At 39.2% G+C, this 57,226-nt stretch overlaps 1 protein-coding gene across 1 annotated transcript; it reads left to right on the top strand.

The window, feature by feature from the left end:
* The first annotated feature begins 36,271 nt into the window (after positions 1 to 36,271).
* CHRNB3 (cholinergic receptor nicotinic beta 3 subunit) lies at positions 36,272 to 50,561 on the top strand. Its single transcript, XM_058169466.1, has 4 exons — positions 36,272 to 36,313; positions 45,952 to 46,061; positions 47,261 to 48,131; positions 50,427 to 50,561. Exons 1-4 carry the CDS (start codon positions 36,287 to 36,289, stop codon positions 50,559 to 50,561), a joined length of 1,143 nt encoding a protein of 380 aa, XP_058025449.1. The 5' UTR covers positions 36,272 to 36,286.
* Positions 50,562 to 57,226: the final 6,665 nt, after the last annotated feature.

Genomic DNA, 57,226 nt, shown 5'->3' with positions numbered 1-57,226 from the left:
CTCTCTTTTCTATTTAGTTTTGTAAATTCCCCCAGTGTGGTGTTTATTTCCTTACCGGCTTAACAATGTGTAAAATAAAGTATTAATTAGCAAAACAACAAGCAACAACAACAGATTATAATTGGATTTTATTTATGATGTTTATTTGAAGAGGGACCTTCCTTGATTAAAGAAGCTAAATTGTGATTATTTGATCTTTTTTAATTTTACCCCTATCAGATACAAGAAAACCATCTTTGGCAGAGGTGGGTTTCATCAGGTTCTGACCAGTTCTGGAGAACCGGTAGTGGAAATTTTGAGTAGTTCGGAGAACCGGTAAATACCACCTCTGACTGGCCCCGTCCCCATCTATTCTCTGCCTCCGGAGTCCCAGCTGATTGGGAGGAAATGGGGATTTTGCAGTAACCTTCCCCTGGAGTAGGGTGGGAATGGAAATTTTACAGTATCCTTCCCCTGCCATGCCCACCAAGCCATGCCCACAGAACCGGTAGTAAAAAAATTTGAAACCCACCACTGATCTTTGGTGATATGACTGATTCATTGCTTATGTGCCTAGTATTTGTTTTGTTTTAGACTCCCATTGACTACATAGTTATATATCTGTTTATTTATTATCACATATTTGCATGCTTCCCAATCAGCCTCTTATTTACTAGTTTGTAGACTTTTCTCTCCTATTTCTCACATTGCTATAGGCAGATATATTATAGTTCCTGGTTTCTCTGGATAGCTATTTCATATTTTCCAGCTGTCCTTATTTCCCCGTCCCTGATGTTCTTTTTGTCTCCTGAGGATGTTGTTTGTTCAAATTGTGGTTTTTTGCAAAGAGTTTTCTCAGAGGCTTTTAAAGCTACAATCCTCTGGGCTTGAGTGTAAGTCTTATTAGCCTGAACTTAGTGAAGTTGACATCTGAGAAGTTTATATATAAAGTTGTGAGTAAATTGAATATTTTATTTTATTTTTCTGTGCCCGTGTGTGTAAGTGTATGTAGGAAATATGTCATTTTTCAGAGCTTCTTGTTTTCAGGGTGCAGCTGCTAAGATGGATTTTGAACTATTGGTCCAAATATTTTGGTTCAAATCTAGGTTTAATGGTACAGGACAGTTTTTTTCTTCAAAAATCTTTAATCAAATAAACACACCTACTCTTTAGGCATTGTAAAATAAACAAATACAGCTGATATATAACAGGGTCTCATATATTGGATTGGGAATGATATTTATGCACAGGTTACAATTATATCCCTGTTTTCATCCGAGAAATGTTAAAAATTGATGTATAATTAAATCTATACCCTAAGTAATAACAGACTGGAGATCTTAATATTAACTAACTAATTTCTGACCAAAACAATTATCACATAACTACTAGTCTAATATGAAATGCAGCTATCTTTTTTAAAAATATTATACTCAATTTTGACTGTAAAGTTCAATAAAGTTTTGCTTGTGGTATCTTAATATGAAATTAATATTGATATATTTTTATTTTTCCTTCTTATTTTTACTAGTATATTCTTCTAAATAATCAAAGGTTTTTATACATACATACATATATATATATATATATATAGGTCTTTGGTTGTTCGGGTTTTCTCCCGTGTAAAATTGGAAGTGTCTTGGCGACGTTTCGACGAAGTCTCATTCGTCATCTTCAGGCTTCAGCTTCAGGTTCTGGGAGCAATGTGTGATCGCAGCTATTTCTTCCTTTAACTGCTAGTGGGGTTTGAACTGATTGGGTGGGAGCTTGGCTGTGCTCTGATTGGCTGGGGGTTTTCTGTGCTCTGATTGGCTGGGGTGTGTCCTGTGTTGGTGGGGGCTTGGTTGTGCTCAGTCTAATCTGTGCTGCAGGGGGATTTGAGCTGGTGAGCTGCACTGCTGCTGTTTGGCTTCGTGTTCGTGGTCGTGCTACATCTTCGTAGTGGGTGTCAGTCTGCTGCATGTATGGATTGGAGGGGTTTGAAGTGGCTAATGTTGCAGCTGCGGTCTGGCTTCTGGTCCTTGGTCGTGCTTCCTGATCAGTGTGGGTTTGGGTGTGCTTTCTGGGTGGATGTGTGGTGGTGACATCCTGTGTGGACCTCGTGAGTGTGGGTCTGGTGTCATTCCTCGTGTTAGGGACACGTTTGTCAATAAGGGCAGGTTTCCAAATGGCTGGTAGGCGGAGGTATCATCTCGTTTGTTCATGCTGTGTGGGCGTTTTCTATCTCGATGGCTTCTCTGATTATTCTGTTGTTAAAGTGTTCAGTTTTGGCGATAGTTCTGGTCTTTTAAAGTCAATATCGTGTCCTGTGACTTTAAAGTGTTGGACCAGGAAGAAGTTGGTTCCTCTTTTGAATGAGTTCTTGTGTTCTTCAATCGTGCACTTATTCTTCTGTTGGTTTGTCCAATGTATGTGGTGGGGCAGGCGGTGCATGGGATTTCATATACTCCTTGATTTTCTAACTCAATTTTGTCTTTGGGGTTTCTTAGGATGGTGGGTATTTTTGGTTTGTGCAGAATGCTGTCTTGATGTTATGTTTGTGGAGGATCTTGCTGATTCTGTCTGTGGTGCCTTTTATATATGGGAGGAGGGCTGTGCCATTTTCTTGCTCTCTGTCTTGGGTTTTAGTGGGGGTTCTTTTGGATTAGTTTGGTAATCTTATTTCTCTGGAATCCATTGGATGTTAGTACGTTTGTGAGAGTGTGTAGTTCGGTTTTAGGTGTTGTTCGTCAGCTAAGCATTTTGTTCTAGAGATGAGTGTCTTGGCTGGAGTTGATCTGTGCTGGGTGGTGGTGTGAGAGTGCATGCAGATAGCGGTTTGTGTGTGTTTTCTTCTGGTAGATGGTGTGTCCTAGGGAGCCATTGGGTTTCTTGTAGACTAAGACATCTAGGAAGGAAGTTGGTTGTTAACTTCTGTTTCCATGGTGAACTGTATTTTGGGGTGTAGGCTATTGAGGTGTGTGAGGAAGTTTTCAAGTTTTTCTTTCCGTGTGGCCAGATTATGAAGGTGTCGTCTACGTATCTGAGCCAGAGTTTGGGTTTGTGATCAGATTTTCTAGTGCTTGGGTTTCAAAGTGTTCCATGTAGAGGTTGGCAATGACAGGTGAGAGGGGTGATCCCATGGGTGCGCCTTCTATTTGTTTGTATTTTTGTCCGTTATAGATGAAGTATGTGTTGGATAGGCAGTGGTTGGTCAGATCTAGTATGTGCTTGGGGGGGTTATATTTGTTTTGGATAGCTGTCAAGGCTTCTTTGATTGGCACTTGGGTGAAGAGGGATATGACATCAAAGCTCACGAGTAGGTCGCTGGGCTGTAAGTTTTGTTTCTTTATGATCTCTATGAACTGGAATGAGTTTTTTACGTGTGAGGCGATGGATTCTGCATAGGGCTGTAGTTGTTTGGCGAGAAATTTGGCTAGGTTTTGTAGAGGTGAGCCTATGGAGCTGACTATGGGTCTGAGTGGGGTTCCTTCTTTGTGTATCTTGGGGAGGCCGTTGAGCTTAGGGCATCTGGATGATTTCTCTCTGGGAATGATTCTTTGTTGGATTTCTTCGCTGATGGGGGAGGCTTTTATTTTGGATCTAGTGGTTTTTTCTAGGTAGGTGGTGGGGTCTGTTTTTAGGGGCTTGTATGCAGGGTCTTGGAGTAGGTTGGTTAATTTGGTTTGGTAGTCAGATGTGTTCATAACCACCGTGGCGTTGCCCTTGTCTGCTGGTAGGATTATTATGCTGGTATCTTTTTTCAGGTTAAGTAGTGCTGTCTGTTCCTCTTTGGGTAAGTTGCTTTTGGGTGGCTTGCTGCTGCAGAGGATGTTGGTGATTTCGAGTCTGATTTTGTTAGCGTCATCGGGGTTGATTTTGGTCAGGCTGGTTTCAACTCCGCATATAATGGTCTCAGTGGGGATGTATTTGGGAGTGACTGCAAAGTTGAATCCTTTGGAAAGGACATCGGTTTCAGCTTTGGTGAGGATCCTATCTGAGATGTTATGCACTGTTTGTTTCATGTGTTGCTGTGAGGGTGGAGGGTTTGTTTCTGGCGTTCTTGTAGTCTTGAGTTTGTTGGTGTGCGTGTCTGTCTTGAGGGTGGTCTGTGTTTGACTCTCAGGCGGCAAGTTGTTTTGGATTTGTCCCAAAGTGCGGGTGCATCTTGTTGCTGAGTTTGAGGTGAAGTGTGAGGAGATCTTTGTTGATTTGATCTAGGAGGAATCTTTTGTGTGAAGTTCATTTCTGATTAAGGCCAATTCTGTTCTTTTTAGGATGCGTTTGGTGGCTGCAGAGTTGGAGTGGAATTTCAATTGGAAGCATTTGGGGATTAAATTTTCATCGCAGCAGTTTCGTAGGAATGCGAGGTCACATAAAATGGAAGCTCTTTGGACTTCTAGTTTTTCATAGGTCCTGGTCAGATGGTGGATTTCCTCCCCGTAGAGGTGCAATATTTGTTTTCTGAGGTTTTCACGGTGTTTGTATATAGGTCTTTGGTTGTTCGGGTTTTCTCCGTGTAAAATTGGAAGTGTCTTGGCGCGTTTGAAGTCTCATTCGTCATCTTCAGGCTTCAGCTTCGTGCTTCTGGGAGCAATGTGTGATCGCAGCTATTTCTTCCTTTTAACTGCTAGTGGGGGTTTGAACTGATTGGGTGGGAGCTTGGCTGTGCTCTGATTGGCTGGGGGTTTTTCTGTGCTCTGATTGGCTGGGGTGTGTCCTGTGTTGGTGGGGCTTGGTTGTGCTCAGTCTAATCTGTGCTGCAGGGGATTTGAGCTGGTGAGCTGCACTGCTGCTGTTTGGCTTCGTGTTCGTGGTCGTGCTACATCTTCGTAGTGGGTGTCAGTCTGCTGCATGTATGGATTGGAGGGTTTGAAGTGGCTAATGTTGCAGCTGCGGTCTGGCTTCTGGTCCTTGGTCGTGCTTCCTGATCAGTGTGGGTTTGGGTGTGCTTTCTGGGTGGATGTGTGGTGGTGACATCCTGTGGACCTCGTGAGTGTGGGTCTGGTGTCATTCCTCGTGTTAGGGACACGTTTGTCAATAAGGGCAGGTTTCCAAATGGCTGGTAGGCGGGAGGTATCATCTCGTTTGTTCATGCTGTGTGGGCGTTTTTCTATCTCGATGGCTTCTCTGATTATTCTGTTGTTAAAGTGTTCAGTTTTGGCGATAGTTCTGGTCTTTTTAAAGTCAATATCGTGTCCTGTGACTTTAAAGTGTTGGACCAGGGAAGAAGTTGGTTCCTCTTTTTTGAATGAGTTCTTGTGTTCTTCAATGCGTGCACTTATTCTTCTGTTGGTTTGTCCAATGTATGTGGTGGGGCAGGCGGTGCATGGGATTTCATATACTCCTTGATTTTCTAACTCAATTTTGTCTTTGGGGTTTCTTAGGATGGTGGATATTTTTTGGTTTGTGCAGAATGCTGTCTTGATGTTATGTTTGTGAAGAAATCCAACAAAGAATCATTCCCAGAGAGAAATCATCCAGATGCCCTAAGCTCTACGGCCTCCCCAAGATACACAAAGAAGGAACCCCACTCAGACCCATAGTCAGCTCCATAGGCTCACCTCTACAAAACCTAGCCAAATTTCTCGCCAAACAACTACAGCCCTATGCAGAATCCATCGCCTCACACGTAAAAAACTCATTCCAGTTCATAGAGATCATAAAGAAACAAAACTTACAGCCCAGCGACCTACTCGTGAGCTTTGATGTCATATCCCTCTTCACCCAAGTGCCAATCAAAGAAGCCTTGACAGCTATCCAAAACAAATATAACCCCCCCAAGCACATACTAGATCTGACCAACCACTGCCTATCCAACACATACTTCATCTATAACGGACAAAATACAAACAAATAGAAGGCGCACCCATGGGATCACCCTCTCACCTGTCATTGCCAACCTCTACATGGAACACTTTGAAACCCAAGCACTAGAAAATCTGATCACAAACCCAAACTCTGGCTCAGATCGAGACGACACCTTCATAATCTGGCCACACGGGAAAGAAAAACTTGAAAACTTCCTCACACACCTCAATAGCCTACACCCCAAAATACAGTTCACCATGGAAACAGAAGTTAACAACCAACTTCTCTTCCTCGATGTCTTAGTCTAAAAGAAACCCAATGGCTCCCTAGGACACACCATCTACCAGAAGAAAACACACACAAACCGCTATCTGCATGCACTCACACCACCACCCAGCACAGATCAACTCCGTAGCCAAGACACTCATCTCTAGAACAAAATGCTTAGCTGACGAACAACACCTAAAAACCGAACTACACACTCTCACAAACGTACTAACATCCAATGGATTCCAGAGAAATAAGATTACCAAACTAATCCAAAAAGAACCCCCCACTAAAACCCAAGACAGAGAGCAAGAAAATGGCACAGCCCTCCTCCCATATATAAAAGGCACCACAGACAGAATCAGCAAGATCCTCCACAAACATAACATCAAGACAGCATTCTGCACAAACCAAAAAATATCCACCATCCTAAGAAACCCCAAAGACAAAATTGAGTTAGAAAATCAAGGAGTATATGAAATCCCATGCACCGCCTGCCCCACCACATACATTGGACAAACCAACAGAAGAATAAGTGCACGCATTGAAGAACACAAGAACTCATTCAAAAAAGAGGAACCAACTTCTTCCTGGTCCAACACTTTAAAGTCACAGGACACGATATTGACTTTAAAAGACCAGAACTATCGCCAAAACTGAACACTTTAACAACAGAATAATCAGAGAAGCCATCGAGATAGAAAACGCCCACACAGCATGAACAAACGATGATACCTCCGCCTACCAGCCATTTGGAAACCTGCCCTTATTGACAAACGTGTCCCTAACACGAGGAATGACACCAGACCCACACTCACGAGGTCCACACAGGATGTCACCACCACACATCCACCCAGAAAGCACACCCAAACCCACACTGATCAGGAAGCACGACCAAGGACCAGAAGCCAGACCGCAGCTGCAACATTAGCCACTTCCAACCCTCCAATCCATACATGCAGCAGACTGACACCCACTACGAAGATGTAGCACCACCACGAACCCGAAGCCAAACAGCAGCAGTGCAGCTCACCAGCTCAAATCCCCCTGCAGCACAGATTAGACTGAGCACAACCAAGCCCCCACCAACACAGGACACACCCCCAGCCAATCAGAGCACAGAAAAAACCCCAGCCAATCAGAGCACAGCCAAGCTCCCACCCAATCAGTTCAAACCCCCACTAGCAGTTAAAAGGAAGAAATAGCTGCGATCACACATTGCTCCCAGAAGCACGGTTGAAGCCTGAAGATGACGAATGAGACTTGTCGAAACGTCGCCAAGACACTTCCAATTTTACACGGAGAAAACCCAACAACCAAAGACCTATATACAAACACCGTGAAAACCTCAGAAAACAAATATTGCACCTCTACGGGGAGGAAATCCACCATCTGACCAGGACCTATGAAAAACTAGAAGTCCAAAGAGCTTCCATTTTATGTGACCTCGCATTCCTACGAAACTGCCGCGATGAAAATTTAATCCCCAAATGCTTCCAATTGAAATTCCACTCCAACTCTGCAGCCACCAAACGATCCTAAAAAGAACAGAATTGGCCTTAATCAGAAATGAACTTCACACAAAAGATTCCTCCTAGATCAAATCAACAAAGATCTCCTCACACTTCACCTCAAACTCAGCAACAAGATGCACCCGGCACTTTGGGACAATCCAAACAACTTGCCGCCTGGAGAGCCAAACACAGACCACCCTCAAGACAGACACGCACACCAACAAACTCAAGACTACAAGAACGCCAGAAACAAACCCTCCACCCTCACAGCAACACATGAAACAAACAGTGCATAACATCTCAGATAGGATCCTCACCAAAGCTGAAACCGATGTCCTTTCCAAAGGATTCAACTTTGCAGTCACTCCCAAAATACATCCCCACTGAGACCATTATATGGAGTTGAAACCAGCCTGACCAAAATCAACCCCGATGGCGCTAACAAAATCAGACTCGAAATCACCAACATCCTCTGTAGCAGCAAGCCACCCAAAAGCAACTTACCCAAAGAGGAACAGACAGCACTACTTAACCTGAAAAAGATACCAGCATAATAATCCTACCAGCAGACAAGGGCAACGCCACGGTGGTTATGAACACATCTGACTACCAAACCAAATTAACCAACCTACTCCAAGACCCTGCATACAAGCCCCTAAAACAGACCCCACCACCTACCTAGAAAACCACTAGATCCAAAATAAAAGCCTCCCCATCAGCGAAGAAATCCAACAAAGAATCATTCCCAGAGAGAAATCATCCAGATGCCCTAAGCTCTACGGCCTCCCAAGATACACAAAGAAGGAACCCCCACTCAGACCCATAGTCAGCTCCATAGGCTCACCTCTACAAAACCTAGCCAAATTTCTCGCCAAACAACTACAGCCCTATGCAGAATCCATCGCCTCACACGTAAAAACTCATTCCAGTTCATAGAGATCATAAAGAAACAAAACTTACAGCCCAGCGACCTACCGTGAGCTTTGATGTCATATCCTCTTCACCCAAGTGCCAATCAAAGAAGCCTTGACAGCTATCCAAAACAAATATAACCCCCAAGCACATACTAGATCTGACCAACCACTGCCTATCCAACACATACTTCATCTATAACGGACAAAAATACAAACAAATAGAAGGCGACCCATGGGATCACCCTCTCACCTGTCATTGCCAACCTCTACATGGAACACTTTGAAACCCAAGCACTAGAAAATCTGATCACAAACCCAAACTCTGGCTCAGATACGAGACACACCTTCATAATCTGGCCACACGGGAAAGAAAAACTTGAAAACTTCCTCACACACCTCAATAGCCTACACCCCAAAATACAGTTCACCATGGAAACAGAAGTTAACAACCAACTTCCCTTCCTAGATGTCTTAGTCTACAAGAAACCCAATGGCTCCCTAGGACACACCATCTACCAGAAGAAAACACACACAAACCGCTATCTGCATGCACTCTCACACCACCACCCAGCACAGATCAACTCCCGAGCCAAGACACTCATCTCTAGAACAAAATGCTTAGCTGACTAACAACACCTAAAAACCGAACTACACACTCTTACAAACGTACTAACATCCAATGGATTCCAGAGAAATAAGATTACCAAACTACTCCAAAAAGAACCCCCCACTAAAACCCAAGACAGAGAGCAAGAAAATGGCACAGCCCTCCTCCCATATATAAAAGGCACCACAGACAGAATCAGCAAGATCCTCCACAAACATAACATCAAGACAGCATTCTGCACAAACCAAAAAATATCCACCATCCTAAGAAACCCCAAAGACAAAATTGAGTTAGAAAATCAAGGAGTATATGGAATCATGCACCGCCTGCCCCACCACATACATTGGACAAACCAACAGAAGAATAAGTGCACGATTGAAGAACACAAGAACTCATTCAAAAAGAGGAACCAACTTCTTCCTGGTCCAACACTTTAAAGTCACAGGACACGATATTGACTTTAAAAAGACCAGAACTATCGCCAAAACTGAACACTTTAACAACAGAATAATCAGAGAAGCCATCGAGATAGAAAAACGCCCACACAGCATGAACAAACGAGATGATACCTCCCGCCTACCAGCCATTTGGAAACCTGCCCTTATTGACAAACGTGTCCCTAACACGAGGAATGACACCAGACCCACACTCACGAGGTCCACACAGGATGTCACCACCACACATCCACCCAGAAAGCACACCCAAACCCACACTGATCAGGAAGCACGACCAAGGACCAGAAGCCAGACCGCAGCTGCAACATTAGCCACTTCAAACCCCTCCAATCCATACATGCAGCAGACTGACACCCACTACGAAGATGTAGCACGACCACGAACACGAAGCCAAACAGCAGCAGTGCAGCTCACCAGCTCAAATCCCCCTGCAGCACAGATTAGACTGAGCACAACCAAGCCCCCACCAACACAGGACACACCCCCAGCCAATCAGAGCACAGAAAACCCCCCCAGCCAATCAGAGCACAGCCAAGCTCCCACCCAATCAGTTCAAACCCCCACTAGCAGTTAAAAGGAAGAAATAGCTGCGATCACACATTGCTCCCAGAAGCACGAAGCTGAAGCCTGAAGATGACGAATGAGACTTCGTCGAAACGTCGCCAGACACTTCAATTTTACGGAGAAAACCCGAACAACCAAAGACCTATATACAAACACCGTGAAAACCTCAGAAAACAAATATATATATACATATATATATATATATATATATATATGTTTGTTTTCTGAGGTTTTCACGGTGTTTGTATATAGGTCTTGGTTGTTCGGTTTATCCCATGTAAAATTGGATTGCTAATGGGATTTGAACTGATTGGTTGGGAGTTTGGCTGTGCTCTGATTGGATGGTGGAGTTGGCTGTGCTCTGATTGGCTGGGGGTGTGTTCTGTTTGTGGGGGGGCTTGGTTGTGCTCAGGTTGGTCTGAGATGCAGGGGGATTTGAGTTGGTGAGCTGCATTGCTGTTGTTTGGCTTCGTGGTCGTGCTACATCTTCAATGCAGCTCACCAACTCAAATCCTCCTGCATCTCAGACCAACCTGAGCACAACCAAGCCCCCCACAAACAGAACACATCCCCAGCCAATCAGAGCACAGCCAACCCCACCATCCAATCAGAGCACAGCCAAACCCCCACCCAATCAGAACACACCTCCACCCAATCAGAACACAGCCAAGCTCCCAACCAATCAGTTCAAACCCCCACTAGCAGTTAAAAGGAAGAAACAGCTGCGATCACACATTTCTCCTAGAAGCTCTCTTTGAGGTAATCTTTTGGGGTTTCTGAAGAGCTCCACACCAGTCCTTATTCCTGAAAGTAGATGGCTGGTTGTGAGATAGGGTTGGTCGGTCATTGCAGTGAGTGTGGCCTTGAGTTGACATTATTATGCACCATCAGCCAGATGTTTAGATTGGTTTTGGCATTTTAAACTACCTATCGAGTTCTTCACAGTGACCTGGTACAGTCAGATTGTTATTTTGAGTCATGGTGGCGCAATGGTTAGAGTGCAGTACTGCAAGCTACTTCTCCTGACTGCTGGCTGACTGCAACTTGGCAGTTCAAATCTCACCAGGCTCACAGTTGACTCAGTCTTCCATCCTTCCGAGGTGGGTAAAATGAGGACCCAAATTGTAAACTGAGGGCTGTAAAGCACTGTGAAGTGATGTATAAGTCTAAGTGCTATTGCTGTATTGATTCATTGGACAGTCAGCCAGATGTTCCAACTGAATTTGGCATTTTTATCCTTTTATCAAGTCCTTCCTAAAGACCCGGGATAGGCAGATGCTGATGTTTGATGGTGTTAGAAGTATTGTTGCAGGGTGCAAGCTATCTTGAATAAAGTTGCCTTTTGCAATTGACTGATGGTGAATTTGTCAGTGCCGATGGATTCAAGTGGTGCATCCAAAGAACTAGGACTATTGGGGAACTTCCGGTATGGCTCCGCTTCGTGGAGAGCAGCTATGATTTAGCTGCTCACTCCCTAGTCAGTAGAGCTGTCAGGACATCGTAAATCTGGGTCCGACAGCTTGGAATTCTCTCCTTCGGGCAATGAAGGAAAGATGAGCATTCAGGTTCGAAGTTGAGACACCCTAATAAGCTTCAAAGGCTTACGGGGAGATCTCCTTCCATAGCCTGATAATCTCCTGGCTGGGCGAGGCTTCTGCCTTTGTGGCGGACAAACGAAGCGTCCAATTTCCACGGCTGGAGTTGATTTATGATGGACTGTAACGTGGACGGAGCAGAAACTGGAGTTTTAATATTTGTTTGTAAGAAGACTGCAAGCCCCTGAGGATATATTTGCTGCGAAGATAGGAGAGAAGAAAGCAAATGGCGGTTTTGTGGAATGTGTATATTGAAAACGAAAGTTGAAGAAATGCTTACTAACAGCTAGTGTCGAAATAGAAAATATATAGGAATGATTAAATGGAAGAAACGAGAATCGTATGATTTATATTTTTTCTTCTTCTTTGGGATTATAGTGATTTAGAAGAAAAGTTTTTTGAATTTTTCTTTTAAAATTTTTTTTTTCTTCTTCTTGGTCCATTATCAAGCTCTCTCTCTCTCTCTCTCTATATATATATATATATATTTTAAAAAATGGCTTTTAAGCAAATAGTGCCAAAAGTCATTAAAAACTTTGAAATTTCTTCAGCTCAGATTCAAAAATTAAAAGAAAAAATTAAAAAGGAATTAAGAAATTTTTTACAGGAGTTTTTGGAGATTCATTTTTTAGAAATAGATCAAAAATTTGATGAAATAGAGAAAGAGATGTTGGATTTTAAGGAAGTGGTGGAAGAGCAGAAGAGGGAAATGAAAATGGTAAAGGATGCAATTGCGCAAATATTGAACTCTTGTATTCAGATGGAGGATGATTTTGCAGAAATTAATAAAGCTAATTTAGAGTTGCAAAGGATAATAGAAGAAACTCAAAAAAATCAAAACAATTGGAACTTAGATAATAAGATGGAAAATATACAGGCAAAGGTAGATAAGGCAGATGAAGAAAGAGTAATATTACAATATAGATTAATGGAATATGCTATAAGGGTGAGGGGGTTGAAACAAAATAGGAAGGAAAATTTAAAGGAGATTTTTTACGCAAGCCTTTGCCCAGATAAAGGGTGTGGAGCCGGAAGATTTTGAGACTAATATTGAAAGAATTTATCGTGTTAATTCTTGGTGGGCAAGACAAAATAGAGTACCGAGGGATGTGGTTATTTATTTTACAACTAAAAAGGTTAGGTACGAAATTTTACAAGCCTTTTATAAAAATAAATTCCAAATATTGGGACAAGATATAAAAATGATGAAGGAAATTCCTCCTAAAATGTTAAGAAAGAGAAGAGAATTTGCTTTTTTAGTGGATGAGTTTAAGAAAAATCAGATATATTTTAGATGGGAAGTTCCAATGGGTTTGTCAGTGAATTTTAGAGGCAGAAAGTATTTTCTTAATTCAGTTATGAAAGCGAGACATTTTTATATTAATGTTTTAAAGAGTGGGAATCCTTTGTTGTTAGATGCTAAGTTAATTGGTTTGGAAATGATGGAAAATAGAATGGGAGAGGGGAGGAATGTTTAAGATGTGAATATGATGATTATGGTTAATTTTTGGAATTGATATGTTTAGGATATAAATTATAGGATTTTTGTTATTTGCTATTCGTATGGTATAAATCTATGGGATGATATTATTCATTGTGAAGGATGGAAAGTGAAATTTATGAATTTAGATAATGTGGGTGTAATGATTTTAACTGCTTACTGTTATATTGGGAATGAATACTATATTTGAGAGATCTTATTAGAAATGATATTTGATTGATGTAGTAGTATTGGAAGATTGGATATTAAATCTTATGATAATTGAAGAAATATATACCGTATATACTCGAATATAAGCCGATCCGAGTATAAGCCGAGGTCCCCAATTTTACCCCAAAAACTGGGGTAAACTGGGGACTCGAGTATAAGCCGAGGGTGGGAAATGAGGCACCTACCGGTTGGGGAAACCCTCCCTCCCTCAGCTGAGAAGGCTGGCGGCTCCCCGCCCCGCCCTCTCACTGCACCGGCAGGGCTTCCGTCCGGTAAAATGTGAGAAAAAAAAAACTCGAGTATAAGCCGTATATACTCGAGTATAAGCGAGGCTTAAAAACAAAACTCGAGTATAAGCCGTATAGACCCGAGTATAAGCCGAGGGGATGTTTTTCAGCACAAAAAACGTGCTGAAAAACTCGGCTTATACTCGAGTATATACGGTAAGTGATGAAAATTTGAATTTGAAAAGCTGGATTGTAAATTAAGAAATGGACTTATGAAATTTGAAGGAATATACAAGTGGTTGGAAAAAAAATTGAACTTTAGAAGATGGACTAATTTTTAAAATGGACTGTAAGAAGAACGGACATTAAATGTTATGGCAATTGAAGAAATATATAAGTGATAAAAATTTGAGTTCGAGAAGATGGACAGTAATTTGAGAAATGGACTTATGAAATTTGAAGGAATATACAAGTGGAAAAAAAAATTGAATTTGAGAAGATGGATTAATTTTAAGACCAACCTGACTTACCAACTGTAAGAAGAAGTAATATGTGAAGTTGGTATTGCTTCTCTTCTTTTCCTTTTTTTTTTTTATTATTCTTTCCTATCTTTTTATTTTTATTGTGAGGGGATCTAAAGTTTTAAATTTTTAAAGGTGGGAGGTTATGTATATTTTGTATACGTTAGATTGTGATTGTTGGTCATAATACCCGGTATTTGCTCTGGGAAGTTTGGGGGGGGAAGGGGGGAGGGGGGGAGGGGGGGAAATGATACATGGATTGATTATTAATGTACAGTAATTTTTGAAGATATGAAATTAAAATTTTTTAAATGATATTGGGGATGCTCGACTGCCATTTCAGGAAGAAAAAGAGAGAGGAGTAGAAGGAGGGAAGAAAGTAGGTAGGAATGAGTAGAGAAGGAGGAGGGGAATAAGAAGGTTAGATAGGGTGGAAGAAGGGAGGAGTGGAGAAGGAGGAGAGGAAGTAGTAAAGTGAAGGAGGTGAGGATGGATGGGAAAGTAGTAGAGGGTAGAGAGGGAGGTTGTGAAGAAAGGAAGTGGCAATCGGGCAGGCCTGAATCAGTAATAAATAAAAATTAATGATTAATGATGGATAATAGTTTGTACATAAATATGATGTTTGAAAATGGAAATAAAAATTATTTATACAAAGAACTAGGACTATTGGTAGTACCTTTGCTTTCTTTTGCCACAGTCATTCTATTTCTATTTGCAGGTCTTTGTATTTTGATACCTTCTCCAGTTCTTTCTCTTCTATTCTGCTCAAGGTACTGCCACGTCCACTATCTAGACTTCTTTGTCTTTCTTACCGACAATTGTTAAGTCTGAGGTGTTATTATTATTATTTATTATTATCTCTTTTATTCATTAAACATGAAACTCAGTCAACTGAACATTTAAAAATGTGTCATAAATATGATTGACTGGTACTAATAGTTGATATGGGTTGCTGCCAGCATCCTAGGTATCAACCAAGTATCTTCTTAAAATATATGATGTTCCAAGTAGCACAGTTTTTTTGCAGTTCTGCTGGTGCTATTGTAGGAAGCTGCAATTTCTTAATATATTTTGTAAAATTCTTGGGCATGGTATCAAGTGCCCCGATAACAATGGGTATCACTGTTACATGTTTCATCCATAGTTTCGATGGCCAGGTCGCGATATTTCGTGATTTTTTTCCAGTTCTTTTTCTTCGACTCTGGCATCTCCTAGTACAGTGATATCAATAAACTGTATGCTTCGGCCCTCAACAACCGTGATATCTGGTGTGTTATGTTCCAAATGATGAACTGTCTGTATTCGAAAGTCCCATAAGATCTTCACTGTTTCATTTTCGATAATTTTTTCCACTTTATGTTCCCATGACTTTTCGGATACAGATATGTCGTGTTTTTTACATAATGACCAGTGGACTAATTTAGCAACTTGATCATGTCAAGCTTTGTAATCAGTTTGCGCAATTTTGCTGCACTCGCATATTAAGTATGAAACAGTTTCAACTTTGTCATTGCAAAGTCGGCAGTTTGGATTGTCAGTGTATTTTTGTATCTTAGCTTTCATGGCATTAGTTTGTAGTGCTTGTTTTTGAACATTGAGTATTAAACCATCCATTTCTTTCTTGATGGTTCCTCTCTTAAGCCATGCCCATGTCAAGCTGTTATCCCACTTTCCTTCAATGTTTTTCAAATGCTGTCCATGAAGAGCTTCGGTTTTCCATCCATTTAATCTATAATAATAATTTATTTATTTATTTATTTATTTATTTATTTATTTATTTATTTTTATTATTATCATCATCATCATCATCCATAGTACTATTAGTTAAAGTAGTATTTATTAAATTATATTCATATAATAAATGTTCCGGAGTTAATGAACAATCTGAAACTTTTTGAAGAGGTCAATAAGCTGAACAGATTGGGAACTGCTGCTCTGTGGCTTCCATAAATGGGCTGCAAAAATCTGGATGACCATTAGATGTCAGCAGGTGTACAAGCCCCCCCTCTCTTTCTCTCTCTCCCTCTCCCTCTCCTCCCTCCTTCCCTCCCTCCCACTATCTACAGACCTTCTAGATTTTTCACCCTTTATTTTTTAGCATACAGAGGATAATTCAAATCAAGCACCCATTTGCCTAAGGTTATTCTTTGAATTTGCTTAACTTTGACTTTCAGAAGAATCCCAGTAGTCACCCAAACAACAAGGCAGAATTTAGGACCCAGGGGTTATTTCCTTTCGTAGGATTCTTGCATGCAGCTTCTGACAGCTGACTGAAAATCAATGAAGTGTACTCTAAAAAGCTTCACAGTGGTGCAAGATAAGGCTTAAATCTCTTCTCCCTGCAACTAGCCTGCCAGCTGTTATGGTTTAGAATTATTTTTGTGTTTTCGATGGAAGTGGGTTATCTATAAACATCCAAAACATCCAGCAGGAGGACCGGCTGTGGTGATGAGGTTCTTAGATGTCATTAAACTGCCCCTCCTTTTCTGTGCTCATGGTTCAGGTAAGTAGAATTTAACAAAGTTCAGCAATTGGTTGCCTCTCGGGTCATTTGCAGCAACACAGAGGTGTATTTTTATAGGCTAATATTAATCTGGTCTTCTTCAAGCATGTTGGAATTAACTTTTCTTTGTCTTTAAAAGAAGGGCAGTAGGAAAAAATAGTAAGCTACAGAAGGCAACGGGTATCGTATTTCAGTTCATTTTTCTGATGAACAAGCTTGTTCTTTAGAGCTTTAATACTTTAGGGACGTTCTGCAAAAGGTTTTGATCAGATCATTCCCACCCCCCACCACATTCCCCAAAGCTACCCATGTGTATCATCATGTATGCAAGAAAAGTACAACTACCCTAAACGGGGTATTTTTGCTTTGATAGAACCTATTCTCTGACACTGCAGTTTTGCTCCTGCCTGTTTTGAAACAAGTCTTTCGTTTCATTGAGTCCCATTGAACTTGGATTGTGAGAGGGCAAATAAGGCTGTGGAGGGAAACAAGAAGGCAATAAGAGATACGTGCAGGAAGGTCTGGTGACATTTTCATGTACAACTATTAATTATTGAGAAAGGAAGAAAAATGTGTGGACAATGGGAGGGCAAGGAGATTTATTCAAAGTAGTTCATTTATAGTTGGAATAGCAAAAGAGTGAGTCCCATTTATGGATTTTGCTTAAATGTAGCTTCCTGGAATGTTTCTACAATAGAACTTTAGCTCCATAACCTTACGCATTTGCTATTTTTTCTTCTCTTGCTTCCATCACCAAGGAGCTTATTCGATTCTTTACTAAGGCCATCACATCCGGCTTGCAGATAACACTAGCTGGTGGCAAAGAGTGAAGAAAATAGATGGTAGTTCTTTACCAAAAGTCTTAAATGAGATGGCAGTGGCTGCCTTTCCCTCCAGGGTTCCTCCTCCAGCTTTGTCCTTTACAAGGCTGTTGGGATATATATTTTTTAAATCATTGCTTTGGGCAGATAATTTATCGTTGGAGAGCTTCTTTTGAAGATGTTTTTGACTGTTAGCAGCTCAGAGCCTTCAGAATTGATTGATTGGTTGATTATGTGCCATCAAATTGTTTTCAGTTCTCTTGTCTCCATGACAATGCATCCATCACCTGTTCTTTTAGGTCTTCCAATAGTGTACTTATCATAACTATAACTTAGGCCATCTACCTTGCTGTTGGTCATCCTTGTCTTTTTTTTTTGGTTTTTTTTTTGTTTACATTTATACCCCGCTCTTCTCCGAAGACTCAGGGCGGCTTACAGTGTATAAGGCAATAGTCTCATTCTATTTGTATATAATACAAGATATTGTATATCTTCTCTGTCCTTCCACTTTTGCCAGCATTAGAGCTTTCTGCAGAGAGTTAAATCATCACATAATGTATCTGAAATAGGATAAAATGAGTCTGGTCATTTGCGCCTCTGATGAGCTTTCTGGATTGATCTGTAAGATGATCCATCAGTTTGTTTCTTGACTGTCCACCATATTCTCAAGAGTCTTTTCCAGTACCAGAGTTGAAAGGTTTAAAATTTTAAAGGTGAACCTCTTCCTATCTGCTTTAAGAATGGGTGACCTACTAAAAAAGGAAATAAAGGCAAAACAAAAATAACCAGTAACTCTCCATGACAATGGAGAAATTCTTTTTTTCTGTGAGGAGAAAATCCTGAAGTAAAGTCCACTGCAACTTTACTTGGAAGTTTTTCCCTCAACTGAGGTTTATTTTTTTTCTTCAATATATGCAGAATTTGTTGGCTCAGACTGTTTTCATAAACAATCTCATCTTCCTTATGCATTTTAATTTAATTCTTATCATAAATTTTTAACATATGCATCCTTTCAAATATATCTAAAAGAACTCATTTGCATTATACAAACAATTATTCTTTTTTTATTTCTTTAAAACAAAGATATAAATTTAGAAGATATCAAAATCACTCAAGTTAGACTATTAATTCTCAGTGTAACATAAATAAAATATTGATCATAACAGAGAAAATGTATTAAGTTATTTGACAAAGACTATAAATCTTTTAGCTTAAGATCAAAATCTCCATTGTATTATTATTTATAAATACTTAAAAAGTGGGGCGGGGGGGGGGAAGAAAGGAAAAAGAAATTCCTAAAAATAGTTTAGATAAGTATTTGATTTCTGACTTCTGCATTATAACTTGTTTAGGGTATTTAAAAAAACCATACTCTAAGTATATTTGCTTTGCAGTGTGCTAAGTAGACATAATTTTTTAAAAATAAAATGTAGGAATGTGTGCACAGAGGAAGCTGAAAAACAAGCAAGCTATGTGGAGGTAGTGGAATAAAGCTGAGAGTGAGAATCTTCTCTTTTTTGCAACTGTGATGCTAAAGACAAACTAACCTTAGGAAAAGTCCCATTGAGCTTAGTAAGACTTAATGTTGAGCACTTATCTATAGTATTGTGCTCTTGATCTTAACCTGATCTAGCCAACTTATAGTGTTAAAAGTTGGCATATAGCTGTCAAGCCTGAATTCGATTGGGGTGTGGGATTGTTTGTATTCTTGGGTATTCTGACATGAATTCAGTTTGACACAGTTTGGAGCTGAAGGAGGAGGGAGCATTCAGTCAAAACATCATAGCTAGTTGATGAGTCAGGCACATTCCAACGGCTGGCTGACTGGAGGAGGAGGAGAGAAGTCGCCAAGCAACCAGCTCCCATCTTGGTTGGACAATGTGACAGTTTGTTTTAGAAACTTGAGAAACTGAAACTTATATTGGGGTGAAAAGCACGGGAACTTCAGTACTGGCTTTTCACCAGTAGCACCAAGATGGTGTATCTAAATAAATTTGTTCTTTGAGGAAAAGCAATGCCTTGGAGTTTGATTTGTAATGGGTGCATTACGTGGACCCTGACAATAGCCTTTCTTGAGTATTAATATACATTATCTATCTAATCCCGGATAGTGATAGCAGAATGATGATAGAGAAATAAGTATCACTACGCAAATTATCACTGTCTAAAGATCATGAATATGTATTAGTCTTCTGTAGCTTGGGCAAGCACTGTAGGTACTAAATGATGGCCTAGATAGCCCTTTGGCCAGATCCAGCAGATCTCCTCATGTTCAATAAAGTGAAAATACAGCCTAATTATTTACAGCATATTTGCATTTCCAACATGGAAGCCCACTGTGGTAGAGATAGATAGATAGATAGATAGATAGATAGATAGATAGATAGATAGATAGATAGATAGATAGATAGATAGAGATAGATAATCTTCAACCAAATTATCTCATTTTTTAAACTAATAAAATAAGTTGTGCTCATGTATGACTTTCCTTCCTTCCTTCCTTCCTTCTGTAGGAATTTAGCACCCACCCCCCTCCTAGAAGAATGAAATATTCTAGGAAATATTTTAAAAAGCAGAATATTATACCTTCCTGGATGAGAAATGGAGAAACATATTTTAAAGACAAAGGAGCTCCCTGCAACTTCCTGACTCCCCCCCACCTTTGTCAATGGGCCATTAAAAGCCTCAGCTAAGCTCACTCATTCTCCCCACCTTTGTCAATGGGCAATTAAGGCTTCAACCAAGCTCACTCAATCCCCCCATGATTTGCAACACAATACAACTGAAACTCACCACATGGCAAGGCTCAAGCAAGCTTGAGAGACAGCCAGCAAGGCTAGCTAAGACTCCCACCCCCTGGGAGTCTGACAACCAATCAGGATACTCTTCCTGTGCCCCAGAAAGGTCAAAGCTCAGGAAAGCATAAAGCCAGGGAGCACACAGGATCTCAGCCCTTTTCTGTTCAGGAACTCAAGCCATGTGATCCTGACCACCATTAAACCATCTTTCCAAGCAGCCTCCATGTTTCCAGTGTCTTTGTCCCCACTTGGAACTGAACCCAGATGGATATTTCTTCCAACAATTGGCACCCACAGATGGGACTCAAGCTAACCTAACCAATGGACCTGGCCCAGGTAAGCCTCCCTTGCTAGCAACAGACCCATTGAGTCTGTGGGTAAGTTTTCCTGGACCTTGGCCATTTGGAACTAGGTTTTAAAGGGGTTTTGAGTGTTGAGCTCAAAGACTGCTTGGAAAGAAGGTGAGTACCTCTAAATTTTAATTTTAAGCATGGAAAAGCATGGGAAATATGTGTATGCCTGCATGTGTGTGAATGAGAGAGCCCTTCTCCCAATCATAGCTGGATCTTGCATCCTCTGTGCATTTCCTAACCGCAGAAAGACCAAAAGTCTGGAGAGCATGGGGGTTTTGCCAGAGCACAGGACCTTCTGTTAGGGAAGGAAGAAGTGTGTGTGTGGGATTCCACCTGAGGAAACAGTCTGATTCCACCTCTTTGAGCAACCTCTAGCCGCACCTCTGCCTACTGCTAGCTCCACCGAGCCATGACCGGTAGGCTAGAGAAAGCAAGGGGGGGAAGCCAAATGTGGAACTTTGTGTTTTCGAGGAACGGAAGCCGAGTGAAAGGAAAAGAAGTGTGAAGGGGGGAAAAGAAATATATAGGAACTATTGGTGTATCTAAAAAAGAAAGCAAAGCCTAAAGTGGAGCATGTGGAGTGAGAGGAGGTGCTCGTACCTGCTGTAGGGGCAGCAAGGTCCTCCGGGATCACTATTTTTTTTTATTGGTGATCTTCAAATAAGAGTTCCCTTAAGGAAGGGGCCCATACTTCGACAGAAGGGAGTCGGAGTCCTTCGCGGATACTTTTTTTCCCGAAACTGCGGGAGTGCCCGGCTATGACAAAGTGAGCCTCACATTCCGAGGATCATGGGAAGCGTAAGCACGAGGGTAGAGGGAAATCCCTGAGAGACATGCTTGGGGCCTGGGATGCCAGGCAGGCTTACAAGAGAAAAAAAAGGAAAGAGCCTTTTTCCTGTCTTTGTCCGGCCAACAAAATAGTAAAAGGACTTTTCATCCTATTTCTGTTTTTCTCCTCTCTTTATCTTAAAGTAACAACTCAAGTTTATAAGGAAACATTTTAAGTTCACTTACAAGAGAAAAAAATTCAGTCTTGCATTTACTGTATATTTAAATGATTTTACCTGTTCATCCTCTTCCTGAAGTATGTGAAGTTTTTTCTTTCTCATCAGTTGTGTCTCCATTTTGTTGAAACAGCATTATCTTTTAGTAACTGCAAAATTGATGTGTTGTTTCTTTTCAAACTCTGCCTGCAAGATATCTACCCCCCTTTAATCCTGTTACAATGCCTTTCCTGAGAAGATTACCCACAAAAGTGGGAGGAGATCCTGTTCTAATGTCTTTCAGCCCTGAAAAGATGACTCTGCAACTGTGGAAGCAGAGCACATGGTTCCAGATGCTGCCTCCAGAGGAGACCTTCCATTTGTTGGAGTCAGGAATTGAGTTTGAATCCAGGCCCCACTGAAAGTCATCACAGCAACCAGATTGGAGCAGACCTTTCCAAACCTGACTGACCAACAAGCATGCCACCCAAAAGATATGAAAGAAAGGACCCTGAGATGTATAAGTAAAGACTAAAAGACTCTTTTCAATTCCCAGAAGACAACTGGAAAGACTATGGGGAAGGGTGGAAATTCATTGTAAGGTTTTCTGTCTTGTCTCATTTACATTGTAATCAGTCTAAAGTACTCATGTAAGGATTGTATTTGAGTGGCTACCACAGCAAGTTCTGAACACGTTAGATTTTTGTCTGGTGGGAGGGAAATATGTCCAAAATGTTTGTATTGCCTGTATTGTAAAAGTAGCTGCATACACAGGCACACACAGAGAGACACACCATTCAGAATTAGACTGAAACTATTCCCTTCACTTACCTCCACACAAGACTTCTAGGTTGATTTTTGCTCTGTGGCACTAAAAGCCCAAGGAGTCAGATCTCCCTGCTAATTCCATGGGGGAGGGGCATTCCCCTCAGGCAATTCCTCTCTTGAAGAGATAGCAGAAAAAGTGATATCCAAAACCCAAGCCCTGACTATGACTCACAAATGATGCTCCCCAGTTGCCCAGTAAAGCAAGATATGTTGCACTGGTGGTCTCATGAGTAGAAGTCCCAGGGCTCATTGTGTGTAAATTTAAAAAAAAAAAAAAAGAAAGGACCCTGAGATGTACAAGTAAAGACTAAAAGACTCTTTTCAATTCCCAGAAGACAGCTGGAAAGACTATGGGGGAGGATGGAAATTCATTGTAAGGTTTTCTTTCTTGTCTCATTTACATTGTAATCAGTCTAAAGTACTCATGTAAGGATTGTATTTGAGTGGCTACCACAGCAAGTTCTGAACACCTTAGATTTATGTCTGGTGGGAGGGAAATCTGTCCAAAATGTTTGTATTACCTGTATTGTAAAAGTAGCTGCATACACAGGCACACACAGAGAGACACACCATTCAGAATTAGACTGAAACTATTCCCTTCACTTACCTCCACACAAGACTTCAAGGTTGATTTTGCTCTGTGGCACTAAAAGCCCAAGGAGTCAGATCTCCCTGCTAATTCCATGGGGGAGGGGCATCCCTCTCAGGCAATTCCTCTCTTGAAGAGATAGCAGAAAAAGTGATATCTAACAGCTGAAATTAATTGGCATAGAAAATTGGATACTGTAAAATTCTTACCAGAACTTTTCCCTGGCTGCTAGACCTTCATGGTTGAAAGCTTTTGGGAGCCACTGAAGGAATCTTTTTCTGTTGTCTCTATCAATGGCTTCCTTTGCATCAGGAAAATTAAAAGCACCCACTGATTTGATCAATTTTAATTTTTGCCAGAGCACAGGACCTTCTGTTAGGGAAGGAAGAAGTGTGTGTGGGATTCCACCTGAGGAAACAGTCTGATTCCACCTCTTTGAGCAACCTCTAGCCGCACCTCTACCTACTGCTAGCTCCACCGAGCCATGACCGGTAGGATAGAGAAAGCAAGGGGGGGAAGCCAAATGTGGAACTTTGTGTTTTCAAGGAACGGAAGCCGAGTGAAAGGAAAAGAAGTGTGAAGGGGAAAAAAAAAAAGAAATATATAGGAACTATCGGTGTATCTAAAAAGGAAAGCAAAGCCTAAAGTGGAGCATGTGGAGTGAGAGGAGGTGCTCGTACCTGCTGTAGGGGCAGCAAGGTCCTCCGGGATCACTATTTTTTTTATTGGTGATCTTCAAATAAGAGTTCCCTTAAGGAAGGGGCCCATACTTCGACAGAAGGGAGTCGGAGTCCTTCGCGGATACCTTTTTTTCCGAAACTGCGGGAGTGCCCGGCTATGACAAAGTGAGCCTCACATTCCGAGGATCATGGGAAGCGTAAGCTCGAGGGTAGAGGGAAATCCCCTGAGAGACATGCTTGGGGCCTGGGACGCCAGGCAGGTGCCAGTGTTGACTGGCATGCGAGAATAGAAATTGAAGAAATTGTGTAATAAAGATGAGAATAGGAAACAAATTTGGCTAAATAAAGGTACTTAAAAGAAAAGGAAATATATAAATAGGAATGTTTGGGTTTTGTTTTGTTTTGTTTTGTTTGTCTCTTTCTCTGTCTTCTATGGAACCACGTGGTCTGTCTGTTAAGATTTGTGCCTTCCCTAATTTAACTGAGATTTATGGGAATGATCAGTGTGTGTGTAAATCTCAGAGTTTTGTTTTTCTCTTTGTCCTTGTTTTTTATGTGTGTATGTCTGTCTTTGTGGGCCCTTGAGGTAATTGTAACTGTAAAATGTATCTGATCTCTAGAGACAAGAATTTTAAATTGTTAGGGAAAAAGAAAAACAAAAGGTTGAAACAATGAAAATGGGGAAGAGAGAGAGAGAAAAAAAAGGAAAGAGCCTTTTTCCTGTCTTTGTCCGGCCAACAAAACAGTAAAAAGGACTTTTCATCCTATTTCTGTTTTTTTCTCTCCTCTTTATCTTAAAGTAACAACTCAAGTTTATAAGGAAACATTTTAAGTTCACTTACAAGAGAAAAAAAATATTCAGTCTTGCATTTACTGTGTGTTTAAATGATTTTACCTGTTCATCCTCTTCCTGAAGTATGTGAAGTTTTTCTTTCTCATCAGTTGTGTCTCCATTTTGTTGAAACTGCATTATCTTTTAGTAACTGCAATATTGATGTGTTGTTTCTTTTCAAACTCTGCCTGCAAGATATCTACCCCCCTTTAATCCTGTTACAATGCCTTTCCTGAGAAGATTACCCACAAAAGTGGGAGGAGATCCTGTTCTAATGTCTTTCAGCCCTGAAAAGATGACTCTGCAACTGTGGAAGCAGAGCACATGGTTCCAGATGCTGCCCCAGAGGAGACCTTCCATTTGTTGGAGCCAGGAATTGAGTTTGAATCCAGCCCCACTGAAAGTCATCACAGCAACCAGATTGGAGCAGACCTTTCCAAACCTGACTGACCAACAAGCATGCCACCCAAAAGATATGAAAGAAAGGACCCTGAGATGTATAAGTAAAGACTAAAAGACTCTTTTCAATTCCCAGAAGTCAACTGGAAAGACTATGGGGAGGTGGAAATTCATTGTAAGGTTTTCTGTCTTGTCTCATTTACATTGTAATCAGTCTAAAGTACTCATGTAAGGATTGTATTTGAGTGGCTACCACAGCAAGTTCTGAACACCTTAGATTTTTGTCTGGTGGAGGAAATTTGTCCAACATGTTTGTATTGCCTGTATTGTAAAGGTAGCTGCATACACAGGCACACACAGAGACCCCATTCAGAATTAGACTGAAACTATTCCCTTCACTTACCTCCACACAAGACTTCTAGGTTGATTTTTGCTCTGTGGCACTAAAAGCTTAAGGAGTCAGATCTCCCTGCTAATTCCATGGGGGAGGGGCATCCCTCTCAGGCAATTCCTCTCTTGAAGAGATAGCAGAAAAAGTGATATCCAAAACCCAAGCCCTGACTGACTCACAAATGATGCTGCCCAGTTGCCCAGTAAAGCAAGATATGTTGCACTGGTGGTCTCATGAGTAGAAGTCCCAGGGCTCATTGTGTGTAATTTAAAAAAAAAAAAGAAAGGAAAAAGCCTGGATTGCACACTGATTAACCTCAATTTGGACTGGAAAAAAATCTTGGATAGACTAAAGTAAGAGCTAGGGCAGGTTTAGTAACCAACCCTTGGAAATGGGCAGCCTGTAATTTAAAGGAAAGCCATGGCTGTGAAAATTTTGGGATGTGTGCTTGCTTGACCTGACTGGAAGCTCTCAGAAAGTGATATCTAACAGCTGAAATTAATTGGCATAGAAAATTGGATACTGTAAAATTCTTACCAGAACTTTTCCCCTGGCTGCTAGACCTTCATGGTTGAAAGCTTTTGGGAGCCACTGAAGGAATCTTTTTTTCTGTTGTCTCTATCAATGGCTTCCTTTGCATCAGGAAAATTAAAAGCACCCACTGATTTGATCAATTTTAATTTTTGCCAAGAGCATGTTTCAAAACTCACGTTTTGAAAAAAAAAAAAAGTAGGGATTGTAGGAACCCCTCTCCTAGAAGAATGAAATATTCTAGGAAATATTTTAAAAGCAGAATATTATACCTTCCTGGATGAGAAATGGAGAAACATATTTTAAAGACAAAGGAGCTCCTGCAACTTCCTGACTCCCCACCTTTGTCAATGGGCCATTAAAAGCCTCAGCTAAGCTCACTCATTCTCCCCACCTTTGTCAATGGGCAATTAAGGCTTCAACCAAGCTCACTCAATCCCCCCATGATTTGCAACACAATACAACTGAAACTCACCACATGGCAAGGCTCAAGCAAGCTTGAGAGACAGCCAGCAAGGCTAGCTAAGACTCCCACCCCCTGGGAGTCTGACAACCAATCAGGATACTCTTCCTGTGCCCCAGAAAGGTCAAAGCTCAGAAAAAGCATAAAGCCAGGGAGCACACAGGATCTCAGCCCTTTTTCTGTTCAGGAACTCAAGCCATGTGATCCTGACCACCATTAAACCATCTTTCCAAGCAGCCTCCATGTTTCCAGTGTCTTTGTCCCCACTTGGAACTGAACCCAGATGGATATTTCTTCCAACACTTCCTTCCTTCCTTCCTTCCTTCCTTCCTTCCTTCCTTCCTTCCTTCCTTCCTTCCTTCCTTTCTTCCTTCTTTCCTTCCTTCCTTCCTTTAATGTTTCTAGACCACCCATCACTCTCAAGGACTAAACTTGCCATTCTACTGTTATTTAAACATTTGTTTGTATGGTGGAAAGAGCAATCCACCCCATAAATTACAGGTCAGCCCTTTGAGGTAGTCCAGACATAAAACCAATTCCATGAGTACTAACATTACCTTTATTTGTAAGGATACAGTAACAGAATCTTGTAAGTCTGAAAGACTTATTTTTAAGACTTATAGTTCCCTTATTTTTTACTTTCCAGAGAACTAGGGAGGGTCCCTTCTGAGATGCTTTCTCCACCTCCAATTCCTTATGAGAGCTGAATTGTCTCTTGTCTGACAGTTGCCCTGGCTACAGCTCTTCCTCCTGTCACCCATGGTTATTCTCACAGTTCATTACCTGATGCAATCTTACTCAACTTTTCAGTCACTGGAGATCATCCCTGATAGTAGTGGGTTTCAATTTCGGCTGCTACCGGTTTGCTTGTGGACGCTCATGTGCATGTGTGACACTTCTGTGCATGCACAGAGACATCCGGGCAGGTGGGTGGAGCCTCCCGCCACTGCCGCTACCGATTCACCTGAGCCAGAGCAAACCGGTAGCAACCCACCACTGATCCCTGAACCCTAAACTTAATGACTGGATCTTACACAACAAGATCAGTTATTTAGTACTGTAGCCACTTAGCCACTGGGATTTGCAAACCACAGTTTCTGACCTAGGAGGACCTCGACAACTGAGATTGGTTAAAAGACAATGTTTAGGCAAACCACGTAAACCTGCTAAATAAAAGTATTCCTTGAAATGTAGCATAAAGATTGGCATTCTCTTCTATGAATAAGGTACTATAGGTGCTTAGGGAGGAATAATATTGTTTATGCTTTTCTCACCTCTGAACAATGACAGTTTGCTAAAAACTAAAAATAGACTGCTAGGCAACTGTTAAAAGTACAAGAGTCCAGTGTTTCAAAACTAGAAGTGGGAGGCACTGATTCTAAGAGTTGTTTGTTTTTTCCTCTCTAAAATTGTTTTTATTTGAAAATAGGACCAGATTTTTTCCTTTTTTATATATATAGCCCATCTGCTAAAATTTATATACTGCCATAGACTTTTAATGCTGTCCAAGCTGGCATTTTGTATTCTACATCGTCTTGACTGCCATTCTTAACATTAGAAATAATTATATATTATTGTACTTAAATTGTCACTTCCACAGCTACTTAAATTATTTATGGCTCAAAAGTTCCCACTGGAGTTAGTCTTGAAAGAAATGCTTATGCCATTGGCTAATTGTGGGTTGTTGTTTTTTTTAAATGTTCACTTTGCGTCTAGAACAACATGTATATGACATGTCTATGATTTTAATTTGATTGAATTAGGCTATTGCAGGGGTCTGCAAACTTGGCTCTTTTAAGATTTGTGGACTTCAACTCCCAGAGTTCCTCAGCCAGCTTTGCTGGCTGAGGAACTCTGGGAGTTGAAGTCCACAAGCTTTGCTGGCTGAGGAACTCTGGGAGTTGAAGTCCAAAAGTCTTAAAAGAGCCAAGTTTGCAGACCCCTGGGGTATTGCAATGTTTTATATGATAGCTCGTTAGTTATTTCTGCCTCCCCACCCCCTTTTTTTTTTGTCTTTTAGCTTTTACTGTGTTCAGTTCATTTGCTGAGAATGAAGATGCTCTTTTGCGACACTTGTTTCGTGGATATCAGAAATGGATTAGGCCAGTAAAACATGCTAATGATACTATAAAGGTATATTTTGGACTGAAGATCTCTCAGCTTGTAGATGTGGTAGGTAATCTTTAAACTATTTTTTTCTGACATTCAATGATAGGAGCGGTCACATTATTTCCCTTGATAAGGGATTTTCCTGTTCCTGTTTGTCTCTATCAGTCTTGTTAAAGGTTTTTAAAAAACATTTAACAGCAGCATTTCCCCCCCTATATTTAATTAGCAGGATGTGATAGGACTGGCTATTTTTTCAAATAGCCATCAGCCATGCTGGTGTCATGCCCCAGAGACTGACTCTGAGATGGAAGACGAACAGCTGACAGAGAGCGAGAGAGTGGCTCTGTTGGCTGTGGAGGAAACTGGGGAAGGGCAAAGTCAGGCTGGGCAGAGGAGGGGAGAGGTAGAACAAGGGAGAGGGGGTTCAGATGAAGACCAAGGCCCACCCCCTCCTCATCCTAGGGTACACAGGGAAGAACGGACAAGGGAGTAACATGGGTTGCACAGCTTATGAGGGAGGAAAGGGCCCCTGATTCCCTTCACAAGGCACACCTGGGGATGGAGTTTAAAGGAGAGGCAAATGGGAAGGGCAGTTCATCTCATATTAACTGCTTTATCTGAGTTCCTGGCATTCTCCCAACTGGTTTGATTTACTGCCGTGCTACTTCACTTCTGGAACCCCTTATCTTACTTGCCCTGCCGGATTAATTACCTTTTCTTGCCTTGTTGGATTTATCGTTGGAAGTTTCTGCTTATAACGAGTAGACTGGAGTATTTTCAGCCAAAGGTTGTTACAGGTTTGTGGGAGAGTTTTTCTCCAGACCGGAGAGTAAAAGGAATGTTGAGGGCAAAGTTGGAGCTAATAAAGGGACTCATACTTATCTGGCTGTGTTGCCTTTGTGCCATGCCCGAGGGTCATCTCAGCTGGTTAGGGATTATGGGAGTTCAATTCCAAGCTGAATAAAGCTGCAGAAGGAGAGCAAAACATACCTTTATTGCTTTATGGTAAGGGTCTCCAAATTGAGCAACTTTAAGACTTGTGGACTTCATCTCCCAGAATTGCCCAACCAGCATGCAGGGAGATGGTCTTAAGAGTGGCAGTTCAGGAATACAGATACAGTAACTGAAAGATACATGACTCTTAGGAAGCATAGCTGATGCTTAAGGAGTGCAAAATTTTTCATTCTTTTCTATTTATTGGTGTGTGCTTGCATAAAGTTTTGGGCCAGAATATATAGATTATAAACACACGTGGTGTGGGATAATAAAATACCTGGGGCTTTCAGCCATGCCATTCTATCCTTTGATCATTTCTTCCAATTGTTCTTTACAGGATAACCTGGAACCTTCAGGGTTCACCCTTTGTACATGCATGTGCTTGTGTGTGTACATCCGCTTGCAAAGGGTATAGAGACACATCCTCCTGACCTCATAGGCAATACAGATCTTTTATTATTACGCTTACAAATGCATTTTTTTAAAAAAAGTGATTATACTTGCAGCCCTGTAAAAAAAATTACACAGTTTGCTTTTGCAAAGATTTTATGAAGGTGTGTATTTTTATAGTTCGTCACAGTCAGCCAGGTGTTCAGATTGGATTTGGCATTTTTATCCACCTGAGTCCTTCCCAAGGTGATGGTGCATTGGCATAGTATACTGCATGTGTAAATCCAAGCAGTCTGTCTTTTTGTAATTATCAATACACAGATTTTTTTAATGCTGTCCAAAATGTTTTGGGTTTGGCACTCATGTGCTGATTACCACTGGGACTACCATGATTGGTTTATGTCATAATCTTACAGTTTCGATTTTCAGATCTTGATACTTTGTCATCTTCTGCAATTCTTTGTCTTCTATTCTACTATCCCCTGGTATTGTCACATCAATTACACACACTTTACAACCACAATTAAATTTGGCATATTATGAGCCAAGAGAATCAGTTTTTATTGAAATGTCCATGTTTTAACTAGCTCTTTTTCAACTCTATATTCCCACCAATTTTCCCTGACATACAGTATAATCATTTTTATATGGTTTGTATTTATCATTTTGATGACTGTGTTGTCATTGTTTATAATCAGTTTGTGTGACCTTCTTGCATGAATTGAGTATATGATCTATTGTGTCTTCCGCCTCTTTGCACACTCTGCAGTTAATCTTTGACAATATTTTCCAATTCTGACCTTGATTGCGTTAGTTCTAATAGCTTGCTCTTGAGCAGTGAAAATCAAGCCTTCAGTTTCTTTTTCTATTCTTCCAGTTGTCAGGCATTGCCAGGTTTTATCTTTATCTATTTTCCCCATGATCTTTTATAAAACTGATCATGTAATGCTTTTCTTTTCCAGCATTCTGTCCTTGTTTTTATTGCATAATTTAGATATTCATGTTTCATTTTCTGCACATTCAGTCAGTTTCAATATTTGACTGGCAGCAATGCTTGTTCTTGGCTGTTTTTACATAATCAACCCATGCATTATTTTCTTCTTCAAAAGTTTGTTAGACTTCAAGTATGCTTCTATTTCTGTGGAGCAGATATAATCTATCAATATAACTTCAGGATGTAATGCATAATGAATAGTCATTAGTTTTCTTGCTTTTTTTGATCCAAACTGTCCAGTATAACTTGTGTCCAATTAATAATTCCAATAGTGCATTGTATCACAGACAGTGCCCAGGTATTGATGGCTTTGATGGTGCTTTTATATAATTCAATTTTGTTTTAAGCATTTCCATCACTTTTTTGGGTGTATTCTTTAGTAAATACATTTTTAACTTGTCCAGGCTTGATGTTATTCAACTGGAAAATGCCCAGATACTTGTAGGCTTCAAACTTGATGGGTTGGCCAATTGGTATTTCAGTTCCATTATTATTTGTTCTATTCTGTTTTATTGATACTCTACCACATTTCTCTGGACTATATTCCATTGCTGTATTTTTGATAAAATTCCTACAGTATTTGTCAATGACTGTATTTTGATTTCTGACTTTGCATAAAACTTCAGCCATCCACATGGCAAAATGTCAGTTTTTATTAGCATTTTTTTGCTGTTTGCAATCAAGATACTTTTTTTTAACAAATCAAAAATTTCTTCATTGTTATGATCATAACAATAATAAAGGTGATAATGCCTCTCCTAATGTTGACCAGCCCATATTTTTCATTTCCAAACTCCAATTCTGTTTTCTACTGCTTCTATTTTCTATAAACATTCTAATGTTTTTATTCACACAGGTTGTTTCCAAACTTTTGTGCTAATGAATCAAACATCTTTTTACAATGAATCCAGACCATTTGCAAATCGGTTTTTCACCTTGTGAGATTTTTCCATTACCATTTTATCAATCAGAAATTGATCTTTAGTACGTCTGCTTTTCCTTTTATTTTTGTTCAGTTCTGTTGGAAGCATGTTATTTTCTTCTAAACAATTTTGGCTATTGTCCGCGCTTATGTCCACGAGTAATTTAAATATTGTAGGCAAACATGTTATCAGCTCATAGTTTCCTGGTGTTGTCTCTTTCTCTGGGTCTTTTTGAATCAAATAAGATTTATTTATCTATTTTTGAATTTCCATGCCACCCATCTCAGTAATATGGTGACTCTGGGCAGCTTATAATATAATAAAAGTTAAAAAGTCAAAAAGCAATATAGAATAAAAAAATTAAAATTAAAATCAAGATGTAGGTAATGTGGGGACAGAATCTTCTCTATCTTTTGCCAATTAATAACAGTCACTGATATTTATACAATTTTTATAATATTTCATTAAACTGTTTAGCAATAAGTGGATGTAAGCTAGTTATTTGAACCAATCCATGCAACTTATCATTTCCAGATGTCCAATTGTTCGTTCTTTTCACTTCATTTTTAATTATTTCTGATATTATTAGTTCTCCCATTTGATTTTTATTAAATTCACCTTCAAATCCTTTTATCCATCCAACGTTTTTTTGTTTCCTATAGATCTTTCCAAAAATGGAAAAAAATTTCCTTTTAGTTTGGTTTTCCATTTTCAAAATTTCTATTGCCATTTATACTTTGGTAGAATGGTCTCTGGTCTACTTGAAACAGCTGATTTTGCTTAAATTGTATGATTTGTGCCTCATAGCATTCAATTATTCCTTTCATTGGCGGTGTTTGTTACTTAATGATTTCCAAACCTTCTTCAATTTTTCTAGTATTAAGCCATTTTATAAATTAAGCTTGTCTTTCTCCCTACATTCTTCAATTTTCACTCTTTCATGTTCTTTAAATTAATCACATCTGATCTTTCATTTGCTTTGGGATTGAGTATGATATTTTTTTGGTTTTCTAATTTCAGTACCCAGTTTTTCTGTAACAACCACTGCGAACCAAGCTGATTGGTCAGTTAAATAGATGTTATTTTAATCCTCACCATTACTTTATTCACATCTTTCAGTATAGGTGCCAGATATTTTGTGAGCACTACTTTCAATGCTGGCAGTCTTTGTCTTTAGTGATTCTGCATATGTCATATTTTTCTTTTTAAATTCTTCTTGTTTCTGGAGTTGGGAGATAAATTCATAGGTCATTTCTGTGTTGGCCTGTTCTGGTTTTGCTGTTATTCTAATTTATCATTTCTATAGTTCATATTATCCTTTTTCCTTTATATTTGCAATTGTTATAACCTGAGTTTCTTCTACTGTTCTGCTATTATTAGGTCTTCCATTTTTGCAATTTTTCTGAATCTCTTCCAGTTCTGCATCCGTGAATATTTTATTTCTGGTACTGAATCTCCATTGGTCTGCTAATAGTTGTTCAGTGATATTTGACTGTGAATAAATTCTTGTCCACATTTTAAGTGTTAACTTTAAGTTATTAATGAAGAGAGAGAATACAGAGGTGAAAAGGGGAAAATAAAGAGAATTCCAAGAGTTTGAACAGGCTGCTGTCCTTCTGTGTGTGCATGTATGTTTTGTTCATAAATTAGATTTGCTCACAGTTGCTGTTTATTTAGAATAGTAAAAACAATGTAAGTATCTATAAAAAGATAGAAGCCAGAAATTCCCATTTAATTTTCATATAATGTTCTTATATAATGCTAATAATGCATAATGCATAATGTTTAAGTTAAAAAATAGTTGAATTAAAAAAAATATTGAGTTGTGTTAGATATTTTGAATGAAACATAGATCCAATGTGCAGTTGCTCTGATAATGCAAATTTCACATTGGGGAACAAATTTAAAATAAAATTGTAATTATAATGTTTTGTGGCAAATTCTGTATTTAGGAAAATACTATATATTGTCTTAGCCACTGAATCTTAAATGCATTTATAAACTTGGAAAAAAATACCCAGTAAGCAGCCCATTAAAATGATGACATTAGTAAAATAATTTGTTTATTAAAAAATCTTATAATGTTGAGGACTTTAAGCTTGAAGGGGGAAAAATCCCAAGTCAAACATAAAATTATGCATTTATGCAGAAATTGCTGCCTGAAATGCTACATAGCATGGGAGGATCTAATGCTAATGCTAAATAATACAGAAATTGGTCAGAGAAATTTCCTTTCCATGCCTTATTAGAAGAATTGGATTATTCTAATTTGCTGACTGGCAAAAAGTGCATGACAGAAAAAAGAGAGCATGTAATTGAACTATGGAATTTGATTATATATCACTTTAGGTAGGTTTAAAAGGAGATTAGACAAATTAATGGAGGCTGTTTCTTAATGAGAGCCATTTGGCGGTGTCATTCTTTCTCAGCCCTAGGAGGAAGGCAGTAGCAACTCCTGAAAATATTGCCAAGAAACTTCATGGACTTGTCTGTATATTCAGCAGGAGTAAAGACTGACTTGGAAAGACACCACAGACACAAAGCTAGCCCCTGTGGCTACTGGTTAGCTTTTGGTATTCTTGCTTGGGAAGTGAAAATGTTCTTGAGCTCTTGCTTATATGATGGCCTGTCATGGTTCTTGCCAGGGTTGTAGCTAATCAGAAGCTATAATTTGCCAGAATTGGAGCCTAAAGGCTGTTGATCAGGTCCAGTTGCTTGCTCAGTCTAGAGGGAATTGCTTGCCAAATGCTGTAGCATCCTATGTTTTCTTCTATGATTGAAGACTTGGAATCTGCCTTGGTTATGTCACAGCCTTTGGCGGCAAGATTTCTTTCTTTCTTTTTTTTTATTCAAAAAGTTTTACAGAAAATTCCCCCCCCTTTCCCCCCCTCCCCCCTCCCTTCACAACCCCCCTCCCCCCCGACTTCCCGGAACGAGCACAAGGTATAGTTAAAAATAAAACAAACATATGCTAAAAAAATTTTGTCCCAACTTAATTATACCCCTACAATCATCAATTCCTAACTTTCCCCGAAAACAATAAAAAATAATACATCATAATCATTCAAAGGCAGTCTGATAACTCTTAGTCTGATATCTACTTTGAATATAGTCAATCCATTTTTTCCATTCCTTTAAGTATCTTTCTTGCGTATTGTCTTTCAAAAAGGCTGATATTTTCGCCATCTCAGCCAAATTGGCAACTTTCAATATCCATTCTTCTATTGTCGGTACTTCTTTTTTCTTCCAGTACTGTCCTATTAATAATCTTGCTGTTGTTATTAGATTTAAAATCAATTTAGTCTCAATTACTGTACAGTCTGTAATAATTCCCAACAGAAAAAATTGCGGCAGGAACTTTATCTTCTTTTTCAAAACTTTTTGTAAAATCCACCAAATTTTTATCCAAAAGGCCTTTATATCCTTACAAGTCCACCAAATATGAAAATATGTAGCGTCATCACAATTACATCTCCAACATTTTGCTTGCATATCTGGGTACATACATGATAATTTCTTAGGATCTAAATGCCATCTATAAAACATTGTATAAAAATTTTCCCTCAAATTCTGTGTCGGCGGCAAGATTTCCAGTTACTAGTCTGGAGCCCCTGCTTGTCATAGGGAAGGGCAAAGCCAAAACAGCTGCATTTATTCCACCCGCATGGCTATAAAAGGCTCCAGAGCAACCTTCAAGATCAGGTGTTTTACTTCAGGGAAGATATGACTTAGGTGTCATGTAGGGTAGCACAGAGGTTGAGGTGGTATCTGAATACGATTGCCAGATATCTGAAGAGACAAACGAGGACACAGAGAATTGGAAAGGACGAAAATGAAGGCATGCTAACAGTTTAATTTTCAACAGTTTAACTTTCCTGGCACTTACAACAAAAACCGCAGTGGAAAACTGAAAAAGAAAATAGGTAAGTTTTCATGTAGATGCAATTACTTTTCCAGCTCAAGAAATACTGGGTTGCTTTCCCCCCCCCCCCAGTCTTAGGAATGGGCTAGAGCTGTTCAGGAGGCAAAGGCCTGCAGGGTACAGTTGATTAAGGTCTTGTCACTTTCAGGCAGGAGGGTGAGGGTGGTAATCAACTAATTAATCAGCTAATTGGAGCTGAGCTTCTTAACTTGTAATTAACTGATTAAAGAATTGACTGTGTGATGGAGAAAAACTGCTCAGGAGAAGAAAGCTTGTTAGCTACTCAAAAAGCCCAACAAAATTTGACTATGCCTGCTGGGCAGAGGACACAAGGACAAAACAGAGGCGATATTCTCCTCTTAGAGATGTCCTCCGGTAACCCTACTTCTGAATCAAATAATTATGTAAACAGTTGTAAAGTCATTCTATCCTCCTCCTTTTCTATCCTTACGTACAAATAGCAATCTTAAAAGCATTCAAGTTTAATTATTTCACATAGGGCTCCTCCTGGGAAACAACGTATCATCAGAATATGTAGCTGATTCCCTGGGTGTGTAGGGGATATTTAAAAGAAAATAAAAATAAATGACTTGCTCTTTTTGCCCCTTGTCTCCAACAGGATGAAAAAAACCAGTTAATGACAACTAATGTATGGCTGAAACAGGTAAAAGTAGAACCGTACTATTTTAAAATGTTTAATTGCTAGGATTGTTAGCAGTCAGTGAGTTTTAATATCCTGTAAATATTTTTCAGCTTGTGAGACAGACGTTGAAATGTGATTCTATGAATCTATAAATCTAGCCTCACCTTAATGGGTATAAATTGGTTTCTGTCACAGATACTTTGGTCTAACTAAGTTAATATTTAAGGATACTTCAAATTAATGCTTTATAAAAAATGTCAAATCTAATGCCATCCAATACAATATAGAAATGGCTTTACCAATAGAAAAGAATATTTGTAGCTTAGGGTTGAACTGGGGGGTTCTTGGTGCTCTCTGAGCTTGGTGGCTTTCTTGCAGGTGTTTTATTACCCAGCTAGGTAACATCATCAATGCTAGCATAAATGGCTTTTATTTTAACCAATGTATTTGAATAGCAATTTTCACATTGTATTTTGAACACTTGCAGTAGAACCTTAAATATTTTTTTTTAATTTACCAAACCTATTTGTCTGCCATCTCTCCAAAGTGACTCTAGGTGGCTTAGAAACATTCAGTTAAAACATCATATTGCCAAGAGCATTAATTACCAACTTCAGTTGGTATATCTTTATTTTATTTTTATTTATTTATTTATTTATTTATTTTTTCATTAAAAAGTTTTATTTTTACAATCATATCAAACAGCTCATCCAATGTACAGTTATATACAATTAGTCGGGCTTGCCCAGTCACCACCCCACTTTTTAACACTCTTCCCTCTTCTACCTTCTTCTACTTTCCAGACCTTCCTCTCCTTCTCTTATCTACATCCTCTCCTCCCTCCACCCTCCACCTTCCTTCTCCCTCTTCTACCCCTCTTCCTTCCTTCCTCTTCTCCTCTTTCCTACCTCCTACTCTCTCCTCTTTTCTCCCTCCCCACCGTTCTAAAATGGTAACTGGGCAGACCCGACCCTACATTAATTATGTTTATACATCTTCAATAATCCCTGTACATTAACCATCACTCCATCCTCTACCCTCAACCCCCAAATTCCCCTCCCCCTTACCCCCACCCCCCACCCCGACTTCCCAGAACAAAATGCAGGGTATATTTTATTTTTATTTATTATGAAATTTATTTGCTTCCCATCTCATCTCCAATGACTTTGGGTGGCTTACAACAGAAAAATATTAAAACCATCAATTATATAAAAAAAAAACAACACAACAGATAAAATCATTAACACAAATTGGCAAAGGAGGGAGCCGGACACAGGGCAGTGGGGGGGGATGTGTAATTAAGCTGTAATTAGTCAACCAGCTTCATTGGACCACATCTGCTATGCTCTTCCCTGAATAGATATATCTTTCCTGAATAGGGATAGCATAGCAGTGATTTATGTAGGTGCTTTTCATTTAGACTACAGTGATGCATTTTATGGCGGGGCTGCCGTGGCCATTGATCCAGAAGCTTCTGCTGGTCCAGAAAGTGGCAGTGAAGTGGTTGAGTGGGGCATCTTGCTGTACACTATGTCATGATAATAGGCCCTGTGCCAAATTCGGGCTTCCAGTTTTGATACATGAGGTCTAAGCAACCTGGTAGACCACCTACACAATCTCTAGAGGAGTCATTGCACCACAATGCCGTTGCATTATTTTGTTCTTCCCTGTTCTAGTTTTGCTTGCCTGTTCTTTCTATCTCTTTTTAATATATATGTTTTTTTTAATATAAATTCACTGCAAGGTTATTATTGCATTTAGTCATTTTAATTGTGTTGTTTGTATATAGCTTCAAGATAATTACATGAGATATATGAGCCCTCTAGGGCTATAAGAAGAAATGAGTCCTTCATCTCTCCTTCTAGCTCAGTATGATCAACACTGCAATCTTATATATAAAATGTCCTCTTTGGATTTTCCCTTATGAATTGCATGTGTGCATTTTATTTTTAAGTTACCCAACAAATAGAGGACATGTGGCTCACACATGTGATATTCAGGAAAGGGAATTAGTTTCATTGAATATAAATCCACATCAGCTGTATCGCTTTTGTCTTTGTGGATGTAAACTAGAGCAGCCTTTGAGCAACATCACATAACGGGGACATTGCATAGTTAATATATCAGTGGAATGTTAGTGTTTTTTTTAAAAAGAAAACCTCAGTGGAGAATTAGCTATAATTGTAATGGTGGCTTCTGCTAATGTTGCAAGCAAAATGGGTCAGAACCAGAGGTGGGTTTCAGCAGGTTCTGATCAGTTCTGGGGAACAGGTAGTGGAAATTCTGAGTAGTTCAGAGAACCGGTAGTAAAAATTCTGACTGGCTCCATCCCCATCTATTCTCTGCCTCCCAAGTCCCGGCTGATCGGGAGGAAATGGGGATTTTGCAGTATCCTTCCCCCAGAGTGGGGTGGGAATGGAGGATTTACAGTATCCTTCCCCTACATGCCCACCAAGCCACGGACACCAAGCCATGCCACGCCCACCAAGTCACACCCACAGAACCGGTAGTAAAAAAAAAATTGAAACCCACCACTGGTCAGAACCTCCAACAATCAGCCAACTGATTCTGTCTTCTGAACTGCTGGTGCCCAGGTGCCCCTTCACTAGCATAAGAGAAAAGGTTGGCGCATTGGGAACTGGGAAGGTGAAGACCAATAGGATTGCATCCTTTTTCGCTATAGACCTGCCCTATTTTTTTAAAACTGTAGCAGTTTTTCATTAGAAGAAGCAATTGGAAGGTAAAATCAGCACAGATAGTCCTTCACTTACAACAGTTCATTTAGTGACCATTTGAAGTTAACAACAGCACTGAAAAAAGTGACATGATAGTTTTTCACACGACCATTGTAGCATCCCCATGGATCAAAATCAGATGCTTGGCAAGTGGCTCATACTTATGATGGTTGCAATGTCTTGGGGTCGGGTGATCACCTTTTGCGACCTTCTGACAAGCAAAGTCAATAGTAAAGCCAAATTCAATTAACAGCCAGGTTACTAACTTAGTAACTGCAGTGATTCACTTAACAGTTGTGCTAAGAAAGGTTGTAAAATGGGGCAAAACTCATTTAACAACCGTTTTGTTTAGCAACAGAAATTTGGGGCTCAATTTTGGTCATAAGTCGAAGACTACCTATATTTTAGCAACGTTCTTGTCTCCAATAGGTTATTACAGACCAGTGGTGAAATCCAAATTTTTTTGCTACCGGTTCTGTGGGCGTGGCTTGGTGGGTGTGGTGTGTCTTGGTGGGCATGATTTGCTGGGTGTGGCAGGAAAAGGATACTGCAAAATCTCCATTCCCACCCCACTCCAGGGGAAGGATATTGCAAAATCACCATTCCCTCCCCACTGTGGGGCCAGCCAGAGGTGGTATTTGCCGGTTCTCCAAACTACTCAAAATTTCCGCTACTGGTTCTCCAGAAACTGCCAGAACCTGCTGGATTTCACCCCTGCTACAAATCTGTCTAATCTTGTTCTCCAGGTAATTAAGATTAAGAATAAACTCTTGGACCTTTCAATGGACTATTGCTAAAGTTAAATTTGAAATGATTTGTAATTTAATACATATGGCATAACTTTCAATAGACTCACAATTTACAATTTAGTTTAGTGGGTTACTAAGCTTTTTGCCGTCACACCTCCCTTTAGTGAAATCATAATGTACATACCTAAAAATCCAAACCTAAATCCATACCTAAAAGTCCAAACACCAAAATGAGTACAAATTTTGATATTTTATGTCTTTATTAAAATAACATTTTCATTAATGTTATTTTAATAAAGACATAAAATATAAAAAAATTCACACTTACCCTGCACTCCGTCTGCACCTCCCCAGGACCTCACAGTTTGGGAAATCTTGGTTTAAACCATCAAGAATCTGAGATTGTATGAATGTTGTGGTTGTTGTTTTAGTGTAGTATCATTCCTGTCTAACTTTCTGGCTATAGATTTGTGGAGCTGAAGATCTGAAAACATGAGTTTTCTGAATTGCTTCTTTATTTCCTGATACACCTGTTCTGAAAAGCTTCATTTGTATTGCAAGAAAGGGCATATAAAAATACCCATTGTTCATTATTTTGGCAAAGAAATCTCAAGCAGCCCTTGGAGATTATTATGTTTTCCTTGCCAAAGCACTTGGATGGCTAACAATAATTTGGGATTAAAACTGAACATTCTTCCAGTCACTGTAAAAAGACAACTTTGGCTGCAGATTCCAGTTCATATACTGAGATATACTTCACAATTCAGTTTTCCTCAAGCTGATCCCCCCCCCCCCCAAATGTAGACTACAACTTCAATAATTATGCCAAGAGGATTGCTATCTACTGTTCTGGGACTCCCTTGGACATAGCTGCTATCTGATCCCAGCAGCATCTAAAAGTATAGATGACTCCTTCCGTGGGATTTGGTACGTCGAAAAATCGGTTACCACTTTAAAGGATTTGATTACACATGCAGCGGAAGAGATGATGTCTAATCCTAACTCATACGCTATGAGGATTCATTGGTAGATAAACTCACCCTTGCAATACCTGATTCTTTTCTTTAGATAGTTATTCTTGACAGTCATAGTGCTAAACATTTTTCTGATGAGGGACATTGTCCCACAGAAATAAATCTTTGGTGATCACATCTCATCAATGGTGGGCCAAAGCAAAAACTGGATGGGGTAACCCCTCCCTCCCTCCCTCCCTTCTTCCCTTGTAGGTAACAAGTAGCCTTTCCTATAGATTTGCACTGATTAATCACAAAAAGCATTAGAAACAAGCATGAAATAAATCAGTGGGTGCATATGACTCTAAAGACCCAAGTTTCACAACCCAGTCTTTGATAAAAATGTGAATGACCTTGCTTAAGTCACATAGGAAAAAAAATAAATGGTTTTGGAGAAGCCAGCAAGTAATGAGAAAAATTAAATCTGCATCATTTACTTCAGTATATAATTGATTATTTATATCTGATGCGCATAAGCTTCAAAGAGGGTGAATAATTTCTCAGCACATTACAACACTTAATTAGAGAAAATAGGATGAAATAAAGAGATTGAGTTAATGTACTAAGCATTGCAGAGACCTTAAAATAACGCCACCTGGAAGCAGCCTTTTGGACAATGAAGGAGGGACGCTTACCTCATTTACTATTTCATCATCCCAAATTTTCCCATGGTGGCCCATCTCATCAGATGACTTGGCCAAAAATTAAGCAGTGGGAGAAATAGCCGTATATGTTAGATACCTTGGGACTTAGTCCAATTCTGTGCATATTTAGTTTGAAGCATCTCTCTTTGCTCCTTGGGAAGCCTGAAACATGCCCATTATTTTTTATGGAACGCATCCAAGAGAGCTGTGAACATTTAGCATCTAACACCAAAATACATTATGTAGGTCAGAAGTGCATAACTCCTATTGGCTTGAGGACCAGATGGTGTTTTGCATGGCAAGTCAAGAGTCCCCCCCGCCTCCTTCAAAGTAACCCTTTTTGTATTTTATTGTATAATCTATTTTCTTTTCTTTTTCTTTTTTTTTGCTGTTGTTTAGTTGATTATGCTATTTGGGTTGTAATAGCACCATAAAAAAAAAACTTTTAGCACTGATGGGAGAAAAACAGATTGCACAGGGAGAGAGTGTGAGCAGTAGAGTAATATATGGAGAGATGCATTTTGAAGGTTGGAGGAAGGTTACAGGAGAAAAGTAGAAAGAGAAGACAGAGAAGTCGTTGAGCAGCGTTTCCCAACCTTGCCGGGTTGGAGGCCCGGAGCAGGGAATGAGGGGGAGGGGGAGGGAGAGGGGATGGTTTTGTGAGGGGGAAAGGCATTCTTGCACAGCTTCATTTGTATGAGGGCAGGCCCGCCGCTCACACACATGAGTACACTGGCCTCCCACAGGGCCCGGTTTCAAATAGGCCACCTCCTGGTAGTGGGCTGTGGCCCACAGGTTGGCGACCTCTGCCATAGAGGAAAATGTAGCGAGGAAGGCAGGTTGAGAAGAATCATAGCTGATAGGGTTTTGGGGAAGATATACAGGGGAAGAAGTGCAAGAATTGTAGTCCTGATAGTACAAAGAGGAAAAACAACCAGGGGTGTTACGACCCAGGGGCAAAAGGGAATTATGGAGAAGATGAGAGGCCATGAACAAAACCCACAGACCACAATTTTTCCTCTGATGTAAGGCAGGCAAATGGATGAAGTATAAATGATGCAAAGGGGCAAGTTTTTTTTAAAAAAAATCAAATATAACATATGGAATGGGAGGGTTTGGAGGAATTCTATTTGGTAAGAACTCTCCGTCTAAATTCTCAGCAAGAAGAAGCTTTCATTGCTAATATTGATTTTAGTCAGCACTCTCATTCTTCTGGCTTTTGCATTACCAACAAGGCAATAAAAAAAACCCCTCTTTATAAATAATAAATAAAAGTGGAGAGATTTTTTTTTATTATTATTACTGTAAGAATGACTCCGTTCTGAGATGCAGCCATTACGCAGTGCAGAGTGAAGTCCACAGAAGTAGGACGAGGCAAGGGGGAAAAAATGATGTGGGTTTTTTCAATATCTTATGTCTGTAAAAATCAGCATGGGAGGAGAAAAAAAAAGGATGCCTACCGATATCTCAAGACTAAGCAATTTTAAGAGGCTAAATAGAAGAGACCAGGGTTTCATTTTGCTTTTGTTAAAGTGGCAATCCTGATACGTCATGTTGACTTAGGTATTTTCTACCTGCCCATCTCCTGCCCCAAAGATTATTTAGAACTTTCTTCTCCTTGGTGAAGTGTTATATTGTATGGTTTGTGAAGACTACTAAGATCAATGCTGTTACATTTTCAAAGGTCACAACTGTGTTGCCTTAATATTTCTCTAGGCTACTCCTTGCATTCCCATTAAAAAAAACAAAAACCAGCCATCAGGTGTACAGCTGTATGATGTCTTGACCGACAGCAACTTTGGCATTTTTTTTTAAATAGTCTTGTGACTACATTATCTCAGACTGAAACAATTTGGTGGCTGGCCAACGTGGCTGTATCCCAGCCAGAAATGTTGAGGCAGAGGTGGGAAAGAGAGAACTATTACAATATTCACAGGGAAATGATAGGTTTGGTAGGTTTATCTCCTTTTAAAATTAAATGTGTTCAAGTCTCCAAGTATTTTGTTGCTCATACATGTACCTTTATGCTCTTCACCCAGAACACTGAAAGACACACACTATTTTAGCTCTTCCTGAGCTGATGGACAAAAATAATACTTTTATGCATTATTTTGACATCATCATATGTTTATAAAGGGTAGAATCCTAGGTCAAATAACTGTGTTGAAGGCAGCAGTGCTATGCTGGCTCTGGTGAAAAAAGTCTGCTGTTCAATATATATTAAATATATATATAATATATATAATAATAAAATATATTCCATGCAAACTCTAGACCAGATTGTATGAAGGAGAAACCTGATTATGAAAAATATGTCCTTATTAATCATTCCATTTATCAGCTGCTCAATAAGAAGATTTATCTGGACAGAATACAAATGCAGGTTAAAAATTGCAATGTCCTTAATGCAACTGAAGCAATAGCAAGTTAAACAACTAGGAAATGAAAGCAAATTAGTTTAAAACATTGCTTGAATGATATAATACTTATTGACTGAGCTAGTGGCATGCAATTAACTGCAAATAACTAAACATACCGGAAAAGAATATTAAATTATAAACCTGGCTAAATAATTGTGATAATCCCTAGGAGACCCTAAAGTTTTTTAAAAATCTAGGTCAATCAAGTTGCACGGTAAGGATATTTGACTTTGAGGAGGATATTCCAAATCAATGGTACATTCTTTTTTTTTTAATTTGATTTTGTCACAACAGTATATATAATCATCAACATAAACAATAATTCATCATGAGAGAAAAATTATATATAAGTAAAAGTATGCAATAACTATGTTAATTTGATATAATGAAGGGAACAATAGGACAGGAACGGTAGGCACTTTTGTGCTCTTATGCACGCCCCTTATAGTCCTCTTAGGAATGGGGTGAGGTCAATAGTAGACAGTTTTTGGTTGAAGATTTTGGGGTTTTGAGTAGAGACTATAGAGTCAGGTAGTGAGTTCCAAGCATTAACAACTCTGTTACAGAAGTCGTATTTTCTGCAATCAAGTTTGAAGCGGTTGACATTAAGTTTGAATCTATTGTTTGCTCTTGTATTATTGTGATTGAAGCTGAAGTAGTCTTTTACAGGAAGGATATTACAATAGATGATTCTGTGTGTTAAACACAGATCATGTCGGAGTCGGCGGAGTTCTAAGTTTTCTAATCCCAGGATTTCAAGCCTGGTGGCATAAGGTATTTTGTTGTTTTCGGAGGAGCGAAGAACTCTTCTAGTAAAATATTTCTGGACGCATTCGATAGTATTAATGTCAGAGATGTGGTATGGGTTCCAGATGGATGAGCTGTATTCAAGAATAGGTCTGGCAAATGTTTTGTATGCTCTGGTTAGTAGTGTAGAGTTTTTGGAAAAGAAGCTACGTAAAATTAGGTTTACAACTCTTAGAGCTTTTTTTGCTATGTAGTTGCAGTGGGCTTTGGCATTTAGGTCATTTGATATGAAAACTCCAAGGTCTTTGACAGGGTGGGGGTCGTCAGTAAGGAAATGAACATCAAGCTTGTACTTAGTGTTTGGATTATTTTTTCAAATATGTAAGACTGAGCATTTGCTGGTCGAGATTTGGAGTTGCCAAGTTTAAGACCAATCGGATACAAAGTCAAGGTCTTTTTGAAGGGTAGTAGTATTGTTGGTGGTGTTAAATAGTTTGACATCATCAGCAAAGAGAACATAATAACTTGAGATAAGGTCACAGAGATCATTTATGTATAGTATGAAGAGTGTTGGTCCAAGAACACTACCTTGGGGAACACCACTTTTGACAGGAACAGGATATGATAGAGCGTTGCCAATTTTGACCACTGTTGTCTGTTTGATAGGAAGGCATTTATCCAATTGTGAAGAGGTCCTGAATGAATGAATGAATGAATGTAATTTTTATTAATAAATAAATTAAATAATTAATGAATGTAACTTTACGTTCTTAGTAAAGTTAGTTGAGTCATATCAACTAAACTTTTCTTTTTGGTTTTGCTGTTTGTCCAAGAAGCTTCTTCAGTCTTCAGCAACTTTCAGAAGTCTGTTGCTATGACTCAAATTCCAGACACCTCTACCTGGATGACTGAAGATCTTTATCAGTGTTATTGGGAAGGGATATTTCCACTTGTTTAAAATCCAATTTGTTGAACAAGTCTTTTTTTATTCAATGCACTAAGCCAAAACTAAATACAATACATTATAGTTGATTGTTAGGTATGAATCCTGACATTATATCCATATCCAGAAGAAAATTTTACATTAAACATTGATTCAGCAGGCTAGCAATTACATATTGACCTGAAAAATGACTATGATAATATGAGGCTGTCTAGATGTTACTTATAACTTTCAACAGCATCATCCAGCATTTCAAAGAGTAAGAAATTATGGAAATTGTAGTTCAGCAATATCTGGAAAGTCACTTAAAGACTGACTAAAGATTCTCCACTGTTATTCTCAGCTAGGAATAATTACTTAATTGAGAAACTGAAATGGAAATCTGGTCATTTTTGCTGTTTACTGCAGGAATGGATCGACCATAAATTGTGCTGGAATCCTGAAGATTATGGTGGGATCACTGCAATTCGGGTTCCGTCTGAATCTCTCTGGCTCCCTGATATTGTTTTATTTGAAAAGTGAGTATAGGGATCCTAATGTAGTGATGGGTGGCTAGCTGTCCTACTTTCTCAGAGATAATCCTCTGTTTTTGAGAGATCTGAGTGCTATCCAGTTAATATCTTGGCTGAAACTGACAATACAGAAGGACTTGCATAGCAACTCAAGTGCAAATCTGTGAAGTGTTTGTTATTGTTGTTTGTAATGGTTTTCTATTTGTTCCTGAATGTCTTTGGCCTAACTGAAATCTACCTAAGCAAGTTTTCTCAAACACTATAGAAAGAGTCCATGTGCTTCGCCCTCACTTCAAAAACATTCATTCAATTCTTGCTGTATCAGTACTTTTCTTGAAATATTTCAAAATACTTCCTAATTAATATAAAGAATAATTTAAATTGATCAAAAGCAATGGATTAGACCACATATTTTGTTCACCGAGGAGGTATTTTCAGGTAACATGGGATGCTATAGACCAGGGGTGTCAAACTCACGTCCCGTGGCCCAGATGTGTCATGCGTGGGCCACGCCCATCCTCTGTTTAGTGAAGAGGGGGAAGATGCGATATGTCATGTGACAACAAAATGTCGTTGTGAGTTTGACGCCTGTGCAATAGACCTTACAATCCAAAGGTGAAGAAAGTGGTCCAAACTTAGAGGGAAAGATCTGATCCCACAACATAAGACCCAAGATGGCACAGTGGTTAGAGTGCAACACTGCAGGCTACTTCAGCTGACTGCTAGCTGCAGTTCAGCAGTTCAAATCTGACTGGCTCAAGGTTGACTCAGCCTTCCATCCTTCCGAGGTGGGTAAAATGAGGACCCAGACTGTTGGGGGCAATATGCTGACTCTGTAACCTACTTAGAGAGGGCTGCAAAAGCACTTTCAATTTAGTCTAAGGAAATCTGATTGTGGGACTTCTACCAGGCTAGTAAGTTAAAAAAGTGTTCTTAGAAAACTCATATTTGAGCACAGGTTTTGCCACAAGGAACAACTCTTCTAAATCTTTTTAAGTTTTATTTCTGAGATGCAGACATGCAGTAATTTCCACAAACGTGAACTCACGAGAAATAGTATCCTTTTAAAACAAGCAGAAAGAATTGAGAAGTAGGCTACCACTATAACTGCAATAGGAAACAAACCTGACATAGGGGAAAAAAATTATTGGAACAAGCAGCATGATATGTAATTTAAGAACACTTTTCTCCTCTATCCTTTCTAGTGCTGATGGGCGATTTGAAGGTTCATTGATGACAAAAGCAATAATTAAGTACAATGGGATAGTAGTCTGGAGACCTCCAGCCAGTTATAAAAGTTCCTGCACGATGGATGTGACCTTCTTCCCATTTGACAGGCAGAATTGCTCCATGAAATTTGGATCATGGACCTACGATGGCAGCATGGTTGACTTGATCCTAGTAGACGAAAATGTGGATAGGACAGACTTTTTTGATAATGGGGAATGGGAAATCCTAAATGCCAAAGGAATGAAAGGAAACCGAAAAGACGGATTATATTCCTACCCATTCATCACCTATTCTTTTGTTTTAAGACGCCTCCCACTGTTCTACACACTTTTCTTAATAATCCCATGCCTAGGATTATCATTTTTAACAGTGCTCGTTTTTTACTTGCCCTCAGATGAGGGAGAGAAACTATCACTCTCAACTTCCGTTTTAGTTTCCCTCACGGTTTTTCTCCTCGTCATTGAAGAAATCATCCCCTCTTCCTCCAAAGTCATACCCTTGATTGGCGAGTACTTGTTGTTCATCATGATTTTTGTCACCCTTTCAATCATTGTGACAGTTTTTGTAATTAACGTGCACCATCGTTCCTCAGCCACCTACCATCCCATGGCTCCCTGGGTGAGAAGACTTTTCCTTCAGAAACTGCCCAGGCTGCTCTTCATGAAAGGACACGTCGATCGCTGTGCCTTTGCGGATCCGGAAGGAACTCTAAAACCAAAGCTGAGGAAGTATAAAAACAAACAATTGAAAGATGGAGAAAAGGTAGTGGTGGCATTCTTGGAAAAAGCTGCCGATTCTATTAAATATATCTCCAGGCATGTCAAAAAGGAGCACTTCATTAGGCAGGTAAGTTAGGAATCAAGAGTGGGCTAATGTCACTTTTCCATTTACCTCATATTGCCCAATTCCTATAGCAATGTTTTAGGCCTAAAGATGCTCATCCATGCAGTAAGCTGTATTGCTATTATCCTTCTCATCTTCTCATCTTATAATTTTTCATCTTTTCTTATAATTTTCCATCTTTCCTACTACTTTCTCCTTATGATTTATCACTAGTTGTTTGTATCTTACGATGAACGATTGTAACTATGATTTTTGATCTATGATCTATCACTTTGTTGTTTGTATGAACACGGAGAGGTTATGCACCGGAGACAAATTCCTTGTGTGTCCAATCACACTTGGCCAATAAAGAATTCTATTCTATTCTTGTTCCAAAGTTAGAGAAGAATTTAAACTTGCATTTTTAAACAAATCATCTGGTCATACCAAACCTGGACAAAGTAATCCTGAAAAAGCTTTTCTTACATTTGTAAATTTAGAATACGTTGCAGAATTGGGCCAGGATTCTTCTAATCCAGCATCGGCCAAGTTTTAAAAGAAAAATAATCCCTCGCCATCGGCAGTGATGGTTGGGGCTTGTGAAGTTGCAGACCTCAACGTTTGGAGAAAACATCAACTTCCCTATCCTAGATAACACAGTAAAAATTGACTAATGTCTATCAAAGGAACATGTTTTACCCCCTGCTTACCCTTGTGTAAAATGAAAAGAAATGATTGCCTTGGCATTTTGAAAGAGAATGGAGTTAAAGTCAGAAACTGGTTAATATTAGACTTAACTTTAATCTGGTGCAATATGTACAAATTGTTAGCTTTCAGCATAAATACAGTCCACGTTTCTGAATATGTTTTTCTGCTACAAAGGACAATACTGATTATTACTGTTAATCTAAGAAATAGAATTAAGGAATTAACTTACCTAACAGATGAATAATTTCAGTTATGTAACGCTCCCTAAAAAAAAAAGTTCTACTTCGAAGAACAGGCAAAGGATATAATGAATACAAATTCAAATCTACTTCTAAGGTAGACAGTCAATGGGCTGCTAAGCAAGTATTCACCTAGAAATCTGTCTTTGTCACTGAGCTTGCTTTGGATGCCATTTCATGTTGCTCACTGAGTGCCAGTCATTGGCCAGAATGTAGCTAGGCAACGCCCACACCATAGTACAGTTGCTGGCTGAATCAAAGAGCACTCACACATTGTGGCCCGTAGGCATACGATAACAGTAATCAGGTTTCATCAATGTCTGAGCGGGAGACTAGCTAATCACCTCAGCAGTATGGCCATGAGTTCAACCATTAGAGATAACATAAAAATATAAAAAAATAAACCATTTCTTGAGAATGAGCAGCTCACTAGTGACAACCTATAAGCAGATTTAATTTGGCTTTTGGTTTCTCCAAGTTGCAATCCTATCTCTATATAGAGACAAGTGGGAACTTGTGGTTCATGCTAGCTCTGCTTGGTCAGCTGCATTGAAGCAAAATAATTTTACATAACTTTTATGAGTCATGTCCAATATTCAATATCCCCTGAAGATTGTATCAATGCTTATTGAACAACAAACTTACACCACATCTGACCCACCAATGAAGGCGACCCTCTACCTAATGCCATGTATCCTTAGTGGTCTGCTGTGTGCTTCACAGGGTTATCAAGCATACATTGATATGATGGAACATAAACTTGGTTGTGGGAATAAAGAAGAGTTGAATGGCCCATTAAGGATGGAAGAGTTTCAAAAAAAGACCACTCAATCCTAGGAAAGAAGAAAGCACAAGATAAAAATCCAGAGTAACTCCATCTGATGGGGGTGGGGGGGAGGTTGTACTGAATAAAGTAGAAATTCAAATACTTTGGCCACCTAATGAGAAGGAAGGGCTCACTGGAGAAGAACCTAATGCTGGGAAAGATTCAGGGCAAAAGAAGAAGGGGACGACAGAGAACGAAGTGGCTGGATGGAGTCAGTGAAGCAGTAGGTGTGAGCTTAAATGGACTCCAGAGGATGGTAGAGGACAGGAAAGCCTGGAGGAACATTGTCCATGGGGTCGCTATGAGTCAGACACGACTTCGCAACTAACAACAAGTATTCTACTATACTGTAGCGTTCTAACAGATTCTCAAAAAGAAAATCCTAAAAAAAAAAAAAAATCATTCCTACAATCTCTGTTTCCAGACCTTGCATACACTGAAGGCTGAACGTGGATGACTTAAGTCCCAAGTATATTTTAAAGCATGACTTCACTTGTATAAAATGAACATTGAACTCACAATTCTTATTTTCCTTCCCTCTCCTAGGTAGTGCACGACTGGAAGTTTGTAGCTCAGGTTCTTGACCGGATCTTCCTGTGGCTATTTTTGGTGGTGTCTGTGATCGGGTCTGTTCTTATCTTTACTCCTGCTTTGGAGATGTGGTTGCATAGTGGTTTGTAGGAATAAAACCATCAATCATGTAAGAATCAACTGGAGGATGAAAATAGATGATCAAGATGCCTGGTTTGGTAACATTCAGTGTGCACAGAATCAACAGGAATGTCATTGACACCAAACTGTGCTGGGCAGATTCAGATCAAGTTTTAGATCAAATCTTTTAGCTACTAAGCTCATGAGATGGGCATGGATTGCACAAATGACTACTTTCACCTATATTTATTGTATTTATAGGCATTTATCTGTTTACCAAAATGCTATAGAAAAACAGATAAGAATATAAATATAAGAATATAAGAGTATTACGTACTGTATGTTCATCACCTTGAGTTACTTATAAAGTAATAAAGGCAGGATAAAATAAAATCTAATAAATAAAATCAGTATTTCAGCATTAGAAACTTAGATTATTTCTTGTTTTAGTTTACATGACAGATGTTGCATGTTGTTGAACTTTAGTTCTTATCAGCTCAAAGCCCAGAGTTATAGTTCAGTTTAAACTGTAATAGCTTTTCCCCAGATAATCTTTGAATTTCAAAGAACATTCCATGACTTGTTTCCTGCTCCTTTATTGGGAATTTTTCAAATTATTCTCTGACCTAAGCCCTCCCTCATGCTTCCAAAAATTTGATACTTGTGCAAAGGAGGGAAATTAGTCGCCAGTTTCCCAGCAGGTGGATGTAACTTAACATTTAATTTTAAAAAGTCTCCCTTTTTTTTTTAAAGAAAAGAAAATGTTAAAGAAGTCCGCAAAAAATCATGAGGAAAGATTTATGTAACTGGACTTTCCATTGGATCAGCCATATTTAATAATCAAATTTTAGAATTCACTTTCCAATATTACACTGACACCAACTGTTGTTGGAAAGATGACAATTTATTGCACTATTTTTTTTAAAAAAGATATTTGTGCATAAGCTTTATAAAAAGTAAATGTTATAAGCACAGATTTTATATTTTCACACATTAGAGATATATAAAACATTAATAAAAACTGAATGTATGCGTATAAATGTGATGAGCAGCAATGTCCCCATACATTTGTTTTTGAAATGAACTTGAGGACATAATTACTTCAATTCTCACCTTCTCAAAAGCATCATTTGTGTACCTCCATGCTCTGGGAAGCAGGGAGGAAAAACAGATACTATTTCAATTATTCCAATTAAGAGGCTTTGCTTTTGATCACCCCGCTAATACATTTTGTGAAGCTTACAGACCAGTGTTTCTCTATCTCAGCCACTTTAAGCTTTGTGGATTCAACTCCAAGAATTTCCCAGCCAGTAGAGTTGGAAGGGACCTTGGAGGTTTTCTAGTCTAACCCCCTGCTCGAGCACGAGACCTTATACCATTTCAGACAAATAGTTGTCCAGTCTCTTTTTGTAAGCCTCCAGTGATGCAGCCTCCACGACTTCTGAAGGCAAGTTATTCCACTGGTTGATTGATTTCTGGAATTGCATTTGAGTGAGAATCAGTATATTTATAGAACCAGCTGTAAATTTTACAAAATCATTAACTTTGGTCTATGAATAAATGTTAATTTGGCTCCATGCAATCTTCTAATGAAGCTTTGGTGTCCTCTAAATGCCATAAATTTTCCCAGGATAGCCAAACCTCTCATCCAGCATATCTGGAAGATACCCAATTTACCAGTAATAAAGTTTGAACTCACTGTACCTACTCATCATACTTCTAGGTGGGTAATCAGTTTTTTGACAGATAGGAAGCAATAGATGAGGTTAAGGAAAACTACATCTAGAACCTGAAAATGAGCTCAGCTGCCCCTCGGGGATGTGTACACTCTCTGTTGCTCTTTTCTCTCTATACCAATGACTGCACGCCAAGGGAAACCTCTGTTAAAGTTCTGAAGTTTGCAGATGGTGATGAGTCTGTATATAGGCAGAAGGTTGAACAACTGGCCCTCTGGTGCAGCTGTACACAATTTGGAGCTGAATATGCTTAAAACTGTAGAGATGAAAGTGGATTTTAGGAGCAGCTCTTATATTTTACCACCTCTTACCATATTTGACAGTATCAGCAGTAGAGTCCTTCAAATTTTGGGTTCTATAACCTCCCAGGACTTGAAATGGATACTTAACATTAGAAACAGCATTAAAAAGGCACAACAAAGAACATTCTTCCTGTGTCAACTCAGGAACTTCTGATTGCCTCAGAAGTTGTTGAAACCATTTTCCAGAGGAGTTATTGAGTCTGGCAGAGTCTGGAAGTTGAAGTCTACACCAGGGCTCTCCAACCTTGGTCCCTTTAAGACTTGTGGACTTCAACTCCCAGAGTCCCTCAGCCAGCAAAGCTGGCTGAGGAACTCTGGGAGTTGAAGTCCACAAGTCTTAAAGGGACCAAGGTTGGAGACCCCTGGTCTACACGACTTAAATGTGTTGAAATTGAGAAGCACTGTTACAGATTATCAGTACTGCAGGATCCAATCTGAATCAATCATTAAGACAAGAGATTTAGCCTTCCAAGCTTTTGGACTCATGCTGGAGCCCATTCTCAGGGAATTTCTCTCTCACTAGAATCTCTCTCTCTCTCTCTCTCTTTTTGATGAGAGAGAAGTTCCCTGAAGATGGGCTCCAGCATGAGTCGGAAAGTGACCGACCCAGATTGGATTTTGCAACATTATCCTTTGGACATATATATTTGCTTTCATTCATTATTGGTACTGATAATGCACATGAAAGAAACATTAACATCAATTGCTCCTCAGATGTGATTGACTTTATGTTACGTAACTAGAAGCCATGTAGACCAGATAAATACACAGGACTGTTTATATGTCATTTAATACTTGTCCTGCATGATTAATAATGAGCAAATCTGCTTTGCTGGGATCAGCAATTAGGGCTGTCAGACCATTCTAGTCTAAACGTGATGGCATCTCTATGTCTTTGCTGCTGGAAAGGGTTTAAAGGTGCTTTAAAAGACAGATGCAGAATGGTTTACCTTTGTTCAGTGTGATGGTTAGTATGCTGTAGGTGCCTGAGTACAAGTAAATAAGGATATGTCATAGCTGAAAACCCAGATGGACCTTGGAACTGGCCTGGCTGATACACAATTATTGTACTTTATACTGGTTGAACTCCATGGGCTACAAGAGTTGGTAAAGGCTGGAATTCAAGTACACTAATATGCTTAATTTAAATTATTAATTAGCACCCAGAGCAACCTTATCTATTTTCAAAGAAAAATAAGAGATATTTTCACCAAGCAGCTTTAAAATAAATGACACTAAAGCGCTGAAAAATTGACTGGTGTAATGGAAGCTATTTGATATTGATATAAAACTATATATCATGATATATAAGTAGAAAAGGGTTGCATCTACCAGCATATTCTTAAAGGTACTTATATCTTGCTAGAGTTAAGGGTGGTGATTTTTTTACTTTCAAGAAAAGCTAAATATTTGACAAAGATCTGAAATATCTCAGAAGGATTTAGACTTTTTTCAGCCTCTAAAAAAATATACTTGCACATGGACATATTCTATGACTAGCATCCTCATAATGGTTCGTGAGAAGACCTAAGATGGATGCTTTTTAATTTTAAAATAATTATTGTCCAGATAATCTATACTGAAAGGCAGTGGAAAGAAAATTAGGAACGTTATCTTGATGTCTTCAAAATGAGAGCATTTATCCTTCTGTCAAAACAGCTTGTATCTGCCTGTAGATTTTCAATGTCTTGTAGCATATTTTTTGCAGACCAGCTTTCCTGCCTGTCAGGGGTTTGTATGTTTTCATTTCCTCATGTACACCCAAAAGTACCCTTTGGATCCTAATAATGTCTCCTCCAAAGCTCTATACCAGTCCTAGGAGTAGCAGTGTGAAGAGGCTTATAAGACGTTTACACCACTGTTCTTCTATAAGTAAGAGCTCATTTTGTCCAGAATCAGGGCCCAAATAATGTACTGTCATAATTCCAATGCAAGCAGGCTTCAGACACAACCAATATTAGTTGAACTCAGCTTTGCCTTATTGTATTATATTCTCCCTGGCCTGGAGTGTTGATGGAAACTTCAGGTCTAAGCTTCTACCATATGTTAACCACCATTGCAGTTCTTTGCTTGCTGGGTTTCAAGACAATCTTCACATTTTTACTTATACCACTTACGTTTCAGGACTTTCTTGCACCTGAACAAAAAATGGTAAGCTATTCCTATGGATTAGCTCATAAGTGATATGACGTGTTTATTGAAGCTCTCTCTCCTTCAGTTCAGCTCATAAAGTCCATCTGTGTGCAATCAGTAAGTGATAATATGGAAAATAATTGTGTTCTACATTCAGTCCACCTCTCCTAGCACAGGAAGTGAAACTATTTAGTGCAATGACAACAAAGCCTCTATGTCTTGTATGTGAGCATAACACCGCTTTGAATGTTGTGAGCCAGTAGTGGCATATCATCACTCAGAAGAGCTGCTCATGATTGTATATGTTATTAATGAAAGCAATAACAAATAAATAATCTGAAGACTGAGAATGTTGTTTGTGTATTAAACAAAAATAAAACAAAAACAAATAGGAAAGATGGAATATCCTTTCTCTGTAGGAGGAAATACTGTAGAGCATAAATAAATATATTTAATGTATCTATTTAAATATATTTATTAATATTTGGCATTAAGTCATGCCAGCCACATGACCATGGAGATGTCTTCGGACAGCGCTGGCTCTTCGGCTTTGAAATGGAGATGAGCACCGCCCCCTAGAGTCGGCAACAACTAGCACGTATGTGCAAGGGGAACCTTTACCTTTATTAATATTTAGTGTAAGCAGAAGTGGTATGAAAATCTTTCTCTCTCTCTCTCTCTCTCTCTCTCTCTCTCTCTCTCTCTCCCCCCTCGCTCTCCTTCCATGCCATCTTTGTTGTCTCTTTTTGATAACAACCAGTTTCACACAACACTTCAAATATTACAGACCAGAAAAACAGCCAAGCAACCTATTGGGAAATTAAATATTTTCTAGCCCCTCGGTTTTGAAGCTAAAACTATACAACATATACCCCCCTAAAAATAATTAATTAGCTTTAATTATGATCTGTAGGAAAACTTAGAAAATAATAGCAGTAGAATAAAACCTGGCAATTAGTCTGGATCACAAATTAAATCATAAGTACACATAATTCAGGAGTAAAGTGGGGTGGGGTGAGGAAATCCCACATCAACTTTCTGTTGGGTGGTTTGGTTTATTTTCTATAATCCTAAATCGTCATTTATCATGATTATCATAATATCTGTATCCATTGATTAGAACATTGCAATGTAAGCATTTTGGTGCATGGATGGAAAAATAAGTGGAAAATCTGCTGGAAGCAGAAAAGTGGGTCAGAGGAAGGTCATAAAGGAATTATATGTAGAAAGACAGTCAGCTGTAAATTTGAAATTCAGAACTAGTAGGGAGATGCTGACTTGCCAAGAGGGAAATAATCATTAAACTAGGGTCTCGTAGAGCATGTGATATGTCAGCTAAAAATTACAACATTCTTGTAATATAAATGGATGAGTTTCGGAAAGAGCTTAGCTGACCAATATCAAGATTTTTGAGATGTTGGTGGATTGTTTAGTATTCAATTCCAATGATCCAGTGATATAGGAAGATCATTTTAGGTAAGGTCAATTAAACAAAATTGCATAATTTTTGCACATTGCAGTGAAAATTAAAGTACAGCATTCTCATTTAACTTTTAATTTTTGGTAGGACTGGAAAAGACAGATAGCCGTGTACATTTGGAAAAAGGCTTATCTGAAAAGGTTGTTGCAATTCAATGAGAAGGCTTACACGTCTTGTGTGCTATAACAACTACAAACAACGTTGTGGCTGTAAGAACCCAGCCAATTTACTTGACAAATCACGATTAAACAAAAAATGGGTTAGGCCCTGAAGACATCACGGAATAGATTGTTTTGACTCAGTACAAGGTAGCTTTCATATTTATCGCTCATTGGAATATATACATAACTAACAATATTATTTAATAAATGGATATATATCTACAGCAGTGGTGGGTTGCCCCTGGTTCAGACCCGTTCACAAGAATTGGTAGTAAAACTGGTGGGAGGCTCCTCCCACTGACCTGGACGCCATCAGGAAGCTTTTGCGCATGCACAGAAGCATGCACGCATGAGCAAAGCAAGCGTGCGCGCACTGTCCCGTTGTGAACCAGTAGTGAAGGTAAGTAGAACCCACCTCTGATCTACAGGTTGATAGAAAAAATATGCCTGCAATGCAGAATGCCGGTGGGCAATAGCCTAGACGAGCAAATCATATAAAGGCTTAATCAATCGGGATGATTTTTTTACCTCAGCTTGATTGACTGCTTTCATTTCCCTCCTGCATTTCCAGGAATTATTCAGTGGCTTAAACCATTTTTCAAGCTTAAGTCATGTTTTCAAGCTCACACTTTAATAAAGCACACAAGAGAACAGCAGGGAAAGAAGAGACCAATTTTTCAACTACAAACATTGGACAATCAGTACACATCTGCTGTCTTGGTTGGTCTGATCTTCCCTTCTTGAAACTCTTACTTGAATAGCAAGCTTGTGACTCTGATTTCTTCCTGGCTAAAAGAAGAAGCCAGAAGTGTCAAGACCAATGGATGCCGTCAGAATGATACTTCTGTTCAAGTCTCCAGTCCCAGAGCCGTTTTTATTCCAT

This window comes from Ahaetulla prasina, chromosome 2, assembly GCF_028640845.1.
Source record: "Ahaetulla prasina isolate Xishuangbanna chromosome 2, ASM2864084v1, whole genome shotgun sequence".
NCBI lineage: Eukaryota > Metazoa > Chordata > Lepidosauria > Squamata > Colubridae > Ahaetulla > Ahaetulla prasina.
This window is presented reverse-complemented; position numbering and strand designations above follow the sequence as displayed.

Bases quoted from the DNA above. Each gene is read 5' to 3' on its own strand.
- CHRNB3 (XM_058169466.1), top strand. From the start codon at position 36,287: ATGACAACTAATGTATGGCTGAAACAG. The intron at 36,314-45,951 runs GTAAAAGTAGAA...TGTTTACTGCAG, and splicing joins CTAATGTATGGCTGAAACAG to GAATGGATCGACCATAAATT. The intron at 48,132-50,426 runs GTAAGTTAGGAA...TCCCTCTCCTAG, and splicing joins AGGAGCACTTCATTAGGCAG to GTAGTGCACGACTGGAAGTT.